The sequence below is a fragment of the Sprattus sprattus genome (assembly GCF_963457725.1).
Source record: "Sprattus sprattus genome assembly, chromosome: 8".
Lineage (NCBI taxonomy): Eukaryota > Metazoa > Chordata > Actinopteri > Clupeiformes > Clupeidae > Sprattus > Sprattus sprattus.
The window spans coordinates 24,805,230-24,860,847 of NC_137927.1; the positions used below are offsets into that span (position 1 = coordinate 24,805,230).

At 42.0% G+C, this 55,618-nt stretch overlaps 5 protein-coding genes across 6 annotated transcripts in view; 2 read left to right on the forward strand and 3 right to left on the reverse strand.

The window, feature by feature from the left end:
* Positions 1–1,641: 1,641 nt before the first annotated feature.
* Positions 1,642–6,991, forward strand: LOC308369644 (long-chain fatty acid transport protein 2-like; the record flags this gene model as incomplete). The annotated part of the gene is made up of 10 exons (XM_080844146.1): positions 1,642–2,116; positions 2,313–2,522; positions 2,645–2,803; positions 3,437–3,561; positions 3,691–3,885; positions 3,997–4,087; positions 4,284–4,482; positions 6,043–6,140; positions 6,360–6,490; positions 6,818–6,991. 10 exons carry the CDS (start codon positions 1,642–1,644, stop codon positions 6,989–6,991), a joined length of 1,857 nt encoding a protein of 618 aa, XP_080700272.1.
* A 360-nt stretch (positions 6,992–7,351) lies between these two features.
* Positions 7,352–12,812, reverse strand: hdc (histidine decarboxylase; the record flags this gene model as incomplete). Its single annotated transcript, XM_080843544.1, has 13 exons — positions 7,352–7,750; positions 8,134–8,355; positions 8,604–8,705; positions 8,864–8,962; positions 9,292–9,379; positions 9,564–9,726; positions 10,185–10,251; positions 10,735–10,878; positions 11,001–11,135; positions 11,779–11,901; positions 12,048–12,161; positions 12,424–12,596; positions 12,785–12,812. 13 exons carry the CDS (start codon positions 12,810–12,812, stop codon positions 7,352–7,354), a joined length of 1,857 nt encoding a protein of 618 aa, XP_080699670.1.
* Positions 12,813–13,798: 986 nt separating this feature from the next.
* On the reverse strand, positions 13,799–21,586 carry gabpb1 (GA binding protein transcription factor subunit beta 1). The gene is made up of 7 exons (XM_080843832.1): positions 21,443–21,586; positions 21,053–21,220; positions 20,239–20,433; positions 20,003–20,147; positions 16,554–16,724; positions 15,647–15,789; positions 13,799–15,001 (listed from the first exon to the last, which is right to left on the reverse strand). Exons 1-7 carry the CDS (start codon positions 21,548–21,550, stop codon positions 14,852–14,854), a joined length of 1,080 nt encoding a protein of 359 aa, XP_080699958.1. The 5' UTR covers positions 21,551–21,586; the 3' UTR covers positions 13,799–14,851.
* A 4,915-nt stretch (positions 21,587–26,501) lies between these two features.
* Positions 26,502–45,303, forward strand: usp8 (ubiquitin specific peptidase 8). Of its 2 annotated transcripts, XM_080844102.1 has the most exons (20): positions 26,502–26,561; positions 27,289–27,466; positions 27,773–27,917; positions 28,075–28,160; positions 28,257–28,398; positions 28,791–28,833; positions 29,158–29,329; positions 29,629–29,791; positions 30,014–30,155; positions 34,329–34,564; positions 34,922–35,443; positions 35,961–36,041; positions 36,373–36,447; positions 36,581–36,840; positions 37,144–37,365; positions 37,613–37,823; positions 39,492–39,728; positions 39,846–39,988; positions 40,880–41,012; positions 42,857–45,303. In XM_080844102.1, exons 2-20 carry the CDS (start codon positions 27,363–27,365, stop codon positions 43,013–43,015), a joined length of 3,276 nt encoding a protein of 1,091 aa, XP_080700228.1. In that variant the 5' UTR covers positions 26,502–26,561; positions 27,289–27,362; the 3' UTR covers positions 43,016–45,303. The 2 variants fall into 2 exon arrangements, with proteins under 2 accessions (XP_080700228.1, XP_080700229.1); XM_080844103.1 differs by lacking the exon at positions 35,961–36,041.
* A 9,448-nt stretch (positions 45,304–54,751) lies between these two features.
* LOC308369203 (transient receptor potential cation channel subfamily M member 7-like) overlaps positions 54,752–55,618 on the reverse strand; it is a gene marked incomplete at its 5' end in the record, with an annotated part of 1,242 nt that continues 375 nt past the window's right edge. The window contains 3 exons of the mRNA XM_080843545.1: positions 54,752–54,972; positions 55,334–55,440; positions 55,566–55,609. Coding sequence (XP_080699671.1) covers positions 54,848–54,972; positions 55,334–55,440; positions 55,566–55,609 — 276 coding nt within the window. The 3' untranslated portion in view covers positions 54,752–54,847. The remainder of the gene's footprint in view (positions 54,973–55,333; positions 55,441–55,565; positions 55,610–55,618) is intronic.

Sequence of the window (55,618 nt, forward strand, 5' to 3'; positions counted from 1 at the left end):
TCCGCTCATATCTCTCTGGACGTACTCAATTCATCCAGTTAAAATCCTTCTCATCCCACCCATCCCCCCTCTCCACTGGTGTTCCCCAGGGCTCTGTCCTTGGCCCTATCCTATTCATCATATACCTCCTCCCACTTGGACTGATTTTCCGTAAATACAATATTAATTTCCACTGTTATGCGGATGACACCCAGCTCTACGTTTCCACCAAACCCACTTCCACCTTCCCACCCTCCTCCCTCTGTGCCTGTTTACAGGAAATCAAATCCTGGTTTTCTTCAAATTTCCTGAAGCTTAACAGTGAAAAAACTGAGGCAGTCCTCATTGGCTCCAAACACACCCTCACCAAACACCCCAGTTTCACCCTCACCATAGATAACTCCTTGGTTACCCATTCCATACCCACATCAACAACACCATTCGATCTGCCTACTTTCACATCCGCAATATCAACCGCCTCCGCCCCTCACTCACTCACAACACCGCCGCAATCCTGGTTCACTCCCTTGTCACTTCCCGCCTGGACTACTGCAATTCCCTTCTCTTTGGTCTCCCACACAAACTTCTCCATAAACTCCAACTGGTACAAAATGCTGCTGCCCGTATCGTCACTAGGACGCCATCCATCAATCACATCACCCCCGTTCTGCATCAACTCCACTGGCTTCCCATTGAACACCGCATAAATTTCAAAATCCTCCTCCACACATTTAAGGCAATCCATAACCTCGCCCCTCCATACCTCTCTGACCTCCTCCACATCAATGTCCCTACCCGGTCTCTCAGGTCTGCTTCCTCCATCACCCTGACCGTCCCCCAAGCCCATCTGTCCACCATGGGATCCAGAGCCTTCAGCTGCTCTGCCCCTCACCTCTGGAACTCCCTTCCCCCTGACATCAGGAACATTGACCCTTACTCAATCGCTCTTTTTAAAAAACTAATCAAAACGCACCTGTTTAAGCAGGCCTATAACCTGTAAAGTTGTTGCCGTATAATGTATAATTCAATGTATTTTTTTTATAATTCAATGTATTTTTTTCAATGTATTTTTATAATTCAATGTACTTTTAATTTTTTCAATGTTGTAAGGCGACCTTGGGTCTCTTGAAAGGCGCCATATAAATAAAATGTATTATTATTATTATTATTATGTAGCCCAAATTCCTGAGTTGCGTTCAGCCCGACAAAACGTAGCTAAATGTTTCTTAAAAATGGAAACGGTGGTGCGTTGTGTTACGAAGGATTATCGAAGTATTTTCGGCGTTTAAAATACATGTTAATGTATTTATTTTAAGTTTTTATTCTTATGTTGAATTTGTAAAGAACTTCAGTTGGATCCATTGTGCGCAATGCATTTTAACATGGTGAGGTTTATACACATCACTGTTGATTGGGTAACAAAGCGTAAAATGCGTTGAAGTCCGTTGCATACCGTTTCGAGGAAAATGCCATTCACCCTGGAAACTGTACAACCAATGTGCACTGTTTTCAGATTGAACGTGTCCAGTTACGCATCCGCCTCCTGACCTGATTGGTTGTTGTTTTGTTAGAGGAAATAATCCCACTGCTATAGATTACCCCAAAGTGAAAAGAAACCGCCCATTTCATGTTAGAGCTTCTCTGTACTTGGCCTACATCAACATGTATGTCATATTTACTGTTTTAGCCGGCTTGGCAATTTTGCCATTTTTGGTGTACGTTCGATTTCCATATTTCCTACACGATTTACGGTACATCCTTACTGGAATTGGTATTGGGAAACGAATGGGAAAATACTCTTCTAGGAAGCCCATCTACACTGTCCTGGACCGTTTTCTTGAGAGGGTCAATATACACCCGCACAAAAGTTTCATCATTTTCAAGAATGATACGTATTCTTACCAAGACGCCGACAGGCGAAGTAACAAAGTTGCCAGGACCTTGTCGCAGCATTCCAAACTTCAAGAGGGGGACACAGTGGCCCTGTTCCTTGGAAACGAGCCGGTTTATGTATGGATTTGGTTGGGTTTAGCCAAACTCGGATGTGTCCCTGCACTTATAAATCATAACATAAGGACGAAATCCTTGTTGCACTGTTTGTCTTGTTCAGGCGCAAAGGTGCTCATTGCAGCTGCTGGTGGGTATGGAATGCATTGTTATATAGTGTTTATACTGATAAAAAATATAATGTGCAGAATAGTGTACTGATTCTTAGAAAGCATAAAATATCTGTGAATTCTGTCGAGGTGGATTGGTGGATGTGAAGCCATTATTGGACAAAAAGTGAAATGTTGAAATGTAATGTTTTGAAAGGCATCTGCTCTGACTTTTAGAACTGAAAGACGCTGTTGTGGAAGTTCTTCCAGCACTGCAAGAGCAGAATGTCTCAGTGTTTCTACTCAGCAAGGAGTGTGACACAGAGGGGATAGAAGCCATCTCAGATAAGATTGAGAAAGCCTCTGATGAGCCCATACCACCAGCTCTGAAGTCAAACCTGACAATTAAGAGTCCTGCCCTGTATATTTACACCTCTGGAACAACAGGTACGCCCCGGCATATGATGGATGAGTGGCTAGCCATTCATTTTAAGTTCTGTGTATGGGATCATGTCTTAGTCAGCTTCATATTTATGCTGAATTGTGTATTTCATTGTACAACCCCAAAGGTCTTCCCAAGGCAGCTGTGATAAACCATGAACGAATGTGGCTGGCCACTTTCCTGCAGACTATAGCAGGTGTACGGGAAGATGACATCATATATGTTTACCTCCCTCTGTATCACACTGCTGGGTTCCTGATGGGACTAACAGGAGCTATAAACCAAGGTAATTGTTATTTGACTCACATTTCCAGCTCCAAGGCATGTTGTGGTCACCACCACACAAACACACACTCTCGATCCCTCTCTACCTCTCTCTCTCTCTCTCTCTCTCTCTCTCTCCCTCTCCCTCTCTATCTCTCTCTCTCTCTTTCTCTCTGTATATAAATCTTATACAAGAAGGTTGTGAATACTCACAAATGCATGCTTTGTTGTTGTTGTATCGGTACGATGGTTGTAGTGCACCCTGTTGTTATAATACTTACCAGTAGGTGGGTATAAGTACCTGTATGTTACAATGAAAGGTTTTGCCACGGTGTTGGATTTGTGGTTTCTTAGTTTCTCAGTTTTGGGACTCTTATTTTGTAAGGTGCCATGTTTTTGTTTACTTCCTTGGCTAACCATGCGCTTCTGTTGTTTGTGTTGCTGTTTACCTTTAAAGTCTTGTGTATGTCAGCCCTGTTGTCTCCTGTCAGTTGGAAGTAAATACTTCTTGTGCACTTGGGACCAGCCCTCAACTGCAGACGTAACAGGGTTGACCGCAATGGGGAAAGCCCATCCAATAGCACGAGGAATTGAACATCTTGTCCTGTGTGTAACAGAGAATATACTGATGTATGATTCTTTAATTTGAGTATAGGTATCACAGTGGTCCTGAGACGCAAGTTTTCAGCATCACAGTTCTGGAACGACTGCAGAAAGCATAATGTGACTGTTATCCAGTATATAGGTGAAATAATGCGCTACCTCTGCAACCAACCAAAGGTAATTGTAAATAATTATGTACTTTATCAATTCCTTGTGTTTCAGAATCATTTGTGTACAGTGTAACTCAATGTAACTCTTTTAACAGTCTTTGTTGACAAAGATTGTCTGCTTTACTCTCCCCTTTAGAAAGACGATGAGAGAACCCACAAGGTCAGATTAGCCATCGGCAATGGAATCAGAGTCGATACATGGTCAGAGTTTCTACAGCGCTTTGGCAATATCCACATTTGTGAGTGCTACGGTGCCACTGAGGGGAACACTGGCTTTGTGAACTATGTTGGTAAAGTCGGAGCCACTGGACGGGTCCTCTCACTACAGAGGGTGAGGAGGAAAGAAAAATGGGGAGGATGCATGTGATATTCTAGGTCTTTCTCCTGTTTACTCACTCATCTGTCTTATCTCTGCTATGGGTTTGTTTGCTTTGTCAACAAGAGGTTCCAGCCATTCGCCCTCATTAAATATGACACGGAGAGAGGAGAGCCAGTGAGAGACTCCAGAGGCTTCTGTGTAGAAGTTCCAACAGGTAACCCCACTTACAATCACAAAACACAGTGTATCTCATAGTTTCTTCCGTTGCAGGTGATATACAACCCTTCCCTTGCAAGTCAATGACATTGGTTCACAAAATGATGTAATTGAAGGCACTGAAAGTGGAAGATGGCTCTTTTGAAAGGGTGGTAAAAGTCTGTATCAATGTTTTGTGTACTTTTTTTGAGCAGGGGAGGCTGGCCTTCTAGTGGCAAAAATCACCAAAAGGGCCCCTTACACTGGCTATGCCAATAACACCCAGCAGACAGAGAAGAAAAGACTGAGGGATGTGTTAGAGAAAGGGGACGAGTACTTCAACAGTGGAGACCTTCTCAGAATGGATGACGAAGGGTTCATCTACTTTCAAGATCGAATTGGAGACACCTTCAGGTGAGCTGAAATTTGTAAGGGGTTCCTGCGTTCCCCTATCGCGTAGCTGAATCAACCAGTGTTTGCAGGTGGGTCTTGCATGCCATTGAAAAGGAGTACAAAGACTGCAGTCGAAATTTTATATTTTTATGACATGTGCATGACGTTTGAATCAAGAGGACTCAATCCATTGTATTCTTTGCATCTTTTTTTATAGGCAAACAGTTAGTCTTTTGATAGTCATGTGCATGAGGATGTAACATGCTCTTATCAAGACCTTGATCTTTATAGTCATCTGTCACCTCATGGTAATTTGACAGATAGTGATTTGTTTAAACTTTGACACACATGTGGTGTTAGGTAAAAAATTCACCCTAGTTACCTCAGGACTCCGGAGCTGCATATAAGTATATGTATTAGACAAACGACAATTGCAATCATGCTCACTCCCAGCACAAGGCTGAAAGAGAAGCCATGATAAACACATTGCACAAGGTTTATATAGACAGAAGTTTAGCGTTCAGCAGGGATAACCACGTGGTGGATCTCTGACGTCCGAGGCTGCCTATATTGCAAGGATGGCAGTTTTACACAAGGTTGGAAGAAGCTTATCACTTCTGGTCTAAATATGCTCTTGTACAAATGCAAACTAAGTGGCACCAAATGTTGTAAGTTACACACGCAGAAACACAGAACAGCCATGTTTCTGCTTACATAAGTACATGATTCATATAAGGTAATTAATAATACAAGGCACTTGATTATTATATTCTTAAGTCATTAAAGGCACCCAGTGGATCTTTATAGGCTTGAGACTCAAAAAATAAACATTCAATTTCTAGTCTTTTTTACACGTAGTAAGTTTCAATAACTCCATACCATTACATATCGACATTCAAGGAGCAAAGATGAGACGTCGTTGTATGGTGAGAACTGATAGAAAATCGTACACAACAACAATCGCCGGTGGGGAGAGGCCATTTTTCCATTGACTGGAATCCTGCTATATTTATTGGTGGCACCAATAGTGGTGGCACCAATAAATAAAGATTTGGGGAAAAAATGGCGGCGATTGTTGTTGTTTATCAGTTCTCACCACACAACGACGTCTCATCTTTGCTCCTTGAATGTCGATATGTAATGGTATGGATGGAGTTATTGAAACTTACTACGTGTAAAAAAGACTAGAAATTGAATGTTTATTTTTAAGCCTCGAAAGTTGCACTGGGTGCCTTTAAGATGTTTGTCAACATTGTTGTCACAGTTTCTTGCTTGGCTGTTTTGTAGTTTTTTGTTCCACAAGAATGGTTTATGTTTGGATTTTTGCCAAGGATAAGATGATTTTATACTTGTAAATCAGCTTTTTCAAGTAAAGATTTCACTCTTTTGAAACCTGCCTCTACTACTGGGTTTGTATTCCTTGGGTATTGTTTTTATGTGTGTATACTTACATGGTATGTCACCCACACAACCGTATTGTGCAAGCCAATTACTCACAATGGATTTATTTCTGTATCTGTGAATGACTTTATTCTGTACCTGTGAATGACTTTCATGTGTGCCTGCATTGGTTTTCACCAGATGGAAGGGAGAGAACGTTGCAACCACTGAAGTTACCGATGTTCTTGTCATCCTGGATTTTATAGAGGAAGCCAATGTGTACGGTGTCAAAGTCCCAGGTAATTCATGGCAACTTCATATTATCAGGCCAAAACCAAGCTGGACTATTCAGATGTGTGAAAGTCATTAAGCTATTTAAGTGCTTCTGCGTATGAAAGTTGTCAAGGTTGGTTAGTTTCTGCAAATGTTGAATGATTGATTTTACCACACTAAATTCAGTAAACCTGTATTTCAGTTGAGCTTAACTTTGTAAGTATTATGTATTCATTTCCAATCAGGCCACGAAGGAAGGATTGGAATGGCATCATTAAAAATAACTGAAGGAATGGAGTTTAACAGCACTGCTACCTACGACCACTTAAAGGCCTACCTTCCCAGCTATGCAAGACCTCAATTTATCAGGATCCAGGTAAACTTTGTTTTCCTGACATTATAATCTTGGAATCTTCCCACACCGCGTCATGATCTCTGGCAACCACTTTTGGTTGACCTAATAAGCCTGAATAAGTTCATGAACAATTGGCCATTATATCATGTTAAAGGTTATGATTAAGACCTGTTCATTTGCAGACCGTCTGTTCAGTTGAACAGTTTTTCCTTCCATTTTTACTCTGAATCCCATCATTTTCCCTTGGTGCTTCAGCTGATCTGTTTATCTAAAGAACTAGAGGTTTTTGTTTTTGCTTGATCACTTAAGGGATGGTTCAACTAAAATATCCTTGTTTTTAAATCCCAGAATTCCATTGTTGTGACTGGGACCTACAAACAGATGAAAGTCAAGCTTGCCGAAGAGGGATTTGACCCATCTGTTATTGACGAGGTCATGTATTTCTTGGATGGGGGCAAGGGATACATCCCCATGACTAAGGACATTTATACTGCAATCAGTGAGGGAAGTATGAGGCTGTGACACATGATTCTACACTTTCTTATTTCCTATCGATAATTGACTAACTTGTACTGTTGAAGAGATTATGATTCTTTGCTGCTATGCTTTTTCACTGTGGCATGTTCACATTGTATGTGCACTGTCCTTATTGTACATATTTTTCTTGACTAAATTACAAAAAAACTTTGTTAATACACAATACTCAGCCTGTTAATAAACTGTGCCTTTATAATTCAGAATTTTATTTTCTGTTTTAACTTTATTTTCTTACATTTTCAAGAAAAGGCCACCTGCTGTATGAATGATTTTGTGCATCAAAAGCTGTGACAAAATATAAGTTTAAATAATATGAGTGAGTGAATAAAGAAATTATGACATTTGCTATTTAGTCTGTAGTGCATAGGCGTCCATTGGGGCCGTGTTGAAGCAGTTGAAGTAGTTGACTCTGCTGCTGATGATCCAGGGCCTGGGGCTCTTAGGGGGGCAGCAGACCTGCTGCATGCCGCACTGCATCCACGTGTGGGCGAAACTAGGCACGCTGTAGAACTTGGTCAGCTTCTTCACCACCTTTCTGCCCAGGATGTTGTCAGCTTGTTCTGGAATGTTGGACAGGGTCCCGCCAGTGTTGGATGCTGAGCCGTCCTTGGGGACGATCACGGGATCTCTGGGGCTGCGTGGCAATGCACTGCTGCAACTTAGAGAGCGTCCTGTCTTCTTAACACTTGGCAACGCCGGGCTTGGAGCCTTCAGTGTCTCCGGTCTTCCAGCTTCATCCTTCAGCTGATACACAAAGTAAACACATACCGAGATTATTAATGAGGCACACATTTACTGGCAGTGCATACGACAGCAAGTATGTTAGGAGTTTTAAGAGTTATCGTCACACACATAAGCTCTATATTATGCATATTATTATGATCTTATCATCTTAATATTATTCAATTTATAAAAATGCCAAAGATGAGAGTGTGGCAACATTCCATGTATTTCCTCATCGATTCACACCCCTATTGTAAAACATAATGGCCATTTATAGGCCTAATGTCTGCCAGGATGAGTTCCCCTACTACATTATGCGCTATCTTGCGAAGCCATTTTAGCTCTATTGTACTTTGTATTTCCATTTAGTTGGGTGTGACAGACTGCTGTGAGAAGTACTCCACCTCAGGTGTGCTGATGGATAGCCTGCGTGGCTCCCTGCTCAGAATGGAGCCGGCGGTTTGGCGTATGATGGCCCAGTCCCTGAGGATGTCTTCTGGGGTGGTGAATTGTGAGGTCACGGTGAAACGGATGATCAGCTTGTTGTGAATGGCTGCAGGGATGAGGAACATGGCACCTGACTTGGTGAGCTTTTGCAGCAGCTCCTGTGTCAGGGCATTACCCCCCTGTATTAGAGAGAAAAGACTGTCATTTACATCTGAACTCTTGTGCTTGTTCTCATATTCAGGAAGAGGTTCCAGCAATTACTATAACAATCTTATCCTTGTAAAGTGGAGTTTATCTCTTGAGATTATAAATCAAGGCTGTTCTCTTTTCTAGTTTACAGCCTTGACCTACATACCTACTTTTCTATGCCAATTTAACAAATGCCACGGACAAAGGCTGAGTTTATGATGAGCTAGTTTATGCATACCCTCAAGCAGAAAACCACCAGGCCCAGGTGGCGTTTGGCAGGCATCTCAAAGTTGGGGTCACTTCTGACATGAGATTCAAAAAGCTTAGCCATATCCACACCCTAAAAAAAAAAATGAATCAGGCACACATCCAGAACAAATTAAATAAGTTATTTTCCAAAAGGAGAAATGAATGAGTCATATGGCTTTTTCACTGCAGCCATGTTTGTTAGCTGAACCCCTGAGGGGAGAATGTCTCATGGTTGAGGAGAGATCTTACATGTCTGATATGCGCCTGCAAGTTCTTCAGTCCAAAGGAGCGCATGACAAACCAGAGTTTCAGTGAGCGGAAGCGGCGGCTCAGTGGAATCTGCCAATGCTGCAGGTGCAGATAAGGAGAAATGGGTTTACGTTTAAAAATTCCTATGAATAAAAATTCAAATTGCGGGAAATGTAATGAAAAGTACTTCACTAACTTACACTTACTAAAAGTATTTCACTAACTTACACTTACTAAAAGTAGTTCACTAACTAACATTAACTAAAAGTAGTTCACTAACTGCCAGGAAAACACTTATTTCACAGCCAAACTAAGGTGGATGGCAAAATCCAAAAGTTGTTGTAGATAAAAAGGGGGAGTGGTGTAATGACTGATAATGAATATGAAGATTCTGCCAGATTCTGCTATTCTGTGGAATATTTCTGTACCATAAAGTCGGTGGCTCCTGAGTTATCATGCCTGAGGTAGATTGGGTCGACACTGAAGGTCTGTTGGAGTTTGCACTTATCCTTCACCCTGCCAAGAAAAGGAACCGAAAGACACAATTTCTCAATACTGGACTGTGGACTGTGAATGTGCAATCCCATACAGGCCAATTGCATGCTAAATTAGTCTCTAAAACTATAGTAGACATACATTCCTGATCTCTAGATATCTATTCTGCAGCTTATTTTAGACAGGGTCTTCCAGAGTCGCTCACCAGAAGGCAGTACAGTCAAAATGAACCATCATCCATTTGGAAGGATTGAAAACAAACGAGTCGGCAAACTCAATGCCCTCGAGACAGCCTCGGAACTCCGGGCAGAGAAAAGCCGAGCCGGCGTACGCCGCATCCACATGCAGCCAGAGCCCCTCTCTGGCACCTGTCAGGGGTCAGGGGTCAGGGGTCAGAGGTCAGAGTTCAGAGGTCAACACACATGACACCGGGCTCTTGATCAAAGTAAACAAAGCCTCACACAGAGCAAAACACTTCCAATCTATGCATAATGTACCATAGAGTCAGATCCATTCCTGTATCTGTAAACACCCCACTCCTTTTGAACATGTTCTCCCTATGTGTACGTATGTCATTTATGTATGTATGTCTGTGAGTTGCACAAGTGCATAAGGATATAAGCTACTGGATGGCCTACATTTCCCTCAGGATTAATAAAGAATCCATCCATCTATCTATCTATCTATCTATCTATCTAACAGCAGCTGAACATGACTGATTCACACATATGTAAATCAGTCAGATCTGCAGATCTTTTTATTGCCCATATTTAGATTTTTTTATTGAACTGCTTTTAACGGAGGTGAAAAAGAAAGGAGCACTTACACACGGGTCCCAGCTCTGCCAGGTAGTCAAAGGAACACACTCCTGTAGTGCCCAGGGTGGCACATAGCTGGTACGGAACAAAATATATAAACTCATTATCCCACGCCAAATATCAGAACTAGACCAGTAATGTATCCTGTTGATATATATGGTCTCTATTCAGCTTGATATTAAATGAACATTGCTAGTTTTGTATTAGTTAGATGCATAGAATTATCTACTGATGCAAAGGTGTTCACAGACCCTTAACATCGTAATCATCATATTAATGCCACCAGTAGAGGGGGCTGCAGCAAACATGGACAGAAACACAGAACACAGGCCCCATATACATTTAGCACAGTAGTGCCCTCTCCAGGAGGGTATTCATTCATTCAATTACATTGGTGCGTTTGAAAACACCAGGGTTCCCATGTGTTTTAGATATCAGCTATAGCAGAAGGGCACTGATTGTATTTATTGAAAAAACTAAAATATACTTGTTCTCTCGTTTTCACACTAAACATTTAGTTATTTACTTTTCCCCATGTGAGGACCTATGAAGTCTTACCATAATTGGGATGAGGCCCTTCTTTCGGTCCTCCTCAATAGCTGTTTGGAGAGTGCTCCCACGCAGACCGAAGCTCTCATCGGTGGGAAGGAACCTGACCTTCACCAGGGAGATCAGACCAGCTTTCTCCACTGAAGAGTGAGCCTTCAAAGCCATAAAACAGAGCCTTCTGAGTCTCTTAATAACACTTCACACATCATCTTGAATGAATGACTTTGTGACTTTGAAGTTGAATTTTAAGGTTTTATGTATATAGCTTTCCTAACCTGGTCGGATGCATACGCGATAAGTCTGGAGTTGATCACTGAGTCGTCTGAGTCCCCCTCCGACTTCTTCAGCTGTAGTATCTTGTCTTTTCGGGACGCCAATAAAGAAACTAGGGTGCATTCACTGACAGTACTCTGAAGACGTGGAAGAGAAAATTACTTGCACATTCACATGTCGCTTATCTTAGAAAAACCACGGACAGCTTTTTTTGTCGATCAACTCAAGGCATAACTTTTTGACAAAAAATAAGCACTTTAAGAAAATATAATCACATCTATCATTAGCGAATTATAATCACATCAATCATTAGGGAATTAAAATCACATCAATCATTAGGGATTTATAATCACATAAATCATTAAGGAATTATAATCACATCAATCATTATGGAATTATAATCACATCAATCATTAGGGAAGTATAATCACATCTATCATTAGGGAATTATAATCACATCAATCATTAGGGAATTATAATCACATCAATCATTAGGGAAGTATAATCACATCAATCATTAGGGAATTATAATCACATCAATCATTAGGGAAGTATAATCACATCTATCATTAGGGAATTATAATCACATCTATCATTAGGGAAGTATAATCACATCAATCATTAGGGAATTATAATCACATCAATCATTAGGGAAGTATAATCACATCTATCATTAGGGAATTATAATCACATCAATCATTAGGGAAGTATAATCACATCAATCATTAGTAGTATAGGGAATGACAACTCTAACAGCGCTGCCCCATTCTGTGTGTTTACCTGCAATACGCCTCCTCCTCTGCTGTCAGGGTGGTGATGCAGGAAGTGTGAGGGCAGAGCCAGAGCCTTACACAGCCAGTCCAGGACATTCATCTCCAGTTCTGTGCACGCAGGGCTGGATGCCTGGGAACAGTCCAAATCAGAATTCAGACCTTTTCTATGCTTTTCCCCCCCAAAAAACTTGTTTGGAGCCCTTGCATGAGTTCAGATAAGTACTGAGCGTAGTGTAGGTTCTCCATGTGAAATGCTGATCAGTGTGGATACATTACCCAGGTGAATCCTATACAGTTGATGGCATCAGCAAGCATGTCTCCCAGCAGAGAGGGCCAGGAGGTCAGGGCAGGGTAGTAAGCATGCATGTGTGGACTCTGCCAGTGAACCATCTGAATGGAGCACACACAATTGTCTTACACATATACATCATATTTTACAGAAAATGTATAATTCTCCCCTATTTTTATAACAAATAACATTTGTCTTCATGTTTAACACTTATTAATAATAATTGTTTTTTTCTGACAAGATCCCAAGGTGCTTTACAGAATACCTACATGTTTATCTTTTGCTCTCCGACTTGAATGTCACATCCCATTTGGCCATTACATGTATTCATATAATTATGAAAAAGTATAGTGGATGTCTTACCCCAGGCATTATAACTTTTTCCACATCTTGGAAAATCGAATCCCAGCTTTCTGCCTCCAAAGGGGCGTTTTCTGGAAGTAGAGCTCTCATGTACCCCGGCTGGACATCGGGAGTGACCCGTCTTTCTCGGATCTTGGTCAGGTACTCTGTGATGTAATCCACCAGCTCCTTTCCTGAACATGGCACAACACACGTATTGAAAAGATGATCTAGCTAGAAGAAGATTTCTAACAGCTTTATTTTACTGTTGATTCTACTCTTCCATTTGTCCACCAATAACAGACCATCATACCACTGGTTGTCTCACTTCGTCCATAACCTGATCAAGCATCTTAGCATCAAGTGTTGTTTGTCGGCTCACCTCTGCGGTTGTACTCCTCTGCTTGCATGATCAAAAGCCCTTTCTCAACTCTTAAAGTAATGATGGGTGGTTCCTAATGGTCCTGATGTTGCTCTGGTTATTGAGATACAGAGCAGACTATATATACAACACTACACAGAGAACACACCCCTTTCATGACGTACTGAACAAACATGCATCAGGAAAATTGTGTGATGCTGAGAGACAAACGTAAATAAAAATGTCCCTGCTTTTCCCTCTTTTCGTTTACAAAAGGTATGTGGTACGAATATTTTTGTAATTTAAGATCAGAGGGTAGTTTTAATTAGTAAGGCTAAAAAATATATCATAAAAAACACAAAGCGTTCTTCATGATTGACATGTGAAAGAAAATTGAAACATTCTTCGTGACTCCTTTGTTGGAAGGTTTTTCAATCTAACCCAAAAATGTTTGGAAAGGGGGATACGTCAGGACAGCAAATATAGACAGACCACACAGTACAGTGCCATGTGTTTGTTCTGAACAGGACATTTAAGAAGGTACAGGACTAATAAAGGAGTGTAACGACACAGCACTGACTTCATGTTCATTAGCCTGCCTAGAGAGAGTAAGGTTGGTACCTGCCTACAGAGAGTAAGGTATGGTACGGTACATTTAAGTCATCCTATCCCCCTTCCCCAGACCATGAGCCTTTAACTGTACTTCCCGCTTCCCCCCTGGCTTACTGCCACACACCTTCTCCAGCCACTGATCATTTGCACTGTACTTGAATAGAGAAAGTTGAATCTAATCTAATCTAATCTAAACTAAACCTCCTCCCATAGTCAATCACTGAAAAAAGACAACTTTTTCACATTTGAATATAAAAAGGTTTCCACAGTGATTTATGAAGGATTTAGTTCAGTATCATGTTAAGGGATGCACATACATATGACAACATAGCACACATTAAATCATATGTAGACAACATATTGTGCAATAGAACACATTCTCACATTTGTTAAAAACTTTACCACAACTATGTGGGTTCAGATGTTGATATTGACCTGTTTATGCCTTTTGCTTAAAATGCCAAGCTTTTGTGCCCTTTTTGTTCCAGCTATCTCTCATAACAGGATAGACATAAGGCCACTTTCCACAGACAAGCCCATGGATAGATCACACTCCCACATAATTCCTGTCAGAATACTGCTACATTTTGGTAGCTAGGCATGCATACAATTTGACTGATTTCAGAAATATGATGCTAAATGCTCGCAACATGTGCTAAAACATTTCCAAAAATGTCATCACATGAGAACATGGTTAGTGTCATGTTAAATCATGCTCTATCCCTTTCAGAAAGTGGAAAATAGTGTTCATCTCCTTCAGGTATGTAGAAGGTAATGATGGTCTTCAGTTATGTAGAAGGTAATGGTGGTCTTCTGTCTTTGTAGTGTAGTTGATGGTATAGAAGACATGAAATGGCAGTCATGGGAAAGACCATTGATCAGCAAAAATTCATTAAAAATCTTATTTTAGGAAATGACAGGGTTGACAAAATACATTGTATGTTGTCAGCAACTGGAGATTTACAAACAATTCGCCATCAGATTTACAGATGTTGTAACAATATGGACGACTATTTTTTACAACATACTTAGATAATCGGGCAGTGACTATACCAAGGTAAAAAGTAAATTCAGGGGAAAATCAATTAAAACTTAATTTTCATTCAAATTCTGTTTTCAATTCTAAGAATCACTATTGGGATTTGGCTGGTTGTAGGAGAGCGGCCACACAGAACCCCACTGTGTGAGCTCATAGAGAGGTGGCTTCTGGAAGGAGACCTGCTTGGGACATCAGCCTTCCACCCCAGCACCAGTCCCCCACGAGCCTCAGAAAGATGACCATGAGCCCAAAGTCCACAGTGGTCTCACTCGTACTGTCACTTCCATCTCAAATGAAAACCATGTCTCACACTCAAGCCAGCCACACGAGTCCCCTGTGAGTTTGCGTGTGTTTAGCGTTGTTCCCGTGCTTGTTGGCGCGTGTCCTCCTTTGTGAGCTGTGTCTCAGAGAGTCTCACATCGTCTCTCACATGAGCCTCACGCTGCTTTCTTCCCACGCTGACTAGTGATGGCCTCAAGCTTTTGTCTGAAGGCCTCAGCCTCCTGTTCTTTCTTCAAGAGCTGCTGTCTGTATTTCTGCGCCTCACGATTGGCCTCGTCTAACTGCTTCTGAAGGGTTTCCTTCTCCTGTGGGAATAGAAGGCCTCTGTGAATTCCAGAATATTCTTCACACTAGGTCTTAAAGAGCACCACATCTGCTTTGACCCAAATCAATCCCATCTCAACATTATGATATGTAAAATGTGTGCCTACAGGAATGCATGTTTCTGAAAATATACCAGCAAATGTAGGGTGAATTCTTTGGAGATTAGTAACACGAAGTGTGCTTTTACATTGAAATTATCATCCATACAAATGTAGTTCATGTTAAGTTGTTGAGTTGAGAAACAATTCACATTTACAGAATCACTTAATGAGATGGCTTGCAGGAATGAGCAGATGGATGAAACAGATTGGGGGAAAAAAAAAAACATTTCAATTCATTATTTTAATTGACAGAAATGGTGATTGGTAGGTATAGATTTTTAAACAAAAGAAATGTTAATAATAATTTACAGTGACTGGGGGTCTATTGAGCTGGTCTCCAAAGGCATGCATGTCCCCCTTTTAAACTTGAGTCTCTGTTTCCACTACCATCCTTGGAAAAACTGAACCTAAAATGACAAGATCATCATCAATCATAAAACAGAATCATCCTCTCTCTCACACAAAAACTCCACACATGGATGCAGACGTTTCATAGGACACAGGTGGGATGGGATGCTGTTTTACCTCTATTTCCTGGCACACTGTGATATTTTCCAGCACTTCTATGCGCTGCCGTTTCATTGTGGGCTCCTCACTGATGACTGTCTCTTCTGCGATGTCAGTGGCAGGAACTGTCAACACTGAAGGTTGAGCCAGCATTAGGTACTCTTAGTATGTCACAAATGAAACAGTTCAGCCAGCGTTAGGTACTCTCAGTATGTCACATATGAAACAGTTCAGCTATTTTTAGGTACTTTCAGTCAATACTCTAATCAATACTATCAATACATCCTAAAGGCCAGTAAAATCTAAATTAAGGTATTAAAACATAGTATTCTGCAATACTATATTTATTTCGTCAGTGTTTCATTGCATTAGGCTCAACAGTGGAGTCTGGCGTCCCAGCCCCACCCCCTCCATACTCACGATGGGTTAGGACACATGCCACTACCAAAGACAACACAAACACCTCAAAATGCACCTCAAGCTATACTGAGACAGTTCACCACAGCAACATGACCAAATGCCAGTCCAATAGGGTTGTTCAGCTATACTAAGGCCCATTTACTGGTGGCTCTAAGTATGCCATCTTGAGTCATACTTATGTCCCATTGATTAAGATGCCTCATAGTGTGGTCTGTTCAGCTATACTCATGTCCCATTAATGCAGGCCCTAAGTTACAGCTTAAGATCTGGCAAAGTATGCCTCAGTTGCATGGCAACTCAATCCTGACATAAATTCACTGGCCAGTTAGTTACGATGGTTGATTGGGTTGCAAGGAGATTAAATATTGCAGTAAATGGTTCTCCAAGTAACAAAGTATACTTTGTATGCACATTTCATGTATGAGGCATTTTCTCCATAGAACAGGGACTTTCAATGATCAAACAAATGACTCTGTGGCTAATGAATTTCTAGGTAGTAACTGACCTTGCTGTCCATCTGGCATGGTCACAATGATTGGCTGACCACCCGACTGGAGGTTGCCCAGCTGAATGCCATCTGTTACGATGGTGATCACCTGCTGACCTCCGGCGTTCACAACCTGTTGAATGGCACCATCCACCGTGTCTGCGGTCACAACCTCCTCTGTTGCCATAACTGCAAAACCAGATTGATGTATGATTAAATATGAAGAGAAAAGGATGAAAGGATTTCTTGTATACCAAAACCTGTGGAAGTCTATCCCAAAACATGTGGGCAAGTCAACATCTGGATGAACTTGTATCCCAAACTTGTATCCCACACATTAGGCTATACAAAAGGCAAAAATCTCCTCCCATAGTCCTATATGGGACATTAATGCAAGTAATCAGTACATTTTGCTGACAGAAAGGACCAATTATGTCCTGGTTTGTTAACATAAAGTTGCACAAATCAAAGTGTATCAAAACATCAAAGTAATTTATAAGTAACATATTGTCTGGAAGTTTTTGCATTGTTCATGAGTAGGTAAGCCTAATGGGTGGGTCTATTTACCATAGAGGTTGGCATAGCTGTTATATCCATTGGTCTGTCACCAAGACATTCATTACTTTGTAGCACCCGTTTCTTCTTTTGTTACACCAATGTGTTTACCTACCAACATGCTAAATTACGGGGGTAAGTGACAACTAAAAACACATCGCCACCCACAGCTAGCAGCAGAATGAAGCGCTATAAAATAATACCACAAAAGAAAAATGACTGGAATATCACTTTAAGATCAGCATTCCCCCAATGCGAATCTCACAACTTCAGTCTATCTGCATCTGATACACATACACCATCATGAGATGATTTCCCCTGAAATTGTTATGACATCAACTTTAAAATGATCATTCATAATCATGGCGGGGACAGAGAACCTTAAGCATTGTCCACCTGAAGCCAACACTGATATAACCTATTATTCTTATGACGTGGTTCTTTGATGTAGCAATAAGGCGTAGAAGGAAGAAATCAGACCAAAAGCTTTCTGAGCCAGAACAGTGGCTTTCATCTAGTGGATAATTATTGAGATTCACAATTTCAATATAGGATGTTTGTTCTTTCCTCAATTATTTTTTAGTAAAAGAAATAGTACAAGAGACAATACAATGAAGATATACTGTATATATAATATAACGAACATATATTAATAAAAACATATCAGATAAATGAAAAACAGATCATTTATGAATTTACCATAATAAATGAGAAGACATAAGAAATGAATAAGCGTAAGTCATGGTAGGGCTCCTATCAAGGTGACATTTCTATTTTCACAAGTCAACAATCTACAAAGCTAGCTCTGGTCCCAGCACAGGCGATAAAAGAGGCACACCTGTGCAGTTCCCAAGGACTGACATTTTAAAAGGCAGAGACAAAACCATATACACGTCATAGCTGTAGGTTAAGCAAACAGATCAACTCCAGAAATCATGAAATATTACATAATTCCAGCATGTACGGCAAACAATCAAAATGAGTCCTTTTCTATTTGTGTGAACACTGAAAGACATAGGACAAAAGAATATCAAGCTCACGAAACCCCATTCATGTATGCGTATCATTGGATTAATCATATACCTGATGGTCAGCAAAGTAACTGCTGTTGCCAAAATATTCCACAATTATGATGCGTTAGTGACATAAAAAAGTGAAACAACAGGCTTATATGCTAAAAGAAGCCAAATTACTTGACATATGAGTTAAACGTGTCAGTAAATGCAGTCACTATAAACATGCCATCAGCCATAACTCATAATGACAAAGGAGGGAATCTGTCTTTTGGTTTTGGTCTCTGTGTCAGGTCACTCAAACAGGGTGACAGGCTGTTGGGTTATCTGATGCCCTGTTCCCTGTTGCCCTGTGTAGACGCAAGGGTCATTAGAGAAGAACAAGGCTTCTGTGTAAGGTCACTCAAACAGCAAAATTATGATTAGATGTCCCTAATCAGTTGTAGTTGGTCTTTGTAGGCCAATACATCCTTTTCACGCTCCAGAAAATGTCACAGAATTCTGGAAGATTAGCTCACTGATTACATACTAAACGGATATAATATGTGTAGTGTAATCATTTTATAGTTTACTTTGTGTTTTTTTTACTTTGTGTATGTTTTTTTTAAACTTTTTTTGTAATGTGCAATAGGATCGTGAAGATACGTCAGGAAAGATGACAGATTAGGACTGAGCTTGAGAATTGACCCTGGGTCCTCATGGGCACTAGACCCCTGTATGGTGTGGGGCGCCGCCTCGACGCCACAGCTCAACCACTGTGTGATTATTTTAAACAGCATTGATTCCACTGAATAACAAACACACTCCACACAACTAAAACTTTTAAGTCTGTAAAAACTATAAGATTTGATTGTCATATCATTATTCTGACTGAGTCATTCCAGACCTTTTTGAAGAGGAACGTTTCAGGATGAGAATACAGTCTGGCACCTGATTTCAATAGAGGAGTTGTGAATGCCTTACCAAACTGTAAACTCTGTAAAAGAAGAGTGAGCAGATTTATGCAAACAGTGAGCTTTTGGGGAAATGAGAAGTGAAAAATGCTTAAATACACTGTCAGGAAGAATAATTGTAGGGAATAGCACATACTGTTGTGGCAAGACATGGAAGAACAGCTTAGTAAGAGATATGACCACTGTGTCTTTGAAAATGGAGTGAGAGATCCCTATTGAGCAGCCCAACAGACTTAGTTTTGTATTGTCGTCTTCTGGAAACTAGATTTATGATGTTGCCATTTCTTTGCAGAAAATACACCAACTTAAAGACCTGCAGTACTTTTACTGCAAACAACAACCAAGGTGGCTGCTCACAGGAGAGCGGTGGTTGTGCGGGTCCAGAAGCAGTGCCACTTCTAAGCTAATTTCTCCTGCGGCCTGTCCTCCTTATTGACTGAGGTATCAAGTTCACATCCTTCACACACATCATAGGACATCCATGCTTAAGGACTATTCAAATCCTCTAGGATATAATCTGTATACCTTGTTTGGTATAGTCAGTGTACTGAACATTCACGTGGTAGGGGTAGACTTTCTTTGTAACAAGGCCAAAAACAAAATCAGGAATGACAACTGGCTGATGTCCCCAAAAACATAAATCATAGGCAGGAACAATGTTTATCCATGAATGACTCAAGAGGAAGTGAAAGTGTTGTCAGATAAGAAGAGAAACAATGCATGGCTTAGATAAGACTGGATTTAGAAGAGCCACAGGTTGATCAACTTAGTTATTCCATGTACATTACCCAGATGTGGAAACTGGAAAAGAGAAGCTCAAATAAATTCTTAACCACTCCAGATCACATAATAGCATTTCCCATAATGAATGACTTACAGATCATCATAATACAGACCAGACTTCCAATACTATCCTTGTGCCTTTCTATTGGAGGCTGAGCCATACCTGATTTAGCAGAGCTCCCTGAGGACACTAGTCCAGCCAGGTTCACTACTCCTCCTGGCCCGATGATGAACTGTGGCGTGGCTGTGTGTATCGTCACTGTGTCTGGACTCTCTGGGTTTGTGTTGATCTGGTTTTGCATGGCCACCTGTGTGATGAAAATGCATGATCAAATGAAGAAAATCAAACAACCCTCTGTGATGCACAAAATTGTGTCTTTCAGACCCTAAAATGTGTACCTGAAGAATTTCAGCAAGTTCTTCATTCCCGTTATCCAAGGCGATGTCGAGGGCATTTTTGCAGAATTTGCTCTGGGCATGGACATCAGTGCCATATCTGATGAGGAGCTCCACAACTTCTCGGTGGCCGTGTTCAGTAGCCCAGTGGAGCGCTGTCATTTTCAGCATGTCTTTGGCGTTGACGTCAGCCCCATGCTACAGTCAGGCCCCAGTGAATAAACTCATTGTTATTACTTGAACACAGATGATAAAAGTACAGGATTTCAATCATGATTGCTCAATTAAGTTTACATCTTTAAAGGAGCACACATACATAGGAAACATCAAAGCAGTGTGTTTCTGATGCTGTGTCTGAGACTGTCAATGCATTTTACTCTGATGGAATATTAAGAGCAAGCAACACTGGAAGGGGCAATTCAAATTTAAGATTTTGTTCCCCACATTTTCCATTGCTATGGTAAGGGAATTGCCTCTGTATCATCACATGAAATAAGTAAGTCATGCATAGTCAAGTATTTTGTGAATCATAAATGTCACATTTCCTCACAATCTCCAACAAGCATTTTAGCATTCTGACCAATCCCAAGCATCCGTTTAACATCCGTTAAGAGCACTTAATTATAATAATAATAATAATAATAATAATGCATTTTATTTGTGACGCACTCTTCGTTCAAAAGAATCTCAGAGTGCCGACATGTAGTTATTATGTTAACATTAAATGACACTGTCATTCTGTGTAACAGTGAGTTGCCATGTTATGTAATATACAGTATAGCTTCAAATAAAGACTAAATGAATAATCTGGCATTACCTTTAGTAGCACCTCCACAATGCTAGCATGCCCTTCTGAGCCAGCCATATGAAGAGGGGTTCTGTCAACTTTGGTCCGAGCATCTCGACTTACACCTGCCCTCAGTAAAACCTCTGTTGTTGAGTAATGTCCATACTGGGCGGACAGGTGCAGGGGAGACGTCCCAAGCTGTTTGATGATTGAAATTATAACACTTATTATCACACTTTTTAAACAACCTACATGAAATAAATAACATAAAACTAAGAGAATTCACAACCTGTGAGTAACTAGTACTTCAACTTGAGATCAAATTAACTTAACCTTAATTAAACCCCAAGATTCCAAACAGATCAAATACAAAAGAAGACTAACATACTAGGGTGGGATTGTGACATAAATGGTGCTCACCCAGTCTGTTGTGAAAGGTGCTCCATTAGCCATTAGAATCCGAACTTCATCATCTTCGCCTGATCTTGCAGCTTCCAGTAGCTTTTTCCCCAAGTCCACTAAAGACATCTATGGTAAAAGTTATGGTATGGGAAAAAAAGTTATGGTATGGTAACTCTTAAAAGTTATGGTATGGTAAGTTATGGTAAAAGTTATACAAAAGAGCTTGTATGTATCAATAGTCAATAGTCAAGTCAATACAACACTTATTTAATCTTTACATCCTACCCTAAGGAAAACTTTTGCGAGACAACAATATTGACTACCATAACTATGCCGACGATACTAAAATGAACATTGCCCTCTCACCCGCTGACTATAATCCGATTGATTCCCTCTATCACTTTATCTCACTGATAAATAACTGGATGTACCACAATTTTCTGCAGCTAAACAAGGACAAAACAGAGTTGGTTGGTTTTGGTCCCAACAAAAACGACAGAATTAAGGTTAGTGCCAATATAAAATCCCTATCACTGCAGACTACAAATTAGGTAGGTTATTTTAGCTTTTATTTTCATGTTTATTATCTTCTTTTTACTTGTTTCACTTAAGTCTTATTTTTTATCCTTTTATTTATTTTAATTCTATTTACATAACAGAAATTTTAAAGAAATGTTAAACTATTTGAAAAAAGTCTTTCCTGTTATTGTATATGTAAAGCACATTGTGCATGAAATGCGCTATATTAATCAAATTAGTTATTTGAGCGTTCCCTTAGTAGAATTGCTGTTCTTGCAAAGTCAGTATTCTACGGTGACATGCGTTTGCACCGTAAGGCTTAGACTAAATACATCGGCTAATTTCTTTTCTAGATATTTTGACAATTGTTACAACTTTCTTTGTGTCTTAATGTCAAACTAGAAAATGCATTTCCTGAAGGAAATACCAGTGCATGAAATGCAAAGGTTAAGAAAGGAAGAAGAAAAGAAAGAAGAGTGAAAGAAGGAAAGAAGAAAGGAAAGAAGAGTGTAAGAAGGAAAGAAGAGTGAAGAAAGGAAAGAAAAGTGGAAGAAGGAAAGAAGAGTGGATGAAGGAAAAAAGAAAGGCAAGAAGAGTGGAAGAAGGAAAGACAAAAGGAAAGAAGAGTGAAGAAAGGAGAGAAGAGTGGAAGAGGGAAAGAAGAAAGGAAAGAAGAGTGAAAGAAGGAAAGAAGAAAATAAAGAAGAGTGAAGAAAGGAAAGAAGAGTGGAAGAAGGAAAGAAGAAAAGAAAGAAGGGTGAAATAATGAAAGAAGAAAGGAAAGAAGAGTGAAGGAAGGAAAGAAGAGTGGAAGAAGGAAATAAGGAAAGAAAGAAGAGTGAAAGAAGGAAAGAAGAAAGGAAAGAAGAGTGTAAGAAGGAAAGAAGAGTGAAGAAAGGAAAGAAAAGTGGAAGAAGGAAAGAAGAGTGGATGAAGGAAAAAAGAAAGGCAAGAAGAGTGGAAGAAGGAAAGAAAAATGGAAGAAGAAAATAAGAAAGGAAAGAAGAGTGGAAGAAGGAAAGAAGAGTGAACAAGAGTGGCTCTGGATGAAGAGATAAAGAGAGAGTGAAAATATTGAAAAAAGGAGATAAAAATGGAGTGAAGAAGAGAGATTGAGTGTGAGAGAAAGTTGACAGAGAGAAAGATGGAGAGATGGAGAGAAAAAAAAATAGAGAATGGATGGTGTCTTAATGTTCCTAGTTACAGTTAAATTGAGAGGGACAGAGAGAGAAGAGGTTCTTTGGATTTGGCACAGGTGTCAGTGAAGCATACTAAGGCAGAAGGCAGTAACTTCTATGTTAAAGCTCAGTGGTATGATAACAATGGAATAATGACCCTATTAATTAATCAGTAGTAATACTATTTCATTTATCACAATTACCAATACAATGATTATCACACACACACACACACACACACACACACACACCATTGAATTATCACATTAAGCACATAAAACAATGAACTTGAATTGTCACATGAAACACATAAAACATCTATGTCAGTCCATTGGGGTGTGTGTGTGTGTGTGTGTGTGTGTGTGTGTGTGTGTGTGTGTGTGAGAGAGAGAGAGAGAGAGAGAGAGAGAGAGAACGATAGAGAATGAGGCCCATTTTCCCCCTCCACATGCCCCCGCTCGCCAAGCGAAGTTACCTGATTTAGATGCACCTTTTTCGGACTAGCCACAGGCACTGGGTGGGGGAATAGCCCGATAGCTTAGCATATCTGCCATGCAATTCTAATGGTAATGCTACCTAGCTTGGTATGCTAATTGTCGGTAGCCTATACATCGTGAAATCAACCAAAATACTGATGTCACTGGCTTTAATTTGATAATGGCATGTTAGTAGTACATTTAATATCAGTACATTTGTTTAATTACTGCTGATATTTTAAAAATACGTCAAAAACTCATTTTTGACCAAACTTGAAGTTACGGTCTTTTGCCTTAGAAACTTGAAGTTACGGTCTTTCGCAGAGTAAAGCACAGGTGCAAGCCAGTTTAAAGACCCTATTATGATGTCATAATGGCCCAATGTAAGTCAATGGGAGAAATTTATATTCGTTTTTCTTTAATATCTTAAAAAGTATAAAGTTTAGAAAAGTGAAAAATACATAGCATAAGTGTCGTTTACAAGACCTACGCGACAAAGTTTGAATGAAGTTTCTACGTTAAGTGGTTCGGGCTGAATTAATCGCAGAAAAAGGTAACAAGAATAAGAAGAAGAAGAAGCCTAGGAATAACAATACAGGGCATTTCATGCACTGTAATTATGTCACAGACTCATGCTTTGGAACCCTTCTATACCCATTACAAATATGTTTTATGTTATTAATGTTAAATGCAATGGCTTTTAACTTTGATTTATTCTTTTAGGAAATAAGCACATCCTTTATGATTTTTTACGAACTATGTGATTACATTCTCTATTTCTGATAATTATTCTCAATTCCCCGTGCATTTCTGAAACAGACTGCAGTAAATTAAGTGGTCATGTGATCCTGGTGGGAAGGGACTTATCTTTCCAATGATTTTACACAAACCCAAATAGAATCAGAAAACAACTTCATACCCTAACTCAACGCCCAAATCGGCCTGTGATTTTGCAAAGCCAGTGTATAGCGAACATAAATCCACGCTCTAAAGAGGCATGTAAATTAGCTCCCATAATCTGAATTCCACGTTAGTATGGTCACTCATACTCAATGAATGGGTATAAAAGGGTAGGTTACCTGTATAATTACAACCCAAAAAATATAAAGAGACATCCTTTTCAAATAATGGATGATGGATGATCTTTATTGTTCACTATAACATAGTTTCTGTTCATTGTAGGCCTAATATAACTAATAAATCAAGACTTGTATTTGGTGTTGCAGTAGCCTGGGCTAACCAGGTGTGACAAATTCCCTTTAAATTGTGACGGAAACTACTGTGATTAATACCACGTTCATTGATGAAAATATGCAGGTTGGATGAGATGACTACTGCAGTTAAATGACTCTCAAAGTGGCTTCACTGGCAACCAAATATCGTGTGCGTATGCCATTTGCCACAGCGTTGTCTAATGAGGCCGCCAAAATCAGGCAGTTTTTTATTTTATTTTTGTCTTTGTTTCAGTCAAAATTAAGTAAACCAACACGTGATTCGCCGACTTTTCAAAACAATTCTGCCCTTTGTTTCGTTTCCGTCAGATGGCTAGCAGCATTTCAGCTTTTGTTAAATAGCAAAAGCTAGCTATATTAGCTACCACAAGTTACATAGCGTTCGCGACACTGCGCAACCCATTGTTGATTTGCGCTTTACAGCAAGAGCCTGTCTGTCCACCATTTTCTTTTGCTTAGGATAATAGCATTTATCCGCCAGAGGAACAGAAAACGACTACATTTACTTCGAGTAACTTCTTATGCACGAATGCATGATATCTGCCAAGTTAATGTAATAAACAGGAAATCGTTAGAATGATCGAGGTTCCGGGGGAAGTGGAATATTTTTTACCAGCAAAGACACCGACACACCAACTTCCACATCCGGTGGGGCAACATAAAACACCCCGACTCTGACCTGGAAAAGATTCTTATTGCCTAACATGTTGATCATTTTCAAGTCTTACCTTGCGTTATTTTCTTAAAGTTATTGTTGGGAAAAATGAAGGCCCCGTAACTCAGCTTGTGTAGTTCTTTTCAGACGGCCTCTCGGCGCTCAATTTTTAACTGCGGGAAAAGTGCCCGTTCTTCGTGCGGATGTATACCATAACCATGTTTCAAATTACATTAGGCATTCTGAGACCTTTATCACATTACTCAGGATTTAATATTATCCACTTTGCCTGTAATAACTGGTTCTTATGGTGTCTGATTATGTGGCAGTACATTTTACTTTAACGGTTAAAAAAACCCATAAACGTGTAGCAAATATTGTCTGTGCGGAGTGATACAGAACACCAATGCTAATGATACTAGCTGGAGTACATGCCCATAACTTATGGTTCATCAGAATCAGAATGATTTTTAATGGCCAAATATATTTACACATACAGGCAATGAACTTGGTGTGGTTTGTGCATAGGACATAAAACACATAACATACCAACAAAATTGCAAAAACAAGAATAAAAGACAAATGTTTTACAACACGGCAATATCAGAAATTGTAGATGCACCTTACACCCCATGATGTCATTAAGGCTGTTTTCTTCATGATGATTACGCCAATCTCTGCCACAGCGATTAACAGTAACGTTAGTTTCTATTTGATTTACTGGTCGCACAATGGATGTAATTCCACACCTCCAGTTGCAATTTATCATTTCGATTAACATTTGGCTAGCTCGTTTGATTAAACCTACATTTATCAAAACGCGTGGAAGTTTAAATGTCAAAGTTACATACGACTTAATGTAAATGTCACATTTAACCCTGTAGTGTTTTGTGGCAGTTGCGTTCTGTCACCAACAATATGTTCCTCATTTACAATTTCTGATATTGCCGTGTGTGTAACGTGTTCTGCAGCGCACTGTCAAGCTTATCCAAGTTAAACATCTCACGCCCCTCTGGAGTGAAGGCTACGGGAACTGTTCCGGGAATCAACTGTTGGAGTAGCAAAATAAATCTCGAGGTAGGACAGTTACTTTGCCGTGGTGTAGTTGCTTTTTTTCGTATGTTTGTCTATTCACGCGTGTGGTTGTTTCAGACTGAGTGTGCTGTTTTTGGTTATTATCCAATTAGCTGTCTAACGTTACTAGATTTTCAAAACAGGAACCTTGTCATGTAACGAGCTAGCATGTTCGGCTAGCCAATAAGCAAATGCTCCAAGGTACTGTACTTCCTGGGTCGATATTCTTCTTCACCACAAACGTTTTATACAGCTTTACATATTTGTTGAGGATTTATTTATGTTACAAGACTACCTTCTTAGATGCTGCGTTGACAGCACGCGTTTTTGAACATACTATTTGGGAATAAAGTTATAACGGATTCAGGAGCTTCCCAGCTATTTTACTAGCTGGCTATCATAGCTAGATTGCTAAACTACCATTTCTCTAACGGGTTAGCCGTTGACACTTGTTTAGAGCTAGCTAGCTTATAATGTTAGATATGTAAACGTTATCTCATATTCAGAACCCAGCAGCAGAAAGGTGAATTTTATGTGTTTCTTATTTGTCTTGTTGGTTTGTCAACATGTTTGTAATCACTTTAGCATGCATGGTATGGGTCGGCCAGTTGGCTGAAACAACAACAACAACTTGTCATGAACTTTGATACCAGGTTCTAATTTTTGACATTGAGAGAATGGATGTTCTATTATAGACCAACTAACGGTCTTTTGATGTCCCTCTTTCAAGGCATGACATTTATGACGAGCATGTGAGAGCATCGGCTTCTGCAGGTGAATGTTAAGCTCAATTTATCCGCCAAGATGCCTGCTGTTTCCACGGGGGCGAAAGAGCTCTACCTGTCAACGTCTCTGGGTGAACTGAACAAGAAATCAGAATTCAAGCCGGACAAAACCAGCACAAGGCAGTAAGACCTAGTCCACCTTTGTTTGCTTTAGAAACAATGTCACAAAAGCAGAGCTTACCTTACCTTTGTTAGCATAAAATACAAAGACTGGGTAAACCTGGTAAAAAATGTTTATTTGAGAAGTTATGTCTCAGAAGCAGTTCATTACCAGTTTACGCATGAACACCACAGTAAAGACTAACATGATGCTCAGGAGTATTATATCCCTTCCATGTGTAGAATAAAATTCTTCCAGAAATCAAGTCTGTGATCTTAAATAACATCATGGAAATTATAGTGAGAATTTAACTGTGCATTTGGTTTTAGTTATGTTCAGAGTGCCTGTAAGATGTTCAAAGCTGCAGAGGAGTGTCGACTTGACAGAGATGAAGAAAAGGCCTATGTTTTGTACATGAGGTACCTGACAGTTTATGATGTGATTAAGAAGAGACCCGACTTCAAACAGCAACAGGTACAACAAACCCTAAAGACTGAGGTTTAACTTTAGCTTTTATTGTTTAATGTTGTTGGCAAATATTTTAATTTATTATAATAAAAGCAGTATATCCTGTAATTCACAGTAACCTGACAGGTTTAACTTACTTTTTTCTCTTCGTCTTTCTCTTAAGGATTATTACTTGTCAATGCTAGGACCATCCAGCTTTAAAAAAGCCATTGAGGAAGCCGAGAAACTATCAGTCAGTCTAAAGCTCCGGTCAGTCACATCTCGTTAACATTGGAACTCCTTAGTTTCTCAAAAGATTCATGCAATGTTTTTTTTAAATACATTGTTCTGTAAACCTGTTATCAGATATGAGGAAGTTGAAGTACGCAAACAACTTGAGGAGAGGGAGAAACAAGAGGAGAAGAGACGAAAAAAGGAAAAGCAAGAAAAGGACGAGGAACGATCTGTATCAAAAGTGACAAATGTCTCGAACAAAGACAATAGGAAGGTACGACCTAGATCATCACATTTGATCATCAGATACATGTTATGAAATCATATGTCGACAGAGCAGGCCACATTTTCTATTTCCTTTCCTGCGGGAAATATGTTCTCAATGGACCCATTTATCTATGTGTATTTTGATAGGGGAGTTTAGAGGTTGATTTTAGTATAATTCATCTTTTATTGTTACCTTGAGCTCGACCAACACAAGAAGTGATTAGTGAGTCAGTACTCACAAGTAATTTTGGACTGAAATTGACTGAAAGTTATGATTTATGTTGGCTTCAGCTTTTTGATCATAAACACACTACACACTACAGCTAGCTCAAGAACAAATAGCTACCTAATAAAACTCAGGTCATACCTAACCTTAATAACCTTAATTGTCCAATGCAGGTGAAAGGGGAACAGAAGGACTCCAAAAATGTACCATCTAAAGGTAAGTGTCAAGAGCTGTGTGTGTGTGTATCTGTATGAGTGTTGTAGGTGTGGAAGACATGTGAAATGATTGATAAGGGTGGCTCACAAAGCTTGAACTTTCTGTTACTGAAAATAAAACAATGTCATTTTCAAAAGCTGTGTTATATCAGTTGCTATACGCGTTCTTTTGAAAGCTAGCCTTGTTTGTGGGGAATTTTGGTGCAACCTGCACTTTAACAAAGTGACTCCAAACATACATTCCTATAATGTCTGGCCACACGTTGAGACCCATTGAATTACAGTAGTTCAGGTTATGGTTTCTTGGGACCCTTTCCCTCATCAGCTGCTGTGCCAATGGGAGGGATCACTGCTGAGAAGCTCTATCGCATGATGGTTGACCAGAGCCTCAGTGTCATCGTTATGGATGCCAGGAGCCAGAGGGACTTTGAAGAGTCGCAAATTCAAGTTCCAGCCCAGAGCTACATCAGTGTCCCAGAGGAGGCCGTCTCTCCGGGGTAAGAGCTCATCACCCTTCCATGATCCAGAACAGTCCAAACTGAGTTGGCCACAGTATTGATATAGCCATGCCAAGATAACAAGGGTTGACCTGCTCTACTATTTGGCTGAATTATTATACACCACCACCGAAATATTTTTTTTTTAGAATTGTCAGGACCTACAGTGAACTCTCCACAGCCGAGTCCCTCACAATACCCCTATTCAGATACATTTGCATGTTGTCATTTGCATATAGTGCTGACCATTTGGACTGTTAAAGAGTATATAAATATGAATGTCACAATCACATTTGTAGGATAACTGTAAACCAGATTGAGGTGAAGCTTCCAGAGGCCTCAAAGGAGTTGTGGAAGCGTAGAGGTTTTGTGGATTATGTGGTTCTGCTAGACTGGTCCAGCTGTGTCTCAGACCTCAAACTGGGGACCACACTGCAGAGCCTGAAAGATGCCCTTTTCAAGGTAATACACTTTTGTGACCTATGCACGCAGCACCACTCCGTACATGGAATATATGTTGTTAGAGCACAATGTTTTTTTTTTTTGGATCTACATAAATTACTCTGTATGTCATGACTAGTGCAATACCGGTACAGTGGTAGAGGCTGTAGATTTTGAGAGCCTAGAGCACATGGGAACGGTGCATGTGGTATTACTACAATGGCCATGTCTGTGTCTCCACAGTGGGACAGCACCACCATTCTCCGCAGCGAGCCCATGGTGCTGGAGGGTGGCTATGAGAGCTGGCTGCTCTTCTACCCCATGTACACCACCAATGCTAAAGTCAAGCCACCAAGACAGCAGGCCTCCAGTGCCATCCCACAGCGTAAGTGCAACACAACATTGTTTAATTATGAAAGTGAATGGGCCACATTATGTTGTTTAAATACTGTGGAAGGTAGCTGTCTAGGCTATGTGCTGTTTAGTTTTGTGAACAGGGAAGGAAACCCTGCAAATATATATATATATATATATATATATATATATATATATATATATGTATATATATACTTTTCAGCTCTGGAAGCAGGACGTTGTCAAATAGAGAGAAATGACAGTAGACTCTATATTTGACCACGTCCTGCTTTAAGAGCTGGAGAGTTTTATTGGCTGTTGGCCAGTTGGCTTGCTATTCCTTAAAGCTCTTTCAACTTCCTTGCAGAGATGGAATCTATTGATGGGTTTCATCAATTAATGCCATCAGATCTGAACAGACATCAGACATGTAATAAGAGTGCAGGCTATAGGCTAAGACTTCTCTGGCTATAATGAGTTTCTAATGTTTGCATATCAGTGGTATCTATGTTGTTGAATAGAAACAGGCCTATCAACCTGGACATGAAGCACATGTTGGCGAGACATGGATGTGTAACTATGGTCTTTATCTATGACATCATGAAAACCCTCTGGCATGCATTAGACGGCATCAGCATTAGACGGCGCCTCGGATGGCAGCCTCGGTGTATCGCTCTCTTGTAATTTTTCTGTTTTGTTTAAATTGTGTCTTCAGTTTTCCCGTTCCTGACACTTTAACCAGGGAAGAACTACTGTATGCTCGTTAGTCCACTTTACAAACATTTTTCCGGTGTTCACACACTTACAAACTATTGTTTTAAAAGATTGTTTTGGTCGGAGGAGCACTGTCAATGGCTACAATGGTGCCGGTTTCGGGTGTTACCATGGAGATGAAAACAAATGCGGTTTTCATTACTCCGTCTTCTATCACTTTCACCAGGGAAGACCTATTGAATATCCGACGGTCCAGTCCACGAACTTTTTCACCTGTCTTTATACATCCGGAATCCTTTTCAGAGATTCTGATCGGAGGAGCAGCAGCACCCTGTGGAGTTTGGATGAGACGCAGGCGAGGGAAGCGCGCTGGAGCGCTGGTTAAACTGCGACAGCGGGGGTTCCGTACACCGCTTCCATCGTTACATCTGGCGAATGTCCGCTCTCTGTCCAACAAAATGGATGAACTGCTGCTCTTAAATAGGATTAACAAGGATTTTTCACGTTCTGCTGCCCTGTGTTTTACTGAAACCTGGCTTGGTGAGTCCACCCCTGACAGCATTCTACACCTGCCGGGCTTCCAACTCTACCGTGCAGACCGTGTGAAACAATTAACGGGGAAAATTAGGGGAGGCGGAATCTGCTTCTACATTAACGAAGGTTGGTGTACAGATGTCACAGTATTAAGGATAATATGCACTCCACACCTAGAGACTATCTCCATCAACTGCAGACCGTTTTATTCTCCGCGTGAGTTTTCCTCCTTCATTCTGGTCGGTGTCTACATTCCACCTCAGGCCTGCGTTAGCGAGGCGCTACAGCACCTGGCTGACCAGATAATCACCATGGAGAGAAAATATCCAGACTCCCTTCTCATTATCCTTGGGGATTTTAATAAAGCAAACCTCAGCAACGAACTGCCAAAATATAGGCAGCAGATTAAGTGCCCGACCAGAGACAAAAACACACTGGACCACTGCTATACAGTTTTAAAGAACACATATCACTCTGTTCCCCGTGCAGCTTTGGGACTCTCTGATCACTGCCTGGTCCATCTGCTCCCAACCTACAGGCAGAAATTAAAATCTGCAAAGCCTGTAGTCAAGACAGTGAAAAAATGGACCAACGAGTCAAAACTGGAGCTACAGGCCTGCTTTGACTGCACTGACTGGAGTGTTTTTGAGGCTACATCTAAAGATCTGGACGAACTTACTGACACTGTGACATCTTACATCAGTTTTTGTGAGGACATGTGTGTACCCACCAAAACTTTCCGCACCTTCAGCAATAATAAACCGTGGTTTACAGCAAAGCTCAGACAGCTTCGGAAGGCCAAAGAGGAGGCCTACAGGAGTGGGGACAGGATCCTTTACAACCAGGCCAGGAACACACTGACAAAGGAGATCAGGGCAGCAAAGAGGAGCTACTCTGAAAAGCTTAAAATCAGGTTCTCATCCAACGATCCTGCGTCAGTGTGGAGAGGCCTGCAGGACATCACCAACTATAGGAAACAGTCCCCCCACACTGCAGTGAACCCTCAACTAGCTGACGATCTGAATGAGTTTTACTGCAGGTTTGATCACCCTACATCCACTCCCCGCTCTAACTCAGACTTTATCCAACTATCTGCACCCCCTGCCATCACCTCCCCCCTCCCTCCTAACTCCACCCCGGCACTGACGGTCAGTGAAGAAGATGTGTGTCAGCTCTTTCAGAAACAGAAGATCAGGAAGGCTCCAGGCCCAGACGGTGTGTCACCCTCCTGTCTGAAAGTCTGCGCTGACCAGCTGGCCCCCATCTTCACACGGATCTTCAACAGATCTCTCGAGCTGAGTGAAGTCCCGTCCTGCTTCAAACGCTCCACCATCATTCCGGTTCCCAAGAAACCCTCCATCACTGGCCTGAATGACTACAGGCCGGTCGCTCTGACGTCTGTGGTCATGAAGTCCTTTGAGAGACTGGTGTTGTCCCACCTGAAGGTCATCACAGGCCCCCTGCTGGACCCTCTCCAGTTCGCCTACCGGGCTAATAGGTCAGTTGAAGATGCAGTAAACATGGGACTGCACTACATCCTACAACACCTCGACTCCCCAGGGACGTATGCTAGGATGCTGTTTGTGGACTTCAGCTCGGCTTTCAACACCATCATGCCGGAAGCCCTCCTCACCAAACTCACCCAGCTCACTGTGCCCGCCTCCACCTGTCAGTGGATAACGAACTTCCTGACAGACAGGAAGCAGCAGGTAAGGCTGGGAGAAATAACATCCAGTACCAGGACAGTCAGCACTGGTGCTCCCCAGGGTTGCGTGCTCTCCCCGCTGCTCTTTTCCCTGTACACAAATGACTGCACCTCAGGAGACCCGGCTGTTCAGCTCCTGAAATTTGCAGACGACACTACAATCATCGGCCTCATCCGAGATGGAGATGAGTCTGCATACCGGAGGGAAGTTGAACAGCTCGCCCTGTGGTGCAGTCGCTACAACCTGGAGTTGAACTCGCTCAAAACTGTTGAAATGATAGTGGACTTCAGGAGGAACCCCCCATCACTGCCCCCCCTCACCATACTGAACTGCACTGTGTCTGCCGTGGAATCCTTCAGGTTTCTGGGTTCCACAATCTCCCAGAACCTGAAGTGGGAGCCAAACATTAGATCGGTCACCAAAAAGGCCCAGCAGCGGATGTTCTTCCTGCGCCAGCTCAGGAAGTACAACCTGCCTCAGGAGCTGCTGATCCAGTTTTACACTGCAGTCATTGAGTCTGTTCTCTGCTCATCTATCACTGTCTGGTTTGGATCGGCCACTAAACTGGACAGGAACAGACTACAACGGACAGTCAGATCAGCAGAAATCATCATCGGTGCCGACCTGCCCACCATCCAGGACCTGTACACCACCAGAGCCAGGAAACGGGCAGGGAAAATTATTGCAGACCCCTCACACCCTGGACATAATCTGTTTCAGCTCCTCCCCTCTGGCAGGCGCTACAGATCCCTGCACACCAAAACCACCAGACACAGGAACAGTTTTTTTCCCCTTGTCGTCACCTTAATGAACACTTGAAAATGTATTATATTTATTATTATATTTATATTACATTATATTTATTTATTTGATCCTAAACTGTTGTGATATATTGCACATTTTCAGTTAAAGTACATTGAGAGCAACTAAACACCACAACAAATTCCTTGTGTATGAAAATGTACTTGGCCAATAAACATGATTCTGATTCTGATTCTGATTCTGATGTGTGTCTGACACAGGCAAATGTTTTACACTGTATATTCATTCATTACACCGCCAATACCCCCATCCCCATGTCCAGAGCTGGTTGACAACCCAGGACAGCCTGCCAAACTTAGAGGCCTCTAGTTATTATTTAGCGATTTGCTAGACGGAGGCACAGGAGTTCAGTCAATAGTAGAATATCATGTTATCTAAGCTGGCCTTTACAAACCAGCCATACAAATTTGCTGTGACTGTACCCACAGTGAACTTCAGCTACCCCTCCCTGGAGGAACCCAAACCAGCAGCGGCCCCTGAGCCTGAGCCCATGGTGCAGGTGAACGGGAGAGCAGCGGATGAGGGCCCTCTACACGAGCCAGCAGCTCCAGAGCTCTCCACTGTGGCCCCCGGTGTCCTCGATGGGCCTGCTCCTACGGCAGCCGAGAGGACCAACAAAGCTACCCCGTCTCAGACTGGAGTAACGGTTAAACCAATTCCTCAGGTAAAGACTTTGACCACGATGTGTGTTGACTTGTTCTGCTAGGTGAAAGATGTGTTTCACTGAGTGATGAGTGTATTCAAGGCTTACAAACTATTACTTCTTATCAACTGCTGAAGGTGTGTTCCGATGCCTCAGTGTAAATCTTTCACAAGTCACTTTATCTTATAGAACTGTATACATTTACCTTTACCTGTCTCCAGATATGTACAATTGTACAAATGTTTAATGTTTATGAAAAAAAAACACCGGTTTTCACATCTCGGTGTGTAACTCACCAACACTATTGTTGATGTTGTGTTTTGACTTGAGGTCATGCGGATGCTTTTTTGACATGTTACATCTTGACCCCTGCCACAGATTGATCGCAGTAAAAAGCCCTCGGTCAAAATCTCGGATGGCACCAGACCCAACGAGCCCCAAACCAAGGACTCTCAGCCGCCTCAGAACGGCCCGGTGAGGCCGGACCGCACAGTGAAGCCATTCTTTGAATCCGGTGGCCAGCTGTCGGAGGAGGAGCGCAGCCAGATCCACGCCGAGGCCGCCGGCGTGAGTGAGAAGGCACGCTGGGAGATGGAGCAGCGCAGGCAGGCCCAGCGGTCCCACGAGGAGGAGCAGGAGGAGAAGGAGCGCCGTGCCAAGGAGGAGAGGCAGGAGAAAGAGGAAGGGGAGAAAAAGAGGCCAGAGGAAGAGGAGGAGGAGGAGGAGGAGAAGAAGAGGCAACAGGAGCGGGGCAGGCTGGAGCGGCAGAAGGCTGAAGAGGAGGATCAAGTGCGAGAGGAGAGGATGAAACGAGGGCAGAGGACCCAGCATGGAGAAGCACAGCCTAAAAGCGTCTCCCTGGACTCCCCCATGCCCAACAACATCGTCAGTGAGATCAAGGTAGGTCTAATTACGCATCAAGCTCACAAATGCTTCTCACTGTCCTATAGAGGGATTAGTGTTGATCATTTAGGAATATTTTACAGCTGTGAATATACATAAAGGAAAACCTTAGTCTTTAACTGACTACTTTTGCTCATTTTAGTTAACGTTCAGTTAAGTTATAGTGTAGAAACGCTCATCAAGCTTGGTTATGGTTTAGCACCTCTCAAATTATTAAAGACGATCAGATAAGCATTTTCATTGATTTGACAATTGCCAAATGACTTTCAGTGTCACATGAAATCATGCACACATATAAGTTAGCAATTTCTAAAAAAAAAAGTCACTCTGAAATGATCCACACCACAGTCATTATTGCGACTCTTCAATAACACACGCTCCTCACATCAATAACAGCCACTTCCCCAGCAAGTCCACAAACTTAGAGGCGAATTGCATACCACCTCACATTATCCATGCATAACTGCATCCAAACAAAGCCAAATGATATCAGTTCTTTCCTGTCTCAACTCAGGCACCACTGAAGCGTAGTAGTGCGTTTGCTAACGGGAGGATATTAAACGATAGCATGGCTGAGGCCCTTGACAAACCAAAGGTATATCGGCTCCTTACCAGGTTGTTGAGCATGGCATGCTTCTTTTGCATTGGCAGCCTCCACTGCCCTCTGACATGACGGACACTGAATGTCCATTACAAAATTCCAAGTTTATTTCAACCCCTCTTTGGAGGTGATCATTAAATGACAAACAGAAATGGACAAGCCTAGTGAACGCTTGTAGAGCTCACAGGACCCATTCTGCATTGTGGCCTTGATTTAAAGAGATCGGATCCATCCACAATGGAGAAAGATGCGGTTGTTGTTGTTGTTGTTGTGATTTTGTTTTATTGTGGCTGTTGTGAAAGCGGTATTTCTCTCCGCACCACAGCGGGAGCCTCTAACAAGAGCACGCAGTGAGGAGATGGGACGAAGTGTTCCAGGTATGCCAGATGGCTGGATGAAGGTAAGAGGGCCACATTGACACCATTTTTTACAACAGAGTTATCTTTACTTTGTATACGCCTTCCTGTAAAACTGAAGGCAGTTTGAGGCATTAGGTGCCCCCTTCTCACTTGCTTTTTTTTTTCCTGGTCTAGTTTCTGGACACAGTGACTGGTACGTACCGGTACTACCACTCCCCGACCAACCGGGTGCACCTGTACCCCCCTGAGGTGAGCGTGCCCCAGACACCCCCCTCCACCCCCAAGCAGAAGCCGTCAAAGCCCCCCGAGGTGGAGCGTGACCCTGAGCAGTCCAAGCTCAAGCGCTCCTACTCATCTCCGGACATCACCCAGGACCTGCGTGACGAGGGCCAGAAGAAGCCCACCCCCACACCCACCATCAACAGAGAGACAAAGTATGTGGCATAGCGGATGTGGAAGAGAGAGAGTGCATGTGCATTTTGTACATCCCCCATAGTTGCCATGATTGTCATGGCTCCCATATTTTATTGGAGTTACTGTTGTTGATATAATGTTTTCATTTGTAGGCCGACGAATCCTTATTTGTAAGTGGTGTGTAATTTGCAAGAGATGCAACTATGGTCATAGATATGCAACTGTATACAACTACTCAGTGTAACTACAGTTAGGTTACAGTGACCAGAAAACACAGAGGTAAACTAAGCATTTTTTGTTTTGACATTTTCCATTACATCTAGGCCTATAACTGCTAGCACATATGCGAAGGTTGAAATTTCAAGACCGTCAGCAGCCAAGATCCGTAGTCTGAACCCCACATTCGGAGGCCTGGGGCCGGCTCTGACAGGCCTGAGGAACATGGGGAACACCTGCTACATGAACTCCATCCTGCAGTGTCTGTGTAACACACCAGTCATGGCAGATTACTTCAACAAGGACCGCTACCAGGAAGACATCAACCGGTAGGCTTCCATCACTTAATTGTTGAGATTTTGGTTAAAAATCACATTGCTGATGCAATATTGAGTTTGCACCTAATTGATCAAATGTATTTAATTAAGTTAAGTGTTCTACATTTAGAGTGTGAGCTGTGACGAATGTAGCTACGCATAAGTCAGAAGTATAGCTTAAAGCTGCACTGTAACATTAAAGGTTTGTGTCTCTTACTTTCTTCTTTGTTCATGTTCATGTTCATGTTTCTGCCAACAGAGCCAACATCCTGGGCCACAAGGGGGAGGTGGCTGAAGAGTTTGGCGTGATCATGAAAGCGCTGTGGTCAGGCCAGTATAAGTGCCTCACTCCCAAGGACTTCAAGATCACCATTGGCAAGATCAATGATCAGTTCTCCGGATACGAGCAGCAGGACTCTCAGGAGCTGCTGCTCTTCCTCATGGACGGCCTCCACGAGGACCTCAACAGAGTAGGGACAGACCCTTCATCTACACACACACACACACACACACCGCACACCTCAACAGAGTAGGGACAGACCCTTCATCTACACACACACACACACACACACCGCACACCTCAACAGAGTAGGGACAGACCCTTCATCTACACACACACACACACACACACACACACACCGCAAGCAGACATGCGCTTGCATTAAAAAAGTAATTGGCCATTAAATGAGACAAGTAGATATACAGATGGATACATGATGTGACTGGTCTGCTCTGTACATATTTCAAGATCTCTGGATCACTATGAAAGGAGAAAATCTAATGTTTGTAGATTTAACGATAGTGTAGATAATGTAGCTTGTCTTGAGGAGATACTTCAGATTAGAAGCCTGAAAGGGAAAATATTCAAGCCCACAGTTTCATGCTAGGGTGATTGTATTGTGAAGCTGTACTTCATCCTTTAAGTCTCTCCACCATGACATTACACTGCTGATCAGTGTGCTGCTATTAGAGGATCTGGCAGTCAGCAGTGTGAACCTTTTAGAGTTCAACACAGCCAAAACATGTTTCTTCAGAATCACACCTAGTTTTAGCTACAGCCCTGAAGCTGCAGTTCATGTTTTGCTGGTTTTGAATGGTCATGAACTGACTGTGTGTATTATGGACGTCTCATTTGTGTCTTTTCCTGTTTGTTTTCTTGTGTTGTGATGGCAAACGTAGAGAGTAAGTAGCCTTGTTTCCGTGCTCCTGTCCCCTCTCGAGTGTGTTGCGTTGCTGTGTCCAGTCCACATCAATCACATCTGTCTGAGTCGCTGTCCAATTCAGAGACCTGTGCCACTCATGAACCCCAGCCCTGCCCCATTCCAAACCGCCATGCTTCAGATGTATGGGCGCCAAGCTATGGAAAGAGATATAGACAAAGAAGCAGTGACCAGTGAAGCAGCAGCCTTGTCGTGTTAAGTCTCGTTTTGAGGCCCTGCTCATGCTTCCGCTTCTATTCCAATCATATCTATTAAGTGCAGAACTGTGAAGCATCCAGAGACCATGGTCTTACTGGTATAAGCCTGCTGTACATGGGCCCTTACTAAACCATTGTGAATGATGGGGAGTGCAGGTTTATCTGAACATCAGCTTGGCATAGACATTCACAATGCTCTGGTGATGTCTGATGCATTCCACCTTGTGTGCGCTTGATATATACCCCCCCCCCCCCCCCTCTCTCTCTCCACCCACTGTACCGTGTGCCAGATGGACAGTATTGTCTGAAAGCCCCATGGTCTGTGCTCCATCTCATGGCAGCATACCTCCTGGTCATGTGAAATGTGTGCAGTTCCATCACCTGTTCATGGACATGTCCTCTCTATAGAATAGAAGCACGCACTGAAGTGCTTAAGGTCTTGGCCTTGATTGTTACCTGGGGTTTGGACTTTGGAACGCTGCATGAACACGGAATGAGACTGTGATGGTTAAAGGTTGAGTGGATGGGATGGATGTTGATGGAGCAGCGGGGAGATGGAGGAATGAATCATTGGTCAACTTGTATGTGATTAAAGAAGAATAGGTGTTCCATTGCTGAGTAATGGACGTTTTTCTTTTTTTAAGAATGCCTACACAGTCACAGCTAGGTTGTCACTGTTTTTTTCAAACACTCACGGGGGCCTTGTGCCCTTCTCTCTCAGGCGGACAACCGCAAGCGCTACAAGGAGGAGCCCAACGACCACCTGGACGACCCCAACGCGGCCGATCTGGCCTGGGGCAAGCACAAGCTGCTGAACGCCTCCATCATCGTGTCACTCTTCCAGGGTCAGTTCAAGTCCACCGTCCAGTGCCTGACATGTCATCGCAAATCTCGCACCTTTGAGGCCTTTATGTACCTCTCCCTGCCCCTGGCCTCTCCCAACAAGTGCTCTCTACAGGTAAGGCAAGACGTACGCCCACACACCCACATTCCTTCACTTAAGGACACACATACAAATAGAGATGTATTGGATGCTTCTCCCTCAGTTTTGATTTATTTTTTTCACATATTAAAGGAATGCCTGAAGCTGTTCTCTAAAGAGGAGCGGCTGACGAATGAAAACAAAGTGTTCTGCAGACACTGCAAAGCCCACAGAGATTCCACCAAGAAGCTGGAGATCTGGAAGGTTCCGCCCATCCTGCTCGTGCACTTGAAAAGGTAAGATCTGACAGCCACCACATGGAAATGTGCACAGTCATATCTGCACATTCCAAACAGAAAGTCATCCCTTCAAAGAGCGTCAGTTCACTCTATAGTACAAGTACTTGAATCTACAGTGATTCCAGTGTTATCAGTATTGTTCTAGAAGGCTTAAATATCCTAGGTTTTACAAGTGGTGGAGAGTTGTTGTGGCTTAAGTCCAGCCAGCCAGCAAATGTGCCAATATAGCCCATATTTATGAGATGCAGTTTAACAGCATAACAGGAGATTGTGTGTTAACTAGCAGATGCAAAGAGTCTTTAAAAAACTGGGCACTCATGTTGGAAATATGTCTCTTGAGTTTTCAATGGGAGCAAAGCCATCAGACAATAGAGAGTTTTCTGTGGAACAGTGTGTACTTCAAAATGCACTGTTAAATTAATTTAAACTGAGCTATGAGTTAGACTATCAATAACATGTGATATCAACAACAGAAAGTATATTAGTATTATTACTTTAAATTGAATGAGTCTATCCTCACTACACCCAGTCAGGAGATCTTCTGTGTGTGTGCTGGGGGACCAACAAATGTTTACGCAAGCAAACTTTTAGTCAGTCAGTGTCTGCGTGGGTAATGCACCATTTTTAAAAAATGCATACGAATATTAAAACAATCAATACCTGTATGAGGACCGGTAAGGATCACATGTTTGTTAAAAAAAAAAACAGGAGAGATTGTGTCTTATAAATAAAACGACACATAACACATATAACTAGCATCTTCAGACATGTTACATTTTCAAAGGTATCAGAGGCTTCATGATTGTCCCTGTGTGGACCAAGGCAGCACCCAGCTTGTTGAAGTACATTTACATTCACATTAATGCTTGTGTTCTGTGTGTGCTTCAGGTTTTCATACGAGGGCAGATGGAAGCAGAAGCTGCAGACCACAGTGGACTTTCCTCTGGAGAGTCTGGACCTGGCGCAGTACGTCATCGGCCCCAAGCCCAGCCAGAAGGGATACAACCTGTTTGGCGTGTCTGTAAGTCTTTCAACAAGCAGTAGTGGTGGTTGAATCTGAGTCAATCGGATTCAAAGATCCGAATCCTTACATTCACCCATGAGTCACGAGTCCGTGGTCTCAATTAACCCGAATCTTTCGGTTCTGGCTGCTATGGACGACATTATTAAAACAATGCACGAATGTCATCAAACTGTAGGTCTATAACAACATTAACATATCCGTTTTTCATCCGCATAGGAACTTAGATTAAGCATAGCTATTGGTATGGACCCGGAGCTGCCAGCTGCGTGGTTGAATCCGAACTTCCTGTAGACAGAGCTGTACACAGATCCAGATCCATAAACTGAGCGAATTCATGGGTCGGATTCGTATCCGGTTGAGTGAAAGACTAACTCAAAGGATTCGGGTGAAATGGGTCGGACTCGTATCCGGCTGGGTGAAAGACTAACTCAAAAGACTCAGGGGAAATGGGTCGGACTCGTATCCGGTCGAGTGAAAGACTAACTCAAAGGATTCAGGTGAAATGGGTCGGACTCATATCCGGCTGGGTGAAAGACTAACTCAAAGGACTCAGATGAAATTAAAAAGGATGCAAACATCGGAGATGTCGCCAACGTGACTGCTATCTGAGACTAATAGTAACGTTGGCGACATCTCCGATGTTTGCATTATTTTTAATATTGAAATATATCCGACCCATTCAATATGAGTCCTTTGAGTTAGTCTTTCACTCAACCGGATACGAGTCCGACCCATTTCACCTGAGTCATTTGAGTAAGTCTTTCACTCAACAGGATACGAGTCCGACCCATTTCCCCTGAGTCTTTTGAGTTAGTCTTTCACCCAGCCGGATACGAGTCCGACCCATTTCGCCTGAATCCTTTGAGTTAGTCTTTCACCCAACCGGATAGCTTACGCGTCCGACCCATTTCACCTGAGTCCTTTGAGTAAGTCTTTCACCCAACCTCAATTGATTGATACAGCAAGCAGGCCCGTCGTCAGATTAATTTTCTACGTTTGTAACAACATTAACGCTACTTTCAGGCCGTGTTTAACGTGTAAGGTAAGGTAGATAACCTGACTTAAATCATTTGATGACTTCTTTCAGTCAAAATCGACTGTAACTCGTCTGAACCAATTTTCTTGAAATTTGTTTATTGTAAACATGACAATTCAATTATTAAATTAAGTAAGAATAACAAATAAGTAGGCTATCTATTCAGAATTTCCGAAATTACATAGCCTATTTAATTCTGATAAGCTGCCTAACCAGCCAAGCCTATCATGTTACAATTTGTTCAATGTATCTAGGCTTATTGCGTGTGTGTGTGTGTGTGTGTGTGTGTGTGTGTGTGTGCTTGCATATTTCCCCTGGATATCTTCAAAACTGCATTACAGTGGTTTGCTGTGAGCGTGCGTATTAGGCACTAGGGAGTGGGCTGCTGGGCTCATTCAGCGACAACATTTCTACTGATTCAGATTCAAAGGACTCAAAAGATTCGAATCTTTTTAGTGATTCACTCAAAGGACTATGAATCTTCTAAGTGAATCGAATTTCCCATCACTAACAAGTCATCCCTGTTACAAGCCTATTAAACCTTTGAGACCCTTTTAACATTGCTTATTAGTTTACCCGTTCAGCACATTTGGAAGATTAAAAGAGTTAAGGTTGCAGATTTGGTGAATTTTTCGTACATTGATAACACTTTAAAAATGGCAGTTATTCCAGGTTTTTAAATAGGCGGGGTTGTATTATCAACAACACCTTTTCTTGTCAACCATGGCTGTGTCCACTGACACTGGGTACCTGCTCCACTTCAACTCGGTTTCTCCATCCCTCCTCTCCTCCTCTCCTCACACAGAACCACTACGGAGGGCTTGACGGCGGCCACTACACAGCCTACTGCAGGAACAACCCCAAGCAGCGCTGGTTCAAGTTCGACGACCACGAGGTGGCGGAAATCTCCAGCTCCTCCATCAAGTCGTCGGCCGCCTACATCCTCTTCTACTCCTCCCTGTGAGGAGTGAGAGGTCAGCGGCCCTTTGAAGTGGAAGACAACGGAGGAGACGGGTGATTTTAAATGCATGTTAGCAGCGCTGCTACTGGTGAGGATGACCGGCGCCTTGACCAGGGGAGCCCTCCCCCGCGGCCCTGGTGTGCATTGAGGCGGCATGGAAGAGACAGAGGGGGAAGCTGCCGTGTGGAGGTGCCGCAGCTCGTAGAGGATCAGCTGTGTAGATGCTGAGCGTTCATCTATTTAGAACACAGTAACCGTAACGGTAGTTGAGGAGGATGAAGGAGGACTTTTCACTTATGCACCAGGAGTGGTCTAAAGACCAGTGTTCATAGCGCTTAGTCTGCCTGCAGAAGCTTAAACTAAGTGTTGCGCGGGGCTTTCGTCCGCTGGTGCTGAGACCTCAATTCAGCGCTCTAACTCGACTCTCTTCTCAGTTTCAATGTGTGATGGCCTTTTTTTGCATTTACTTACCTTAAGCTTCCCTTTTCTGTGAATATACCACCATTGAGATTTTAAAAGCAGTAGAATTACCTATGTACATACTAGTTGCAAACCTTGCACATTTAACATGTACATATAACCAAGGGAGAGTTGTTTATTTATTTATGAAGTGACCAAATCTGTTAGGAGAAGTTGTAGCCTCTCATAACCTAACTGTCTGCTGTTGGCTTCCAAAGCCAAGTCAGAAATCTTTCCCATCAAGCTTTCTCTTATAAGGGCAGTCTTAGAGGCATGAAATCAAACACAAATTTGGGTACAATGTGATTTTTCTTTTTTTCTGAGCCACTGTATTTGAGTTGTACCATTCCATGACATCCTGTCTGAAAACACTGCCATCATATTAGGTTGTTTAGATGCACTATTTCTTTCTTTGAACCTGTAATGTGATGAAACACAATTATATAATAATAATATTGTGAGCAAAATCATTTAGCTTACCCAGAGGAAAATGAACCGCAAAAACAGCTGCTACTATGAAGTATCCATCAGAGAGTTCTGTCATGTCTTGGCAGCTGGTGCAGTGCCACGCTCCTACTGGAAGCACTCATGATGCCCCACAGTCATCTGTGTACTCCATGCACAGGCCACACCAGTGTAACAGTGTACAGTTACACAGTAAAGAGTCAGTAATGCCCACAGCCTTTCCCAAGGCGCAGTAACTAGAGCATTAACATCACTAGCAACGAGAAGATCATCAAATCTGCAGCAGATTGGTTGCATTATGGCAAACGCCAGTTGTGTTTTTTTTGTGCTTTGGTAAACGCAGTAAGATAACTGCCACGTTTTTCAACTTAATCTTTTCATATAAATCTTTTGCATATATAGAACAGTAATCTTAGAAGGTAAAATACTTGCAATTCATCTTAATCTAACTCGACAGTTAAAACATTGTCAACCCCAGTTGTGGATTTGAGAGTTGTGGATAATGAGAGAACAGAATTTTCATGTCTTTGAAGTACTACATCTGTTCGGCTTTTGGGTTCTTCATACTTTGTTCATACACAGACAGTGCTCCCGGTACTTCACCATCATGAGCAGGTTATAACCTCAGTTTCACCTACATAAACAGGTTATAGCCTCAGGTTCACCTACATAAACAGGTTATAACCTCTGTTTCACCTACATAAACAGGTTATAGCCTCAGGTTCACCTACATAAACAGGTTATAACCTCTGTTTCACCTACATAAACAGGTTATAGCCTCAGGTTCACCTACATAAACAGTGCATAACTACTGTGAGAGGCAGACATCAAACCGACTGCTGGAGAAACCGACCCCACCAGGATGGGCCTTGTTTGTAGAAGGTTGTGCACTGCTTGTGTCGAATCAGTGTACTGGGTCCCCTAATCTAGCTGGGCTCCAGCAGCAGTCTTCCCACATAGATGACACTAGCTATCTCCCCCTGAGTTTCAATGGGACATTGGGACACAGGAAGTTCATATGGACTCTGGAGCTCCCAGCACACCGTGAGTCACCAGTCATTCAGCCTTAATCACTCACAGGTCAGTCACTTTAGTGGTTTAACTTAGTGGCAGTGGAGACTTCCTCTTCCTGGAGATAAGCGTGCCGTGGAGCCAGACGTCTGGCAGTGTGGTCAGTTCAGTGAGCAGGAAGCACAAGTCCTCCATTAGAATCCATTTGGTCATCGATAAAAGTTCAAAGAGAAATGTATACGAGTCCCACGGGACTTTTAGCATGAAGCATGGAATTATATTTCTGTTTTATGTAAGGGTTTCATTTGATTTCTTGAATTATCTGGTTATTTTTTTTCTCCATTACCATTGACATATTAACCTCAAACATTTAAATGTATCTATTAATCCAATTGTTAAAATAAAGGAAAGTGAAACATAATGATTGCTTTACTGCTTTTTATCAGTAGGGGGAGTGCTTGAGTTAAGCCAGGCTTGGTAAATGGTTAGACTAAAAATGAAGCCAAACCAGAAACCGTCTGACCAAACTGTAAAGCGTCTTATAATATTTGTTATTTCTAGGTTAATAGTCTAAATGCTAAAAAATAAAGGCATACAATCTATTGAAAATCGGTGACGAAGATAGTTTTGCACTCAGAGTGTGTGTACTTCTTACTGTTGTTACACTGAACAGCTAACAAACTCAAGTGTCGTGTCTGAAAAGTTGAGTGCGACCTTGTTGTCTGCCGGGTGTTGGTTGACGTTTCCGTCCTCCACACTTTTGCCCATGAAGTAAGGGAGGGAGGGGGCGTTTAGACATGTCTCATTGAGCAGACAGAAGTTCAAGTACTAGGCAGGAAATATCCCACTCACCAAAACACACCAAAGTAAGGAACAAGTCTATGTTTAGTTTATGACATGTCTGACATATTTCATCCTCACGTTTATTTAGTAATATCAAGTGTGCTCTTCACATAACCATCTTTTATATGAATTTGTATATGTCTATGGCGATTCCAGTCAAATATTGAACAGAACATTAAATGTAAGCACATTCCAACGTTATTTGCGTTTTATATTAAATTGTTATGGAGGTGAAATGTTGCTAACGTGTATGAAGTCGCACACACGGTATGCGCGGCCTGTTGTACTGTTCTCGCGAGTAGAAAAGGATGTATGCGTTTGGGGACTGAACAACAAAATCATCGATGCTCTCCACATTGGCATCATCGAACACGTGCCAGCTCCTGGTCATAGTGCTGCGGCAGCACGCTGTGTAATGACCCATGTCCAAGTCGCCGGTGTGGTTCTGTGGGATCACACGGTGGAAAAGACGTAAACATGGGTCTGTTATACAAGACTCGGGAGGCTGTCTGGTTAAAAATAAAAGTTCAGTTATGCAAGAGTCTCAAGCCTGAAATAACTGTCTATTTGTTAAAAGACAATTTCCAGCTATTACAACACCGAGCTGTGTGACTACAACAATTCAAAGATTTACCATGTCGAAAAAGGTTTTTGTTTTTTAAGGGGTGCGCGTGTGTTTGTGCTTCTTCATTTTATGTTGTACTCATACTCACCACCACTCCATATAAGGAATAACTATTCTTTTGAGATGATGTCTTGCTTAGATATGGAGTAAGATCCAAATTGTTCAAAGGGAAAATTACATTTGTTCTTAGCTTCATCTTGGCTTGTCCTTGACAATCAAACCTGAAATACACAAAATAATGGTTTTGAATACATAACAGTAAAGCATTAAAGCGTACTCTTCCAAACAATGTGATCTACAAAGAAGTGTTGTGTAGCATTTCTATTTGAACTGCAGGGAATATACTTTGGCGAGCCAGCCTATTCGAATGGAAACTCACACAAAGATTTGAGGTATAACAGCAAATCCTATGCCCCATACACTGCACAACCCCGGGAGTGCCAAAGAACACAGGCAGACGTACTGCACATCAGGTAGGTCCTATACACGAACAGAGATCTGAGGTCTAAATGCAAGGCCCGTGGCACATACACCGCACGACTCTGAGAAATGCTGCTTTATTAGTACAACTCCCTTGTCCCATACACTGCAATACCCCAGGAGTTGACAAAGAACACATGCAGAACCACCCAACAGCAGGTAGGTCTTATAGACAGACATGACACTGACAGAGGACAGATACGCTAACATAAAGCGGGGCTAAACTAAGGTATTAACCGCATAACATACACACATTAAATAACAGTTACTCGCGCTAATACCAGACACAAAAGGGAAAGCATTGTCACATTATTTCAGAACAACAACAACAAGAACTCATGCCTGGACAGGGCCTGCTGGGAACCAACTGTGTCATTGAGCCTGAAGCATTGCTTCCCCCTTGCATGCTACCACGCTTAAGATATTTTCCAGGATAGTTACAGGCCTGCATTTGAATGCGTAAATGTGATATACATAAATTATATGCTGTGTTGTAATTTATAGAAGTAATGCGCACCGTTTCAGATGAAGTATGAGAATTTCTGGCAGCTGACACAGTGTAGTGAGGACAGCTGTGTCTTGCCTCATCCCACACTGAGGGCACCACATCTGGTCTCCTTTGGTTAGAGTGCTCTGCTGGAAGAAAAGAGCCAGGCAGTCCTGCAAAACCAAGACCATGAGTCATGAGTCATGAGTGGGTGAACAGGCCTCAAAATACATATGAAACTTTCCCAGGCTATTCAAATGGGTTTTTCCAAAACTCAAAAACACCCATGTGTGGGCACAGGAGTGGACTTGGTCACTCATCACACACATCCAGCGTCATGTGTGCAGAGACAACGTCAGTAACCAAGACACCAAAGATTTGTAATAGTATAAAATTAAATATAGTACACTATATGTACACATACTAATTGAAGACTCTCAGGAGAATCTATATGTAGATTTCCTGCTCCATGATATTGTAATTGTATTGACACTCAGTATAGAAAGCTAAGACATTTACATTTAAACACATCATATTTAAGGGTTATGTTCATCATGTAAATTTGATGTCCATACTCATGGATGGCAATCTACTGTTCTTAACATGAGGTGCCAGGCTTATTAATCATGGTGACTTTCTAACATTCACACACACACACACAATTACTACGTTCAAAGCCCCCTCTAAACACACACGCAGTCCAGACTGGAATATACAGCCCAGACTGTAACATTCACACACACACACACACTATTGCTATATTCAAAGCCCCCTCTAAACACACACACAGCCCAGACTGTAACATTTAACATTTGGATGAACCCCACACTACAGAACCTTAAAACTCTAATTACCCATAATTCCCCAACCCAGGAACTAAACCTCACATTAGCTCACCAATATTATGTGCAATGCCCAGTGGTTGGCTGTCAGCAAAGGATCATTGTCAATTAGCAACACAGCGGCAGCAAGCCTTACCTGCAGTTGACACTTAAAGTGGTCCGGTGGGATGGGCAGGGACAGAATGGTAAAGATCTGGTTGCTGTGCGTCTGATGGTCACAGCGCATACAGAGTGTGACGTACGTCAGCTGGCCTTCAAAGAGGTTTGTGATGACGGTTGAGTCACTGGCAGGGTTGGGGGCCTTCTTGCTCTGCTTACTGCTAGACACCCTCTTCTGGAGTTTGCCTCCTTTCTACAAGTAGGAGAGATTTCAGGTCCATGGCTTGGCCTAGTGTGGCCTTCTTGGATTTCAAGGACATTGGGCTTTAGCTCCAAATGATTGAGTAATGGTCTGAGTTTGACAAGTTTTCTTTCTTCTAGTTTAATTTCACTAAGCATCTCAGAATAACCCACTCATTCATGCACAAGCCACAAAGAGCCCCCAGCAGTGGCTGCTTACCCTGGCGAGGTCATCATGGAGAGCATTGAAGAGGAAAAGAAGAAACTCCTGGGCATCTTGCTGAGAGTTGTTGCTAAAGAGAGAGTGCTGGCCACACATTTTTGCCCTCACTTTGGAAAGGCACCGAGTGTCCATTTGTCCTGACCACATTGTCTCCAGGAAGGTGACAAAAGCCCCGGCCACCTCGCAGGATCCCCTGATTAGAACCAGATTAAAATGTATAAATGTATAATTGACTTTAATCGCACAAGCGACACACTGCACACGTTAATACATGGAGGCGACACAGGATACACACACACGCACACGCAGGCCTGAGGTCGTTTGTGAATTTATCTACTGCATTTATCCCATCCCAGACTGTCTATCCTCCAGGACCCCAGGAGCGGTGGGCAGCCTTTAGGCCCCCAGGGACCAGGTGAGGTGAATCGTCTGTCTTGGTCAGGGACCGACAAAAGTGCATCTAACAAATCCAGCAAGGAAGGTCATTTTAGCATTCTAATTCTGTGAGTGTTTTGCTCATACCAGTCCAGTTGTGGACATAAATACAGGTATGATTTTGAAACTTAACACATGTTGTTGACTGGGAGCAGGACAGCAGACGTAACTCACCTGGATATCTCCTCCTTGGTCTGCTCGTTGAGGAAGTGCTCCACCAGAGGCACCGTGCTGCAGAGACACTGCAGGACAGCGTTCATGTAGCAGGAGTTCCCTGAGTTGATGAGGCCACACAGGCCTGGATGGTGTCTGGCCGCCGTGACACCACTGCCTGAGCTGAGCTCCTCTGTGGAGATCAGGCGGCGGGTGTTGTTGGAAGACCAGGCTCTGACACAGACGGATTGAAGGGTTTGTACCCAGTGAATTCAAATGGAACATAGGCAGAGTGTATAGCAAGCAAGCAAAAATAATCCTTTTTTGGAGTTATTTCTCCAGGCCTATACAAGCAAGGTGGCAATCATGGCATAATGGCAGATTTGTGTCAGGCTGGGTACTAGCTAACGTGTATTCTTTGATAATGTGAACTTATGGAAATATCCCATCTATTTTTGTTGCAAGGAAAATTCCTCACATTATAAATTGTAACTTTTTAAGTATGATTGCTGAAGTAACTTTTATGACATGGTTTCATATAGCCCGTATGTGAGAACCATGTATTGTATAGAACACACACTCTCAGTTGGCACCAAAGGCTGTTACATCACACCATCACATCTGTAATGTTTATCACAAACCTCGCCTTTGAGTTAAAAGTCCACTCTGATGAGTTGCGTGCTTCAGATGTTTCAGGAGATGACAGGAAGTATTCCATGGGCAGTTGTGAAGCAACGACTTTAACAAACTCACTCAAATCCAAACGTCCCTCAGTCTTCATCACTGGCATTGCATGCGTGACAAAGGAGTTGATGGTAATGAGATGCACCATAAGCCAGAAGCCCTGGAAGAGGATGTCCCTAACACCTGAGTTGCTTAGCACCGCAGGGCCAATCCAGCCGCGGAGATGAGTCAGCAGCTGATCTGAGGACTGCTCACCCAGCGGAGGACATTCATTCTCAGAGGTCGACTCATTCATGCTAAAGGTCACAAACTTGAGATAGATTCCCAGGCCAGAGAATATATCGGTTAACCTGCCCTCCATGAAGGCTGAACTGTCCAGCTGCACATGGTAACCCTTATTGACGTACGGTTTCAGGAGATGGTGAAGCACTTGCTCCAACACTGATGCCTGAGATCCTTTCTGAAGCAGCGGCATGGAATACAGGTAGAAGTTGCACACGTAGCCAGACGAGAGCTCGAAGAGCACCGCCACGTTCAGGGGGCAAACCTGGCCATCTACTGAAAGGCTGAACTTCTTGACCAGCAGCTGCTGGCCAGGTGTGTATATTTGTTGGAAGCGGCGTGAGACATGCTCTCTGAGCGTGTGGAGAATCTCCCAGCGTTCATCTTCACCACGTCTGCATAAACACAGCAGGGTGTTCTGGAAAGAACCGCTCAACTTCTCCAACCAGTTTTCTATGGACGGTGTGACACGAATAGGCCGACCCCGACAAGCCTCAGTGTGGAACCCAATTCTGAGGGCAATGGCAATCCACATGACAAAGTCAAAGTAACGAACTTCTGCCAGTCTGTCTGTGTTCTCGCAGTAGATTGTAAGGTCCTCATAAAGGGCGCCATTCACCTTGTCACATAGTTCCTCTATCGCAGTTCTTTCCAGAAATGCTAAGAAGAACTCCTTAGCCGAGTTCTGGGTCAGAGACATGGCGCTTTTCTTGATCTTGGCGACAGGTCTCACCTTTCTGGATTTGAAGAGGCCTGGAGCACACAAACCGTTCCCCTCAGAGGCGATGTCCACCGGCTCAAAGACGGGACACTCCTCCAGAGCCCATGCAATCTGACGGACCCTCAGAACGCAGGCTTTCATACTCATGGTGGAGAAGGGTACCACACACTCCTCCAGGAAAAGAAATATCCCCCTTTTACCTCACAGTACTGGCTATGGAAAAAAATACAGCAACTACAGATGAGCAATGATTGTCATGTCCTAAAGTTTTGTTTCCCACGGTTGCTTAAGAAGGGAGGATGAAGCCTAAGCTCCTCTCAGCTTCAAAGCTCTCCCAAACTGACGTTTGCATAGAAAGCTGCTCTCAAGAGCAACACATTCTCCAATCCCTTAGTGCTTTGCTGTTTAGGGACATTGCTTGTGTTTGAGTGTGTATGAGAGATAGAAAGCTCCCTGACAACTGTGTCCTAGCAACCTCTTTACAGTGGTTCTACTTGTGATCTCACAAGTATTTAGGATAACTGGTTTAAACACAGGGTTTTTCCTTGTATTTTTCCTTGTATAGGAAACCCATTGATAACAATGATCCAGTTGCAAAATACATGCAAACACAATGTGAATAGTGCTATGACGAGGCAAAATCTTTAGGAATACCTAATCAAAACTACATTTCCCCTTTCCCATACACATCCATGTTATCTTCAGCTGCTGTTAAGAATGTTCATGTCTTGTGCTTTATGACATCATGTTGATTTTCAGAGATTCTAAAAGTTTGACCTCTTTTCTAATTCCAAACCAAAAAGGAAAAGGGCCTTCCACAGATCTTTTGTTGGTAATAATGCCCTACACTGTATGACCTACATGGTAATGCAGTATACCTTTTAAAAGTATGAGCAATTCATAGCTTATCAGTACTGCTTGGATTTCTTTTTTTAATTGAATACATCATATGGTAGTTAAATAATTCTGTCAATTTTTCCCCCACTGTCATTAAAGCTATCATCAACCTGTTCTTTTCGCCAGGTTTCAATCAGGTGGATCTTTCAAGTCAAACTGCGTCGTTCAAGAGAGATTTCTCCCTTGCAGCCTTTTGCTCTCTTCAGGCAATAAAAGACTAACTGTTCTAACCTCTAGATGTCACTCATGACAAATATTAAAAGTAAGTCAGCATCAGAGGAACAAGAAAATGGATCTTGCACATAGCTTGTGAGAAATATAGACTTTATTTCAGAGAAAACATATCCCACATACATTCAATCATGCAAATTGAGAATGGGTTATAGACAGTTTGCTCATTGGGAAGAATATAAACAGAAAGGCTTACATTATGATGACGAAATTTGGTTTGGTGGCCTGGAGTAAACAGATATTGTTGTGATCTAATTGTACAGCACTTTGGTCAACGCGAGTTGTTTTAAAATGTGCTTTAAAAATGAATTTCTCTTTGACTTTGACTGAAAATGGCCTTACCCATGAACAATGCCTAAAAAAAAAAATATCTCTGTCTGTTGGTGGTGGAAAGGAGAAGTAAGGATGCTATTGAAACAAACTACTAAATTGTTAAAGAAAAGATAAATAAATGCACTTTGTAGATCAGTTCACATCAACGGAAATCACTCTGAGCAGACATCATGGGCTCCACTTGCGTTTCCAGGAACCCAATCATAAACAGAATAATTTCCGGATGCAAATCCTGACCTATCCAGCCTTCTGCTGACGCATGACACTACAGAACCACACAGCCGTTTTTGGTCTTTTTCACCTTGGTGACATCCTCCTCACCGGTACCCTGCTGGATGGCCTTCACAATCTATAAATCAAGCGTCAAAATAGTTTTACTTAAAAAATTTTTTTTTTACAATTATTTTTGCCAAACAAAGAACAATGTTATACTTATAGTTTCACTTTCACTGCACTTGCCTGCTTCGTATCTGGAAAATTATGGCTGTTGATTTTGGAGAAGATGACTTTTCCATCAACAGTGATTTCAAAGCTGGCTGTGAGAATGAAGGGGTTCAAACAACAATTATGCTACTTGTGTCGCACATAAACATTTCATAATGCTCTGCCCTGAAAACACAAAAACAAAAGGCACCCATTCGATCTACCATTTAATTATCTGATGTCGGCTGCCTATTCTGTCTATTTCAACTGTACAAAGCTTTCCATGTGTTCTGAGACCAGCATTTCCTTCCGTAAAACCCAGACAAAGGTGTAAATTACAGAGGAAGAAGCCTGAGGTCTAAGTGGAGCTTACTTGGCCGTCCTGTTGCCCCAGTCACCACCGCATTGGGCACGGCCTTCTTGATCTCGAAGGCCAAGTCCCGATAGCGGGAGGCGTACCCTCATCCCATGCTGAAATGACCATTTTAAAACAATATTTAAACATGTACATAATTTAGACCAAGTTATATTAGATTTAGATTGAATCACACATCCTATTCAAGCCACTCAATACCATTTTACAGGTAGTGGTTTAATTAACTTTGTTAAGTGAGATTTCGACTGTGCCTACAAGCTAACACAACAATTTGAATAATGCTGACCACTGACATCAATATGGCACATAATGGTAATGAGAGAGCTTACCAATATTCAACCTGCACCTTCACTGCCATGCTGACAACTGTTTCCCAGCTCAGGTGACTTGACAAACAAAGAGCTACCAGGTCCAACCAGTTTGTCCAACCTTCATGCTTGGCCAAATGTCTGTTCCCTTTTATGTGGTATTAATCATAGAGATCTTTGTATTTTGCATATTTGTTTAATTTCCCAGAGGACATTCTGTGTAAGCATCTCAAAACCAAATGATATGTACACATACGCAGAGATGTGCCGTTTTGTTTTCTTTTTTATTAGTTGAAATGATATACAGTACAAAATGTTTACGGCAATATACCCTTGCTTTTCACAATACCCCTGCATAAAATATTCCCATTTTATTCTGTGAAGTTCGTGCCAAATATCTGTATCTATAAGATACACTAGATTAAAATTCTCCATACATTACTTGAATGACAAAAGATGACAATAGTACCTTTATAACATTAAAAATTCCTCTATAATCATTTTCTGTGGACATAGTATCAGCATTTGACACATTAAAATGACATATATTGAACTGTAAAAGTTGCATTGCAATCTGCCCATATTTTACAAGATTTTTCAAATCTGTATAGATTTCTTCGGTAAGTATGAACCACAAATGCCATAATACATATTTCTACACATATCTTACACTTATAAAAAGGAGTTTATGACATTCTGCTCAAAAGATCTTGCAGTTTAAATTAGAGCAGGTTCCCTTCAAAACCTACTTGAAACAGGCAAAAGATACAATGCACTTAAAATCGCTTTCATTTTATACAAGGCAACTTTGCATTATTCATAATAAATAATATTCCCCTCAAAACAATGAGATTGTACCAGTTTAATTGTCAGTTCTGTATACTCATAACACATAACCTTTTAAAAATAAGTTCATACAAGTAACCTACCCATGCCCCAACATATTTTAAAATCTGGTCAAGTTTGAATTTGATCATTGAGTAGTGATATGTCACCAGAGAAGAGGGGCACTTCCTCCACAACATAGTTCTTCTGGCCTTTCTTCTTGAGCGTGACAAAAAATACAAAAAATGAAGAAAAAAAAGCACAATGAGAAAGGAGAGGTGAGGGTGGAGAGGGGGGGGGGGGGGGGGGGCTGTCTGCATGCGTCTACCTTGGCAGGGATAGAGACAGGCTTCCAGTTTACTGAGGGGGAAGTTTGTCCTCCCTGCTCCCCTCTCATAGCATGAGGCGCATGGAATGCCGCTGCTCTTTGGTGCTGCTTCCGGGTTGGGAAGGGTCGTCGGGCGGGTTGTCTTGGGTCAGAGTCACCTTGTCTGGCGTGTAGTCGTTTCGCTTCAGGTCTGCCACGGGGAAGGGGAACAAGGAAATTAATGGTTCCTTTATAAATTCAACCACAGGAATTTCCGATAGATGGGAACCAAAACAAACTGGTTTTGATACACAGTATCATCCATTGTGACTAATGCTCTTACAGTTTGTTCTTTATGTTGTGAAAACGTATGTAAAAAGGAATGTGTATGCTGACAAACAGATGAGAAATTATCCTTATCTACCTTTATTATGCACACACACACACACACACACACACACACACACACACACACACACACACACACACACACACACACACACACACACACACACACACACACACACACACACACACACACACACACACACTAATGAGTGCTTATCTCATACCAGGAAGCTTGAGTTTGCGGCAGCAGGAGTTACAGTGATGTTTAGCACGGAAGTTCCTTATGGCATCATCTCCCAGGTTAGCGGGACCAAAGATCATGTTATGTGACCTATAAACAGAGATAAATAAATAAATGAATACAACACAAGCTCAGTGAGCCCTTTAGTTGCTTTGAATGCCATTGTGTCTGGCCAGACTGCATAGTCAGTTAAAGACACCTATATGGTGACTCACCCCTTTTCACCACTCTTTATCACAGACGGATCGGTCAGAAGAATCTCTCCAAC

Bases quoted from the DNA above. Each gene is read 5' to 3' on its own strand.
- usp8 (XM_080844102.1), top strand. From the start codon at position 27,363: ATGCCTGCTGTTTCCACGGGGGCGAAAGAGCTCTACCTGTCAACGTCT. The intron at 28,399-28,790 runs GTACGACCTAGA...TGTCCAATGCAG, and splicing joins CGAACAAAGACAATAGGAAG to GTGAAAGGGGAACAGAAGGA. The intron at 34,565-34,921 runs GTAAAGACTTTG...CCCCTGCCACAG, and splicing joins CGGTTAAACCAATTCCTCAG to ATTGATCGCAGTAAAAAGCC.
- gabpb1 (XM_080843832.1), bottom strand. From the start codon at position 21,550: ATGTCTTTAGTGGACTTGGGGAAAAAGCTACTGGAAGCTGCAAGATCA. The intron at 21,221-21,442 runs GTGAGCACCATT...ATCATCAAACAG, and splicing joins CACCTTTCACAACAGACTGG to CTTGGGACGTCTCCCCTGCA. The intron at 16,725-20,002 runs GTATGGCTCAGC...CTGGTTTTGCAG, and splicing joins AGGGAGCTCTGCTAAATCAG to TTATGGCAACAGAGGAGGTT.